Genomic DNA, 72,089 nt, shown 5'->3' with positions numbered 1-72,089 from the left:
ATAGAAATACTGTGCAGGGGTGTGGGGAAAGCAGGAGGTTGGCACTGGGTAATGGAGCCGGAATAGGACCAATGGGCCGAACGACCCCATTCACAGCAACGATTCTGTGTTTCTGTGCTCATTGATGCTGCCAATCAGAAAGCAAACCACTCGACCAAAAACATCTTGTGTTAGACTAGTTAGAAGGTGCCAGGTTTAACCAAAATATTAAACCTTGATTAAAACAAAAGGGTATGATTTCTGTCAAGCTTAAACCAAAATAGAAAGAGTTGGAGAAACTCAGCGGGTCTGGCAGCACCTGTGGAGAGAGAAACAGGTCCAGTGACCCTGGACTTCAATGCTTTGATGAAGGAACATGTCAGAAGTCGGGAAGCCAATTGGAAAGGAACATCATTTAATGTTAAACACCAATTGCAGCCACTGCTGGACAGAAGATATAAAAGCTTAAACCCACGTAGCACCAGATTCAAGAACAGCTTTTTCCCCACTGTTATTAGACTTCTGGACAGACCTCTCAAATTTAAATCTTAACATTGATCTCGGACCTTGTGCCCCTTCTCTGCAGCCGACACATTGTATTCCTCGCTCTGTTCTATTGTCATTGTGCACTTTGTATGGGATACTCTGCCTGTACTGCATGCAAAACAAAACTTTTCACTGTACCTAAATCAAATTACTAGGTAGTCCTAGTCTGGGACAGACAGATCAGCAGCCCCATCCTTGCATGTGCTTTGTGGATATTTTTAAACTTTTAATTACACAAACCCAGAGCAGGCAGGACTTGAACCTCATTATCTGGCTCAGGGACATGACCAGAATATCACAAGAGCACATTGGGTCTGCTGTATTTTCTTTTTGAATCAATCTGCTCAGAGATGCATTGACACACCTCTGCAGTAGGCAAGACTTGAACCCAAGCCTCCTGGCTCCAGAGGTAGGAACACAACAACTGCACCACAAGAGCAGATACAGCTCTCCACTGTCCACCAACAATTCACACAAATATTTCTGCCTGGTCTTGAATCAAGTTCCTGTCACACGTGAAACAAATGCGATAGCCACTACACCATAGAAAACAAGCCTTTTTTAATGTATATTGACCTGTTCAGGGATGTTATTACACACCCTGGAGCAAGTGAGACTTGAACCCAGCCTTCTGGCTCAGAGTAGGGATGCTACCATCGTGTCACAAGAACTCTCTTCAGGTCTGTTCATGTTTTTCTTCTTTCAATTCAGACCTGCTTTATTTTTAGTTTTTTTTCATGTTGGGTCTGCTTTTTTTAACATCTGGAAGAGTTATCACACACAACATTCCCACCAGCAAATCATCGTGACTTTCTTTTTTTTGTTTTTAACAATTAACTGCTACCAGTAGCCACCTGTGCAGCCAATTCAAAGTTTACAAATAATGCCCACGATAGCAATGCAAACCATCAAAATTGATGGGGTGGGGTGGGCCTAGCAAGAGTGGGATAGGATTAAATCAAAAAGGCATTGAGAGAATTGATGGACATCACCTGTCCAAAGACACCCGGGAATAAATGTAATGATGGAAGGGGGCAGAATGACAGCAGAGATGCCCCCCCTCCATGGCCTACTACCTGGGCCTGTGTATAACTAGCCTGGCCAGGCCCAGGAGCAGGCCCATGAGGAGATCCTCCAATCTACCCACACCTCTCTGCACCGGGCACCTAAAGATCAGGAGTGTGGGGCTGAAATTCAACCAAAAACACATCAAAAGAGTTTTCAAATAACTAAAAGGGGAGAGCAAATGCTCACACCAATAATATACATGGCCCACGGACTGCACACCGACACAAGAGAATCAGTGGCACTGGGGTCTGTGAATCACCGCAGGAAGAGTAGAATTACAATCCCTACAGTGTAGAAACAGGCCCTTCAGCCCAGCAAGTCTACACTGACCCTCCGAAGAGTAACCCACTGAGACTCATTCCCCAATGACTCTACATTTCCCCTGACTAATGCAGCTAACCTACATTTCCCTGAACATTATGGGCAATTTAACATGCCGTGGCCCAACATTTCAACTCCCCCTCCCACTCTGCTGAGGACATGGAGGTCCTGGGCCTCCTTCACCGCCGCTCCCTCACCACCAGACGCCTGGAGGAAGAACGCCTCATCTTCCGCCTCGGAATACTTCAACCCCAGGGCATCAATATGGACTTCAACAGTTTCCTCATTTCCCCTTCCCCCACCTCACCCTAGTTCTAAACTTCCAGCTCAGCACTGTCCCCATGACTTGTCCGGACTTGTCCGACCTGCCTATCTCCTTTTCCACCTATCCACTCCACCCTCTCCTCCCTGACCTATCACCTTCATCCCCTTCCCCACTTACCCATTGTACTCTATGCTACTTTCTCCCCACCCCCACCCTCCTCTAGCTTATCTCTCCACGCTTCAGGCTCATTGCCTTTATTCCTGATAGAACATAGAACATAGAGAAATACAGCGCAGTACAGGCCATTTGGCCCTCGATGTTGCGCCGATCCAAGCCCACCTAACCTACACTAGCCCACTATCCTCCATATGCCTATCCAATGCCCGTTTAAATGCCCATAAAGAGGGAGAGTCCACCACTGCTACTGGCAGGGCATTCCATGAACTCACAACTCGCTGAGTAAAGAATCTACCCCTAACATCTGTCCTATACCTACCACCCCTTAATTTAAAGCTATGCCCCCTCGTAATAGCTGACTCCATACTTGGAAAAAGGTTCTCATGGTCAACCCTATCTAAACCCCTAATCATCTTGTACACCTCTATCAAGTCACCCCTAAACCTTCTTTTCTCCAATGAAAACAACCCCAAGTGCCTCAGCCTTTCCTCATACGATCTTCCTACCATACCAGGCAACATCCTGGTAAACCTCCTCTGCACCCGTTCCAGTGCCTCCACATCCTTCCTATAGTATGGTGACCAAATCTGCACACAATATTCCAGATGCGGCCGCACCAGAGTCTTATACAACTGCAACATGACCTCAGGACTCCGGAACTCAATTCCTCTACCAATAAAAGCCAGTACGCCATATGCCTTCTTCACCGCACTATTTAGCTGGGTGGCAACTTTCAGAGATCTGTGTACATGGACACCAAGATCCCTCTGCTCATCCACACTACCAAGTATCCGACCATTAGCCCAGTACCCCATCTTTTTGTTACTCATACCAAAGTGAATCACCTCACACTTACCCACATTGAACTCCATTTGCCACCTTTCTGCCCAGCTCTGCAGCTTATCTATATCCCGCTGTAATCTAACACATCCTTCCTCACTGTCAATAACTCCACCGACTTTCGTATCATCCACAAACTTGCTCACCCAACCTTCTAGCCCCTCCTCCAGGTCATTTATAAAAATGACAAACAGCAATGGTCCCAAAACAGATCCTTGCGGAACACCGCTAGTAACTGCACTCCAAGATGAACCTTTACCATCAACTACCACCCTCTGTCTTCTTCCAGCCAGCCAATTCCTAATCCAAACCTCCAACTCACCTTCAATGCCATACCTCCGTATTTTTTGCAGTAGCCTACCATGTGGAACCTTATCAAACGCCTTACTAAAATCCATATACACCACATCTACTGCTTTACCCTCATCCACCTCCTTAGTCACCTTCTCAAAGAATTCAATAAGGTCTGTGAGGCACGATCTGCCCTTCACAAAACCATGCTGACTATCCTTGATCACATTACTCCTATCCAGATGCTCATAAATCCTATCCCTTACAATTCTCTCCAAAACTTTGCCCACAACAGAAGTGAGACTCACTGGCCTATAGTTACTAGGGTTATCCCTACGCCCCTTCTTGAACAAGGGAACCACATTTGCTATCCTCCACTCTTCTGGCACTATTCCTGTAGACAACGAGAACATAAAAATCAAGGCCAATGGCTCTGCAATCTCCTCCCTTGCTTCCCAGAGAATCCTAGGATAAATGCCATCAGGCCCGGGGGACTTATCTATTTTCACCCTTTCCAGAATTTCCAACACCTCTTCCCTACCTACCTCAAAGCCATCCATTCTACTTAATTGTGACTCAGTGTTCACATCGGCAACAATGTTCTATTCCTGAGTGAATACCGATGAAGGGCTTTTGCCCGAAACGTCAATTTCACTGTTCCTTGGATGCTGCCTGAACTGCTATGCTCTTCCAGCACCACTAATACAGAATTCACCTAAACTGCACATCTTTGGACTGTGGGAGGAAACTGGAGCACCAGGAGGAAACCTACACAGACATGGGGAGAATGTGCAAATTTCACACAGACAGTTGCCTAAGGCTGGAATCGAACTGGGGTCCCTGGTGCTGTAGTGCTAACCACTGAGCCACCATGCCAGCCTGATCAATGATTCCCCATGGGCCTTGTAGGGGTTAATTCAGGTCACCAGACATGAAACATTAATTCTGTTTCTCTCTCCACAGATGTTGCCAGACCTGCTGAATTTCTTCAGGACTTTCTGTTTTTGTTGTTATTAAACCTTGAGATTGATTGGGGCTGAGCCAATTAACTAATAAATGCCAATCTCATGATATTTAACAGCCCAGAAAGGTTTGCGCTGGTATTGCAGGGTCAATCAGTCTTCTGCTCCCTGTTTACTGCTGCAAGGAGAGACCGGAGAAATCCGAATAATTCAGAACAGACACTGATGCACCAACGACTCTCAGACTCTCTCTCTATGTCTCGATGGATGAGAAACAATGTCAACTACAAGCTAGCTCCTGAAGTGAGTTCCCTGCATTATACGGTGAGCACAGGAGAACCTGATGGTATACTGGAGATTCCTGTTACACCTCCTGATAAAAACAAATCCTGCTGATGCTGGAAATCTGAAACATAACAAGAGGATGCTGGAGAAACCGAAGAGGTCTGGCAGTGTCTGGGAGAGAGAAACAGAGTTAATTTTAAGTCTAATATGACTGTTCTTCAGGACTAAACAGCTTTGTTATTGCCCAGACCTGATATGAAGCAGTTTAGGCACTGTCAGTACTGCACTGATCCTGGGTTGGAATGAGAATGTAACCTTCTCAGGTTTTAGAAAAGCTGCAACAACTGGTGTGGAGTGTAATGGTGATATCTGTGGTCGGAGACACTTGGCAGTGCATGGGAATGTGCTGGAGCCCAGGAGGGTCTGCAGAATTCTCTCAGCGATGGAGGGAAGTGTCCAAACTTCATGGGACAGGGCAACAGAATGAGTGGAAAATGTTCTTTGTGTGATGCGTTGCTGAGTGCAGCCTCCCATTCTACACAGAAGCAGCACGTGTAGGTTGTGGTTAAAGAGGTAGCCCTAAAGCTGTTACAATAGGAGGGGGAGTTCCAAGATAACTGAAATGTGAACTGTTTCTAGAAAGCCCACTTCAACTGAAGCCATGAAGGATGTGGTGAATGTGAGTGTGAGTGTGTTCGACAATGTAAATGTCATTTGTGCAACTCACTTAGAAAACCATGAGTCATTTTTCGCTGCTGCACTCAATGCCATTTACAAAAAAACCTATCAGAAAAAGTGCATGAATCCATGTCAGATTCTGTAAATCCATTTTCAGTCTGACCATTGTGGCAGTCTTACACAGGGAAGTTCACACTTTCAATTACATATGAAAGAACTGAAACCAACATGGTCAGTCTAAGAGATGAGAGACTTAACAAACAATCCAGATCTTTTTCAATATATAATTTCAGTTATATCACACTGTAAACTTTTGCTATAAATTCTGTGTCTTACAATCTTATACTCCACAACCACCTGATGAGAGCAGCGCTCCGAAAGCTAGTGTGCTTCCAATTAAACCTGTTGGAATATAACCTGGTGTTGTGGGATTTTTAACTTTTTCAGAAAAAAAGGTGATAGGTAGCAGTTTAAGTGTTTGTTTTTCTGAGTGCTTGACAGTTTTTCACCTGAAGATTGGAGAGATAGCAATAATCCATGGTTTGGGAGATTTGTTGCTGTTGTTATCATGAAACTGTAAAATTATGTGAAACTGTATACATTTCTGGTGAAGTTACAAGCAAAACTGTGTCTGATTCTAGTCAGACCTGTCTCATTCCTGAAATGCCTGACTTATGCCTGAAATGTAGATCCTCCTGCTCCTCAGATGCTGCCTGACTGGCTGTGCTTTTCCAGCAACACACTCTTTGACTCCAATTCTAGTCACCACACATTAAGGAAGGTGTGAATACTACACTACTATTTTTACCAAATCAGAAAATGGTGACAATGGCTTAGTTGAAAATGTGGATGGTCAACAACTGAACAGTATAGTGGTAGATAAAGAAGAGGTACTAAAAATACAGGAAGCATTCTAGGGAGAGAAGTCACCAGGCCCAGATGGGATGACTCTTAGATTCCTGAGAGAGGTAAGGGAAGAAAGTGCAAATCTGTTGACAAAAGTTCTCCAGGCCTGTCTGAACACTGGATTAGTACCAGGGGATTGGAGAATTGTAAATGTGACACCATCGTTTAAGAATGGGACAAAGGAAAACCCAGGAAACTACAGACCTATCAGCATGACACCAGCAGTGGAAAAACTGATGGAGGATAAAGTAAATATACACTTAGAGAAAAATAAATTAATGCTAGAGTCATAGAGATGTACAGCATGGAAACAGATTCTTCGGTCCAACCCGTCCATGCCGACCAGATATCCCAACCCAATCGAGTCCCACCTGGCAGCACCCGGCCCATATCCCTCCAATCCCTTCCTATTCATATAACCATCCAAATGCCTTTTAAATGTTGCAATTGTACCAGCCTGCACCACTTCCTCTGGCAACTCATTCCATACACGTACCACCATCTGTATGAAAAAGCTGCCCCGTAGATCTGTTTTATATCTTTCCTCTCTCACCCTAAACATATGCCCTTTAGTTCTGGACTCCCTGACCCCAGGGAAAAGACTTTGTCTCTTTACCCTATCCATGCCCCTCATAATTTTGTAAACCTCTATAAGGTCACCCCTCAGCCCTCCAATGCTCCAGGGAAAACAGCCCCAGCCTGTTCAGCCTCTTCCTATAGCTCAAATCTTCCAACTCTGGCAACATTCTTGTAAATCGTTTCTGAACCCTTTCATGTTTCACAACATCTTTCCAATAGGAAGGAGACCAGAATTGCACATAGTATTCCAACAGTGGCCTAACCAATGTCCTGTACAGTCACAACATGACCTCCCAATTCCTGTACTCAATACTCTGACCAATACAAAAATGCATACCAAACTCTTTCTTCACTATCCTGTGACTCCACTTTCAAGGAGCTAAGAACCTGCACTCCAAGGTCTCTTTGTTCAGCAACACTCCCAAGGACCTTACCATTAAGTGTATAAGTCCTGCTAAGATTTGCTTTCCCAAAATGCAACACCTCATATTTAACTGAATTAAACTCCAGCTGCCACTTCTCTGCTCACTGGCCCAACTGGTCCAGATCCTGTTGTAATCTGAGGTAACCCTCTTCGCTGTCCACTACACTTTCAATTTTGGTGTCACCTGCAAACTTACTAACTGTACCTCTTACGCTTGCATCCAAATCATTTATGTAAATGACAAAATGTAGAGGACCCAGCACCGATCCTTGTGGCACTCCACTGGTCACAGGCCTCCAGTCTGAAAAACAACCCTCCACCACCACCCTCTGTCTTTAGCATGCTTTAGCAAGGTAGGTCATATCTGACATTTTTTATTGAGTTTTCTGATGAGGGTAGTGCTGCTGACATTGTGTACTTGGACTTGCAGAAAGTATTTGATACAGTGCCACATAGCAGGTTGGTTAGCAGATTAGAAATGTTTGGGATTGATTAGTTTTTGGCAGCATGAATTAGAGGTCAGCTAAAAGATAGGAAACAGAGGATAGGTATAGATGGAGAAAGTGAGGACTTCAGATGCTGGAGAGGTATAGATGGGCATTTATCGGATTGGAGACAAATTGAAAGTGGTGTTCTCCAGGGATCAGTGTTGGAACCCTTATTTTTCTGATTGAAATAAATGATTTGGAGATGTGTCTTGAGGGAAAAATCTCTAAATTTGCAGGTGATACTAAGCTCAGGAGATGAGCGAACTGTGAGGCTGACACTGAGCAACTTCAGGGGGACATTGACAAATTGGCCAAATGAGCAGACACCTGCCAGATGAATTTCAGTCTAGAGAAATGTGGGCTAATGCATTTTGGGAGAAGGAACACAGAGAGACAATACATGCCTCGATGGCACAACTCTGAGGGAGGACAGGAGCAGAGGTAGCTCAGGATTCATGGGCATAATTCTCTGAAGTGGCCAGGCAAATTGAAACAGTTGTTAAGAATCTTACAGAATCCTTGGGTTTATCAATAGAGGCATAGACTATAAAAGTGAGGAAGTGATGCTACACCTGTACGAATCATTGGTCAGAGTACATTTGGAGTTTGTGTTTGGTTCTGAGCAGCTTATTTAAGGAAGGATGTTAAAGCCCTGGGAGAGAGTGCAAAGGAGCTTTACCAGAATGACATCAGGAATAAGTGATTTTAGATACAAGGAAAAAATTAGAGAAATTGGACTTTTTCTCCATGGAGCAGAAAAGATTTAGAGACCTAATTGAGGGGTTCAAAATTATGAACTATTTTGCCCGGTAAAGAACAATGTTCTGTTTCCACTAGTTAGTGGGGGTCACAATTTCAAGATTGTCAACGCGAGAGCTAGGAGTGAGAGGAGGAGAAACTTCTTTCGTCAAAGAGTTGTTTGGATTTGGAATGTGCTGCCTGGAGGCAGATTCTTTATTGAGGCTTCATTGGAGAGTTGGGTATGTATTTGGAAATGATGAATTTTAGAGCACCATGGAGATAGAGCTGGATAATGGGATTAGCTGGGTGGTTCTTTCAGGAGCCAGTACGACACAATGGGTTAAATGGCCTCCTTCTGTACTGTAAAAGTTTATGATTCTATACACATGGGAAAGAGCAGGGAATGGGATTTATTGAAAAAAATAAATGCTGGAGATCACAGCAGTCAGGCAGCATCCATGGAGAGAGAGAAAGCTAATGTTTTGAGTCTAGATGACTCTCCATCAGAGCTGAAGTGAAGAGTTATCTAGACTCAAAGCATTAGCTTGCTGTCTCTCCGTGGATGTTGTCTGACCCACTGTGAACTCCAGCATTTTGTTGTTTTTAGTTCAGATTCCTGCATCTGCAGTCATTTGCTCCTATGTGGGATTTATTGAATTGAATAAAGTATGAAGGGTACAACATCTGGGAAGTATAATAAGAGTAGATGACTTTATGGTACAACATCCGGGAAGTATAATAAGAGTAGATAAAGAGAAAACTGTATCTGGTTCTCAAACTGCAAGTAGGGTTTGGTTTGGTACTATCTGTACGTTGCTTGTTGTGAACAGTCCAAGGGACATACTGTCTGAGATGATAAAGTGTCTTTGGGACATAGGGCCGAGGATTGTTTTAGCTTGTCCGCAGCAATGACGTCACTGATGTTGTGAATACATTGTAGCAGCATGAAATTTGCTTGTTGCTCAAAGTTTTGTGATACATTTCCCTTTCAGAGTAATCAGGGGTAAACTGGGCACGTCCCAGGAGATGGAGTGTATAAACCTTTTAACAAGATCAGGCAGGTGGACCTCCTAGAATATGAGTTCCTGATTGGACCAGATTAACAGCCCCAATCAGGGAGCACTGGCTAACAGGCATAAACAAGAGTGTCTTTCTTTTCTTCCTGGTGGTTGAAAAAGATTCGTGCACCTTGTGTCTTTCACTGTGTTTCACACCTGCACACACACACAACATGGGAAAAATAAAAAAAAGGAGAATCAGGGCTTCTGTTCGCTCTGGAAAAAAAAACAAGAGAGTCTTCCTTTTCTTCCTGGTGGTGGAAATTGAATAAAGATTTGTGCACTTTGTGTCTCTCACTGTGTCTCACACCTGCACACACACACACACACACACACACACACACACACCATGGGTGCTGGGGAAAAAATAAGCACTACCACAGTTAGGTGGTAGTGTGGGGGTTAAATTAAAAAAAAGAAAAGATAAACAAAGGATGACAAAGGACACTGCTTGTCAAAAAGAAAAAAAAATAAACAAGAGTGTCTTTCTTTTCTTCCTGGTGGTGGAAAAAGATTCGTGCACCTTGTGTCTTTCACTGCGTTTCACACCTGCACACACACAACATGGGTGCTGGGGGAAAAATAAGCACTACCGCAGTTAGGCGGCAGTGTGGGGGAAAAAAGAACAAGAATGTCAGAGGTTCTGTTCACTCTGGGAGCTGGCTCTGATGGAGCTGGATCCCCTCACAAGGATTCTCCATGTGAAAATAAAGGGTGACTTGCTGATGGGATACTGACCTCGGTGGAGATATTTCAGAGTGACTGACCGCTGAATATCACACAGTCAGGGCCAGTCGCAAGGCAATGCCCTCACCAATCAGTGTCAACCTGCCTGGTTTAAAATTTAGATAGATTCTAATCAACTTGCTCAGAGATGTTGTGACACACCTCCGGAGCAGACGGGACTTAGACATGGATCTTCTGGCCAAAGATAGGAACACTACAACGACAACACAAGGGCCAATTTCCCTCAATTTCTCAGATAGAAAGCAGATGAATTCAAGTTGCAGTTGTTCACCAAGGAGGGGCAGTGAACGAGGTGATCGAGAAACCTGATAATCAGCTTGCCAAATCTTCCCAATTGTAATATGGGGCATGTAGCAAGGTTGCATTGTCCCTACCTCGAGGCCAGAATGCCCAGAAGTAAAAGTCTGAAAAGTTTGCTGTATTTTTAAATAAGGCATGAGGGTTAAGGCCAAAGAAATGTCAGTGAAGAAGTGACAAGCCTTTTCCTGTCCAAATGGAACTCAAACAATAAAGCTTGGAAAATTATTCCCTGCAATAAATTATTGTCAATTTCTAAAAAATCATGGGAGCTGCTGTTCTCTTACAAACAATTCAGTGTTTGCTCCTCCGTCACCAAATCACTGTGGGTGTTTTGTTTTAAGCTATGACCAGTAAGTTACTCATGTTTTCATTGGTTAATTTATATGTCAAACCTGTTGAGGGTAATGGGGAGTTGGGGACGGTGCTCCTGTCCTTCTCTGCTTTTATCATCACATCCATCTGATTTCCATTCTCAACAATTGCCTTCTCTTCACTTGTCAATGTCATCGTTACTAACATGTTATTATTAATGAGCTGGTTTGAACACCATGTGATCGAATGCATTAGTTAGGCTGTTGATCAGCAGCTCGCTGTATAACTGAGGGGAGGTCTAAGGCCTGGACCATGAGGAAACGTTAGACAGTCTTGGCCTGTAGGAACTGGAGTTTAGAAGAATCAGAGGTGACTTAATTGAAGCATACAACAACCTGAGGGGACTTAGCTGGGTAGATATGGAAAGGACATTTCCTTTTATGGGCTGGCATGGTGGTTAGCACTGCTGTCTCACAGCACTGGGAACCTGAGTTCAATTCCAGCCTCAGGCGACTGTCTGTGTGGGGTTTGCACATTCTCCATGTGTCTGTGTGGGTTTCCTCCGGGTGCTCCAGTTTCCCCCCAAGGATGTGCAGGTTAGGTGGATTAACCATGAGAAATGTGGGGTTATGGTGATAGGGTAGGGTGACAGGGTCTGGGTGGGCTGCTCTTTGGAGGGTTGGTATGGACTTGATGGGCCAAATTACCTCTTTCTGCAATGTAGGGATTCTATGATTCTTGTGAGAGGGTCTAGAACTAGGGGTCACTGTTTAAAAATAAGGACACTTCAGACAGAGATGAGGAAACCTTTTCTCTTTGAAGGTTGTGAGTATTTGGAATTTCCTTCCTCAAAAGGCAGTGGATACAGATTCTTTAAATATTTTAAAGCAGAGGGAGATAGATTCCTGATCACAAAAGGGGATGAAAGATTATTGGGAATATGCAGGAATATGGAGTTAAAGTTAAAATCTTATTGAATGGTGGAAAAGGCTAGAAGGGCTGATTGGTCTCCTCTTGTTCCTTGTATGTTTCACTTCTTTCATATGTAAATCCCAAAACTTTTTTTAAAAAAAAGTTACATTCTCAGGTTAACTGTAACAATTAGTGTCAGCGCAGATAAGATAGCCCCCTGTGTTCCCTGTCAGTGCCATAATGTTTAGACTGATTCTAACCTAAAACATGAGTTAACAGAGTCTCACATGGACTCATGCAGATTTTGAGCAAAGTACAATGTAACACTGCAAGTACAAATTCACCTCACAAACGTATATGTGTGCATGTGGGATTTTGTGTGTGTGTGTGTTTGTCTGGGGTGGGGGTTAGTGAGTTTCTGTGAGAGAGAGAGGGAGAGTATATATGTGTGTGTGTGAGTGTAAAGTGGTCGAAGTCTGTGAGAGGGTGCGTGTGTGTGTATCCAGGATGGGGGGTTGTGAGTGTTTGTGAGAGAGAGTGTATATGTGTGTGTGTGAGTGTAAAGTGTCTAAGTCTGTGAAAGGATGCATGTGTGAGTGTGGGAGTGTGTGTGTCTGGAGGATTGTGTGTGAGTGTTCTGTGGGCATGTTTGTGTGTAGGAGTGTGTGTGTGCGTTTGTGTGTATAATGCAATGTTGGTCACCTGTAGTGTGACATGAGATACTGCAGGTCACACTACAGGTTACCAGCATTGCACTATACACACACAACATTCCTACGCATGCACGTGCGCGCAGACATTTATATATATACACACACACACACACACACACACACACACAGGCAATCCTATACATAGACATGCACACAGACACTCACACACACTCCCACACTCACACATGCACCCTCTCACAGACTTAGACACTTTACACTCACACAGAAACACATATACACTCTGTTACAGACACTCACAAACCCCCATCCCAGAGAGAGAGACACACACGCACAAAATCCCACATGCACACATACACATGTGGGGTGAATTTGTACTGGTCAGGACTACACGCCCCCAACAACCCACCCTCCCTTCCTGGCACCTTCCCCTGCCACTGCATGAATTGCAAAACCTGCATCCACACCTCCCCCCCCCACCTCCATCCAAGGCCCCAAAGGAGCCTTCCACATCCAAAGTTCCACCTGCACATCCACCAATATCATTTATTGTATCCGTTGCTCCCGATGCGGTCTCCTCTACATTGGGGAGACTGGACGCCTCCTAGCAGAGCACTTCAGGGAACATCTCCGGGACACCCGCACCAATCAACCCCACCATCCTGTGGCCCAACATTTCAACTCCCCCTTCCACTCTGCCGAGGACATGCAGGTCCTGAGCCTCCTCCACCCCGCTCCCTCACCACCCAACGCCTGGAGAAAGAATGCCTCATCTTTTGCCTCGGAACACTTCAACCCCAGGGCATTAATGTAGACTTCACCAGTTTCCTCATTTCCCCTTCCCCCACCTTACCTCAGTTCCAACCTTCCAGCTCAGCACTGTCCCCATGACCTGTCCTACCTGTCAATCTTCCTTCCCACCTATCTGCTCCACCCTCCCCTCTGACCTATCACCTCCTTCGCCACCCCTGTTCACCTATTGTGTTCTTTGCTACCTTCTCCCCAGCCCCACCCCTTCCCATTTATCTCTCCACCTCTATTCCTGATGAAGGACTTTTGCCCGAAACATCGATTTTCCTGCTCCTCGGATGTTGCCTGAACTGTTGTGCTTTTCCAGCACCACTTTGATCTAAACACTGAATTTGTACTTGCAGAGTTACATTGTACTTTGCTCAAAAACTGCATGAATCATGTAAGACCCTGTTAACTCACGTTTTAGGTTAGAATCAGTCAAAACATTATGGCACTGACAGGGAACACAGGGGGCTATCTTATCTGCGCTGACACCAATTGTTACAGTTAACCTGAGAATGTAACTTTTAAAAAAGTTTTGTGATTTACTTATGAAAGAAGTGAAGCTAACATGATCATTCTAACAGTTGAAAGACTTAACAAACAATCAAGCTATTTTTCAGTGTATAATTTCAGTTACGTCACATTGTAAACTTTTGCTATAAATTCTGTGTCTTACAATTCTGTACTCCACAACCAGCTGATGAAGGAGCAGACCTCCGAAAGCTAGTGCTTCCAAATAAACCTGTTGGACTATAACCTGGTGTTGTGTGATTTGTAACTTCGTACATCCCAGTCCAACACCGGCATCTCTAAATCATGACTACTTATCTTCAAGAGGCCTTTTGCACAGCTTCCCGCCATCAAACAAATTCTGCAGCTCTCAGCTGGAGGGTTTCCAGATTGCAAAATGCCTGTGTGTATGGAGCTGCATTTAAGGAGAATCACAATAGGTCCATGTGGAAGGAGAAGCTGATAGGGTGAGATGAGGAGGAGAGTGCCGTGACTAATTGGGTTGAGTTGCTTGTTTGTATCCTGTATAATATCCTTTAATAGCTGCTTGTGCGCTGCTGGTGCTAGGAATTCTAGTCCAACAAAGTTCACACTCTCCCACACAGTCTGAGTGACTCCCTGAGAGCAAAGATAAATTCGTAATAGCAGAGAGCCACAGACATTTACTGTTAAATTAGCATCTTCATTGCAACAAGATGTCATGAAATACAGGATTTCTGATTATTCCTAACAAAGTCTTCAACAGAATCAAACGTTCTGACTGAGAATTGCCATGTAAAACCATGTCCATGTGTAGAAACAGACCCGGGAACATAAATACAAACTTCATTAAAGAGTCTGACCACGGGATATAAGAGTCTAATTGGGATTTGTTTTCTCTGGCATTGAAAAGGCAGCTTTACATCAGATGGATCTCAATATTGTTCTCGAAATAAACCTTTGAAACATGCCGGTTATAATTTCAGTATTCCTAATCAAGAAGAGCAATTTCCTAACTCCCAATCTTGTTTTTAATTTATCTGACACCTTTTTCTAATATATTTTCATTCAAATTCAGTGCATTTCTGTTTTAGTACAAAGAATATATTTTTCAATTGTAAGTTGCATCAAATAACTGCCTCCAGCCTCATGGTGCCATATTTAACCTATTCTGCCATTCCTTCCATTCTATCTCCATTGTTACAAAACCTCTCCCCAGCCAGGGGCTGGTTATTGCTGCTCCCCCGCCCATTACCTTCTGCTGTATTTATTCTGCACCAACCCCTCTGCCCCAGTCACTGGCACCAATCACTGGCAGCCACAAATACAGCATGCTCTCAATTTCTTCTCATGCTGCATTTGCCTCAGTGTGTGCCAAAAAAACCCACCAACAGTCTTATACCTTGAACTTACAGATCAGAATACTGAGGTGTGGCAAAAATTGAGGAATTTTATTTTAGATGATTTTGCATTACAGGACGAGGTCAGCTCTTTGTAGAAATGAGTGTAGAGAGCTCCTGGAGCACTGATCCCAGAACTGAAGCTGATACTGAATACTTGAGATCATGTAATATAGTTATATTACAGTGTTTGTATTGATGCACATACTGCAGGCTCACCATGCAGTAGGATTACTTACCAGGCCAGTAATCTGTTGGTCACACTAAAGCCCATGTATATCAATCCGCTGTACACTTGAAAATCACACCAGCCTGTTTTTGCAGTCTCTCTCTGTTCAGACAATCCAAATCAACAACTTCCCATTCACTGGATAGACTGGAGATGTTTTAACCATAAATTTTAGAGAGAAGCCTTTGTGCTTGTGGCCCATCACAAAATTAAAGTGACATTGGCAGAGTGTAGGGACACACACCATCAGTGGTCTGTTGGCTGGACATCACAATATAAAATTTCAGTCTATGCTCAGAACTTCTCACAGAAAGGAATTTATTGTCTTTGTATTTACGTATACAGATTCCAATTAATTAATCTTGGTACTTTGGTGAATATAAGTACTGCCATCTGTCAGTGATTAATGTGAAGTTCACACCTGCCTCCCATCCTTTTTGTAATTTTATTTCTTGGACCTGCTTTTACATTAGAGCTTCACAATGTTTTCCTTTGTGCCCTACAGACTCGAGATAGTTTTATCTGAATGATTGGAGATGATTGTCTGAGCAGGTAACTATGAATATATTATCTACTGCAATCTTCAGTGATCTGTGCCAGTTCTACAACACCGATTCCTTTAACTATTAGAAACAGATTTGATTTAGAGAAAGCAGCTTCCTGTTCCTGGTCTATTTTCAAATAAACCTTGTCAATATTTAGGGTCCATCCAGTTAGGGTCATGCATGAGGATCATATTTGTGAGTCTGTTCTTTCCTGGTGTTTGTGAATCCAGATGCCAGTTTGATTCATTGTGTTTGAGAAAGAAGGGAAGGAGAGAGGAAAACACACTAAAACAAAGTTTTCCTGAATGCTTGGAATTTATATTCCAAATAAATTCTTGCAAACTAAATGAACAAAATGGAAAATACAACAGCTGTATCAAGTCATTATTCTATTCATACATTTGGTGCTTTAATTTGAGTAAACTACTGTAGTCAAAGCAGATGCAAAAGATAAATAGAAAAAGTGGTACACTTGTTTAGCCATTATCATAGAATATACTTGAATCGTTATAAAGAACAAATATTTTGAACAAGGGCAAGTGAGTTCAAAAGAACTATCTTCTCATAACAGACAATGAGTGATGTAAATGTATGCTACATCTTCTAGAGATAGAAAATCTTTACTTTGTTATATTTTTTAGACCACTGTTCGGTGATAGTTTGGTCTCAATCCTAATGTCTTGCTTGAGGTTTATTCTCAGTAGTTGTGGAATACAATGGGAGTCAGCTCTCCAACATCCCACATAAACCCTTTCTGGTTTCAGTCCAACCAACTGAACAGCCAGAACTTGACCACATAAATGAACTAGAGGACTATTTGGAAATTGTAGTGAAATAGTCAGATTTTTTCATGCCTTTAGGGGTTGGGATAACTCGCCTTCTAATAGCATTTGCTTTTACTGGGGGGTTTTAGAAATGGTTAACATCCCACAGCTAGACCTGATATTGGGGAATGAGCCCAGCCAAGTGATATAAGTTTCAGTGGGGAAGCATTTTGAAAACAGTGGCCATAATTCTGTAAGATTTAAGCTAAGTATTGATAAGGATAAGAGAAGTTCTTGGATGAAAGTACTAAATTAGGATAAGGGTAACAATGACAATATTAGGCAGGAACTGGGGAATAGACATTGGGAGCAGCTGTTTAAGGGTAAATCCAAATCTGGCATGTGGGAATTTTTAAAAGGTCAGTTGATTTAGAGTTCAGGATCACATGTTCCTGTGAAAATGAAGGATAAAGGTAGCAAGATTCAGGAACTTTGGATGACAAGAGAAATTGAGAGCTTAGTCAAAAAGGAAAAGATGATATAAAAAGGTTTAGGAAACTGAAGTCAGACAGACTCCTCGAAGAAAGCAGGAAAGAATTTAAGAAAGGAGTGAAGAGGGCTAAAAGGGGCCATAAAATCCCAAGGCGTTTATACATATATAAGGAGCAACAGGATAGCTAGGGAAAGGATAGGTCAACTCAAGTGAATTTATGCATGGAGCTGGAGGAAGTGGCTGAGGTTCTTAATGAGTACTTTGCATCAAAATTCAGAAGGCAGAAGGACATGGTGGATGGTGAGTCTATAGAGGGATATGTTGATATTCTAGGGCATGTCACTATAAAAAAGGAGCAGGTGTTGGGTGTTTTTAAAAAGCATTAAAGTAGAGAGGTCCCCAAATGCTGAGGGAGACAGGTAAGGAAATTGCTGGGGGCCCGTGTGAAAGTTTTGTATCCTCGTTAGCTGCAGGAGAGGTCCCAGAAGACTGGAGAACAGCCAAAGTTGTTCCTTTGCTTAAGAAAGACAACAGAGGTAATCCACGAAATTACAGGCTAGTGAGCCTTATGTCAATGGTAAGGAAATTATTGGAGAAGATTCTTGGGGATGGGATTTACTCCAATTGGGAAAATATGGATTTATTAGTGATAGGTGGCATGGCTTTAGATTAGATTAGATTACTTACAGTTGTGCAGGGAAGGTCATGTCTCACAAACTTGATTGAGGGTTTTGAGAAAGTGACGAAGATGATTGATGAGGACAGTGTGGTGGATACGATCTATATGAGCTTCAGCAAGGAATTTGACAAGGTCCCTCAAGGCAGGCTTATACAAAAGATGAAGTCACATTGAATCGTTTGTGTGTTGGTAAGATGGATACCAAGCTGCCTTGATCATAGAAGACTGAAAGCAGAGCTAGAGGGTGTTTTTCTGACTGAAGATCTGTGACCAGTGATGTTCCACAGAGTTTAGTGTTGGCACCCCTGTTGTTTGTAATGTATGGAAATGATTTGGAGGAGAATGTAAGAGGTCTAATTATTAAGTTTGCGGATGGTATGAAGATTGAGGTAGCTGTAGATAGTGAGGAGGATTGCCAGAGGATCCAGTAGGATGCAGATCGACTGGAGACTTGTGCAGAAAATGGCAGATGGGCTTTAATCTGAACAAATGTGAGGTGATGCATTTTGGAAGATCTAATAGAGGAGGGAAGTAGACAGAACCCTTAGTAGCATCAACTTACAGATGGCAACACAAGTGGATAAGGTGGTCAAGAAGGCTTATAACATGCTTGCCTTCATCATTTGGGACTTTGAGTATAAAAATTGGCAAGTCATGTTGTAGCTGTATAGAACTTTAGTTAGGCTACATTTGGAATACAGTGGAAACTCGATTATCCGAACGTAATGGGCAGGCACTATTTCGTTCAGATAATCGATTATGAACAGTTCTGGTTGTCACACTACCAGAAGGATTTGGAGAGGATACAACAATGGTTTACCAGGATGCTTCCCGGTTTGCAGAGTAATAGCTATAAGGACAGGTTGGACAAACTTGATTTGTTTTCACTTGAATGCTGAAGGATGATGAGCAACCTGATAGACATTTACAGATTTATGACAGGCATTGGTAGAATGCAGAGTCAGAGTCCTTTTCCCAAGATAGAAGCATCAATTCATTGGGGGACATAGGTTTAAGGTAAAATCAAGTAAGTTTAAAGGAGATATAAAAGAGGCACGTTTTTTTTACACAGAGGGTGGTAAGTGCCTGGAATGCACTGCCAGAAGAAGTGGTGGAAGTGGGTACAATAGCAATGTTTAAGAGGAATCATGACAGATATATGTCTCCACAGAGAATAGAGGGATATGGACCATGTAGAGGTAAAAGGGTTTTAGTTTAAAAAGGCATCAAGTGTCAGCGCAGTCTTGGTGGGCTGAAGGGCTTGTTCATGTGTTGTACTGTTCTTTGTTAGCTATCAGCTGAGATTAATGTGTAGTTCTAAATTAGGTACAGAGATCTATGTTTTGCAAGTTGCATTGTTAATGTCACTGGATTAAATATTATTTGGAATCATATTTATGAGGGAGAATTTCTACATGCAGGGAACACCTCACTGGAAGGAGAAGATCTGCAGCCTGCAACTGTCTGTCAATACAGTGAATGAATGGAACCTCAAGCCTGGATCCCACATTTCTCTCAAACGCATGCTGTGACTGTCACTGCCAGTTAGGGATAAAAAGCATTGAATTATTCAATGAGAGTGATAGTATCCACACTGATCTCATCTCAATAGTAATGGGGACTGGATTATGTGATATCCTGTGTTTCTGCAAGTGAAGTGGAGAGCAGGGTTGGGAGATCCTTAAAAGGCTCTCTGAATTACTGATTATCAATAATACTATTTGCCTATTTTAAACACATTAGATGTCCAATTTGGCTGTATTTAGTATATTGTGACAAGACTGTGTTTACCTTATTAATTCTAGTGTTGACTGGAGGTAGTGTTGAATCTTATTGCAGTTGGACTATAACTGCATTTGTGATCATTGTTCTGGTCTGAGGAAGATGTTGAGGGGAGACTTGTCTCCCCATGCATGAATCTCGGAATGAGGTTTGGGTGGTGGGGGTGAGGTGATCAGGAGGTTGCCAAAATGCTGAAGCTCCAGCTGTTTTCAGGGAGCCATCCACAGTTTAAACTGTAAGGGGGACTTATTAATAATGGAATCAAAAGCTTAATCAGTTCACCAGACTGATTCCTGGGATGGCAGGACTGACATATGAAGAAAGAGTGGGCTTGTACTCATTGGAATTTTGAAGATTGAGTGAGGATCTCATAGAAACATATAAAATACTGATGGGACTAGACAGGTTAGATGTGGGAAGAATGTTCTCAATGTTAGGGATATCCAGAAATAGGGGTCACAGTCTAAGATTTAGGGCTAAGCCATTGATGACTGAGATGAGGAAGAATTTCTTTGCTCAGAGTTGTGAACCTGTGGATCCTGTGAGGTGAGTTCATTAGGTGTATTCAAGAGGGAGCTGGATGTGGCTCTTTGGCTCCAGGGATCCAGAGGCATGGAGAGAAAGCAGGAATGGGATACTGAGATTGCATGGTCAGCCATGATCATATTGAATGGTGGTGCAGGCTCAAAGGGCCGAATGGCCTACTACTGCAGTTAAATTCTATGTTTGAGGATAAGAATGACCTCAAAGGTTCATCCAGGGGTCCAGCAGAACAGAGTGTGAGATCAGGAATAATGCAGCCTGGATGGTCCTGAGAGCATAAGTATTAAACCCATGAGATTAGTGCAGAGAGTCATTCTGAGGAACTGCAGGAGAAACAAAACAACCCAATGAAAGACAAAATGAAGTCAGCTGGTATAAAATGCAAGCAGAAAACAGCAAAAGAGAAAGTTCATAATGATTGGATTATGTCATAAAGACTGCCCAGCTCTTTCCCAATGAGAAAAGATTTGTCATCAATTTTTCACAAAGGAATTCTCACTTGAACCTACACAAACTAATTGAACTTGCTATAAATTCCTACTGAACGATTTCTCTGAGCGATTAACTCCTTTGAAGTCAAATCAATATTTGTTTATAATTGGAAGATCAAAATTATTGTATATTGAATTAGAGAAGAATTTGAATATGGTTGAATAATTGATAATTGGCCCAAAAAAACAGAATGCTGAAGTATTCTCTGGATTTAACATAAGCAAAAGACTAATTGGATGGCAACTATAGTACTTTTAGAAGTAAGCAGGAGCGGTAAATGGCAGATAGTTCTCAAAATCTTGCTATTTTATTTTGAATCCAATTTCTGTACTTGCCTACTCTTGTATATACACCTGGATATTTGTAATGTGCACAACTAATTCCCCAGGACACAATTCCTTCAATGACTCCATTACAAATCAGTGGTCCTCCAGAGTCACCCTGTTGGGAAAGAAATGAACAGAGAAGAGTCAATGAAGAGTTTTTAGTTTGATAATATCACTTTTTACCTGTTGTATTTCTTAACAAAGTAAATGTAGTCCTCAAGTGAAGGAGAATTAGAGCAGATAAATAAGCCACTGGGAGTCAGAGAGAATTGAATTTAAAATCACACAATTTGTCTTTTTGTTTGATACATTTCCAGCTGCTGTTGTCATGGAATCCCTACAGTGTGGAAACAGGCCCCTCAGCCCAACAAGTTCACACTGGCCCCCTGAAGAGTAACTCACCCAGGCCCATTCCCCTATATTTACCCCTGACTAATGCACTTAAATCTACATATCCCTGAACAATATGGGCAATTTCCCATGGTCAATTCATTTAACCTGAAAGGAGACAACCAACAGACATGGGGAAAATGTGCAAACTCCACACAGACATTCACGCAAGGCTGGCATCAAACCTGGGTCGCTGGCGTTGTGAGACAGCTATGCTAACCACTTAGCCACCATGCCACCCTTGTAGCTTATAGGTTTGGAATGAAATGTAAACCTGACATAATGCAATTAAACCTTCCAGGCAGTAGTGTTACTGCAGGAAATAATTCAAAATAAATAGATGTAATCTTCTCAACGTTTGGCTGCTAATATCTTATGAATTTTACATCAGTATATATTGCTTTGGCAAGGATTAAACAAAATGCACTTTATATTTAGTATTATATTTAATATATTTAAAGGTTCCCACTTTTATTTTCTTCCTATTCCCAATGTTTTCTTTCTATCAGGCAGTTTAATGAACACAGATATACTTGGATGCAGTATCCTAGTGGCTAGTCCTTCATTTATAAGGTTACAGAGTGAATGTTCTGTCATTCTACTGAATACCACAAAAAATGAGAGATTCCTCATTTAACACATATTTTTCAGAACAACCCCTTTGGATGTCCTACAATACACCCCTAGAGCAGCTTGTACTTCAGTCTAGGCCTATTAGCCCAGAGGTAGGGACATTGCTATTGCACCACAAGACCTTTGAGGATTCTTTAGTCAATGTCCACAGTGCGCTAGTTTTGGTTAACTGTGGAAAACCTGGATCATTCTCCCTTCTTAGGATAAGGATATTGAGCTGGATTGTAAAATCCTAAACACCTTAGTTCATTTGAGGCTATGATTGAAACCAGAGAACTTCAGGTATGTAAAGGTTTTGGATTAATGGGCCAAAAAGGTGCAGTATTGTTTTCTGAGGAGGGATTTGCAGTATACATCCAAAACGTACATTGCTTGAATCCCCAGATCAAGCTGATTAAGTTTATGATACCAATTCCAGCTTTAATTGAATTATTGGTCCACAAATAGTTCTAGTTGGTATATTATTGTGAACAGCGACAATACTTAGGAGGATAAATATAAAGAGTTACAACTAGCCATACCTGACAAGAATCCTTGCCTCCTGCCCTGTAGCCTGCACAGATCATGTAGGGATGCACTCTTCCACCATATGAAGAAGGTCGATTACATTTGTAACGAGGAATGATTGGAACCTTCACTGCCATAAGTACATCAGATAGACTATAACTGTAAACAGTGGTGACTCCCCAGCCAGAGACTGTACATAGGGTATTTTCACGAACCATTTTATCAGTAGATGGAATTGATATGAGGTTGATATATGCATTCCGTTTTGCTGGTCTATCCAACTGACAAAACAGAAGTGTTACATTTAAGGCGCACACAATAGATTTGCTAAACAGATTTACTCAAATATTGGTCTGTAATATCAAACATATTTTGTGTTGCAATGATAATGTGTGTGCATTTATAGAGTGGTGACCCATTTTGACACATCTTCTATTGTGACCCACTTCCATGGATAAGGAGTAGATGCTCCTCTAACATATTCCTTGGAATTTAAAAAAGACACACTGTCTCTGACAAAGGTTTTCCTTGTACTGTTTGGGAATGGTTTTCTAGCATATCAGGGCAGCAACATTTACATCCTATTCAGTCTTCATCAGCAATTTTCTTTTAATCCAAACCTTTACGCATACATTCAGTCCACACAAAAACATCTCAGTAAGTGTTTTCCTCTATGTTTACCCACTATCGCACCCTTTCTGAGCCTCATTATGATTCTTGGCAATTACATTTGCAGCATGGAAATGGGTCATTTACTTCACAAGTGTATGCCTAACAGGCTGTTGGTAGTAATTGCAATGTAACTACGAACAAACAACAGTTCATTTGTCATTTTATCAACAATAACATCCGAAAGGAAATCTTCTCATTTGGTGTGCAATGTGTAATAACATGACCAAATCATTCACACTGATGTCCAGAACAAATATCATTTTCAGCAGCATGACAATCTGAATCTGTAATTTTCCTTTCTAACTTTGGGATGCTTTAACCAATTGCAACAAAGGTGAGGCGCACAATCTTGCAGGAATAAGGCTGGCATTGGGAACACAGAGAAGAGCCCTCAGTCACTGGGGTTCTGCCTCTGTTAGAAAGTTGAAAAAAATTCCAAAGTAGGAGTCACTTCTTTTGCCTATTGCGTACAATCCCAGTGTGATCTCCGATTGTATCTGGACTACTGAGGAAATTCCAGTGGGTATGGTCCTGATTCTAGATCCAGATATGATAGGGCCTGAGAACAAATGTAAGCATTACTGTGCCTCAAACCAGGAAGGAATTAAGGAGCTGCTGCCAGTATAATAGGGAAATACTTACAACTGTATTGCACGGCCACAGGAAATGGTCTGAATCTGAAAGTGCTTTACAGCCAGCAAAGTGGAAACGTGCAACCTTCAATTTGGACCTGAGAGTGAGGTCAGGCCTTCATCTGACACCTCATCCAAAAGGCAGTATTTGAATGACCTGAACAAGGATTACATGGAGAGGACAGTTCCTCTTGTGGGGCAGTCCAGAGCTAGGGGGTCACTGATTTAAAATTAGGTGTCACCCTTTTAGGACAGAAATGAGGGGAAACGTTTTCTCTCAGATGGTTGAGAGATTTTGGAACGCTTTGTTTCAGAACAAGGTGGAGTCATTGAATATTTTGGCAGTGGAGGTTGATTGGAGAATTTAGGGTGATTTGGGTAAAAGAGAAAATGAAATTAAAAACACAGAAAAGTCAGCCATACTCTTACTGAATGACAGAGCAGGCTTGAGGCATGAAATGACATACTTCCGTAGCTCATTTGTATGTTCAGGCAGTGCAGTATTCCTTGAGTACTCTGCTAGAGTATCAGGCAGTATAGTATTCCTTTAGTACTCTGCTAGAGTATCAGGCAGTGCTGTACTCCTTGAGTACTCTGCTAGAGTATCAGGCAGTGCAATATTCCTTGAGTACTCTGCTAGAGTATCAGGCAGTGCAGTACTCCTTTAGTACCCTGCTAGAGCATCGGGCAGTGCAGTACTCCTTGAGTACTCTGCTAGAGTATCAGGCAGTGCAGTATTCCTTGAGTACTCTGCTAGAACATCAGTGTTGATGTGGGTCTTGAACCTACAGTCTTTTCTCTTTAGAGGCCTGAGTGCCACTAACAGCCACCGCTAACAGACCAATATCCTCCTCTCTGGCATAGGATTTGATCTCTGGCAAAAGGCAGACTCTATAACTGTATCAATGCAGGCAAGGGTCACTTGAATCTATTTTTAAATGATTTGTCCTTGGGACTCAGTCAGAATAAAATATCAGCTTCTGTTTTTTTCCCCTAACTGAATATCAAAGGGATGTCACAGAACTTGCAGACTTGGCGATTTAAATTGGAATGGCAGTCTGACTCAGGTGAGCACATGTCCTCAGAACTGTCTCATGTTTTGAGATATCTGATTTTCAAACACATTTTTATCTGCTCATGTAAACACACCAACACTTGCTACTTAATGTTATACTTCCACACTACTTACTTTCAACAGCATGATATCATGCCTGAATGTTGCAGGATGGTAGAAAGGAAACATTATAAGTTTGATCACTCTGTAGAATTGTTCATTGCCATCTGACCTGGAAAGGCTATGTTCACCCAACACAACTGTGATGAGATATGGACTGGAACAGAAAAACAACCACATGATTTTTAAATTTTTAAGGTCTTTTATAATGCACTTGTTACTTTAAAACAGACATTATAATTTATATTTGTAAGCAACCTACGGTTTCACACAATGAGCTGCTGACAGGATCCACCTGGGGTTAATTAAAGTTCCACTGCAGTAATGTACTGATCTTATCTGTAAGGAAGCTTGATACGGGATAGAGTGAGGGACAACTTCAGATCCTCCAATGATCCTGTCTTCAGCTAGACCTGAGAAATTAAATTAAATGTATTTTTAAAATTTTAGGCCTGAATTCTTGCTTCCAGGCTGGGGAGTTGGGTGATTCCCAGCTCCACAAACCCACCCTGGAAAATATGCCCTGAAAGTGTGGACTCTTCTTCTGAGGGATGATGAAAATGGGAGTCAGTCCAGCCAACCCTGGGGCAAGCAAAGGGGTTGTTGGGTACAGAGGCTGACTGGGCAAACTGCCAGTCTCATTTCTCCATCATTATCAAAGCAAAATAAGAATAGTCCTTGGCCTACATCCCTCCCACCTCCAAATCTCTACACACTCGCCAACACATCCATCCCATCCAACCCATTCATCCCCATCCATATCACTCCATTCATCCCATGGTCAATTACAGCTCTATGTCAACTTAGTGCCAACACGTCAACCCATGTCCCCACACCCACTGCCCTTTGTCCTTACATACTGCATGCCAACTCAGCCACCATAGACAGACTTCAGGACCAACGCTGAAATTAGATGCTGCTTTGAAGTGCCTTTTGATGAATTCATTTTTTGAACAGCAAAAAAGCTAACTGATAAAAAAAAATCATGTCACCGTATTTAAGTTCCTTTACTCCATTGTAAAATCGAGCATTTGTATTCAAAGGTCTAATTCATAGATTTTATATACACTTGGAACTGTCAACAAACTGTAAGTTGGCAGGCACCTCATGGTGATAATGATAGGCTGTGAAATCACTCATGCAGCACTAATCTTGTCACAATAGATGCGACAACCCATAGAGTGAAACAGTAAACCCTGGTATTTTAGGACAGTTATTTCAAAATATGTAAAGAACAAAAGATTCACAGCTCCCTTTGACATTTTTCTAACAGCTCAAATGAGTTGAGCACTCTATAAGTACCTTCATATCTAATTTCAGCAATCCCAAAGACCACCTGATGTCGTCCAAAGGTATCAAGGATCATATGCAAAATATTTCTTTAGATGTCCAAATGGTATCCCATTTCTCCAAAAAAAAGTAGTAACTTAAGACCTCCTCCTACCATGTCTGAAGGAGGACTGGTAGATCAGGTTTGGGACATCCCAGTAATGAACATTACTTTAATAAATGCCGTTTCCTCCATGTACTGGGGATTTGAAAATTGCAACCACCCATTGTTTTCTCCTACCCCTTCCCCTGCAAAAGGGGATGGTGGTCAGTGTTCAGGGACAGGACTCCTGGATTTAGGTCTCTGGTGCCCTCAGGGCTTAATTAAGATGAGGGCCTCAAGTTGCAACACAGTTTGTGGCTCCTAGTAGTTTACACTGTTACGGGATGTGCCAAGAGTCCACACAGTCTTAAAAACAACATTTTCCATTAAGTCTGTATCTCAAAAAATAAATAACTGGAAACTTCATCTTGTCTACTTCAACCCATATTCCAAACTTGACTTAATATTTTACTTGAACAAACTAAAACATATGTGGAAAATAAGTAAATCCCGAAATAGTACAGAAAAAACACCACTGTTGGAATCTGAACTGAAGTCAGAGAATACTTTAAAATGCCCAGGGGATAAATCTGCATTTGGAAGATATTTCAGCTCAGCCTCTTAATAGAATGGATAGAATGCCTCCCCCCTCCAAATAATTATTAACCTCTCACTCTCTGATGCTGATCCCAATAACTGTTGAGAAAAATGAAGCAATTACAACGTGATCATTTCATTTTAACTTGTCACTTTTAATTTGATTACTCAGTGTTGTGAAATTTGAAGACATCATACTCAAAATTATGGCTGGAATCAGTCATAGCTCACTCCAATCCATTAGTTGGAAAGAACTAGAAAGATATAGCTACACAATTTGAAGTGAAGATTTGATTTGATTTGATTTATCATCGTTTTGTTTTGTGAGCAGTGCAGGCAGACCATAGCAAACAAGGACATAGAGATGGATCAGGTGATTAGACAGAGTGAGGCCTAAAGGTTACACTGCACAGGAGGGGCACAAAACCAAGATTGACACTAGATTTGAAATTTGAGAGGTCCTTTCAGCAGTTTGATGACAGCAGGGAAGAAGCTGTTCTTGAATCTTTTGGTACGTGTGTTTAACCTTTAGTATCTTCTGCCTGATGGAAGAGGTTGGAAGAGATTATAACCAGGGGATGGGAGGGGTCTTTGATGATGTTGGCTGCTTTTCCAGGACAACGAGATATGTAAATGGAGTCCATGGATGGAAGGTTGGTTTGTGTGATGGTCTGGGCTGTGTTCACAATTTTCTGTAGTTTCTTATGGTCCTGGGCAGAGCAGGTGCCGTACCAAGCCATGATGCATCCAGCTAGAATGCTTTTTATGGTGCATCCATAAATGTTGGTAAGGGTCCTTATCGACATGTTGAATTTACTTAGCCTCCTGAGGAAGAAGAGGTATTGACTGTCACTCCTACATGGGAGGTCCAGGACAGATTGTTAGTTATCGTGACTCCTAGGAACTTGACAATCTTGACCCTCTCCACCTCAGCTCTGTTGATGTAGATAGGAGTGTGTCCTTCTCCTTTCTTCCTGAAGTCAGCGATCATGGATGAAGATGTTCAGTCACATCATCAATCCAATCTAGAATACTCCAAGAAAGATATCAAACTCAAAACATTAACTCACTTTCTCTCTCCATAGATGCTGCCAGACGAAATAGGAGTAAATTACCACAGATGCTGGAACCTGAACTGAAAACAAAATCGCTGGAGATCACAGCAGGTCAGACAGCATGCATGGAGAGAGAGCAAGCTAACGTTTCGAGTCAAGATGACTCTTCAGAGCTAACATGAAGGGGGCAGCATCTATGCAATCATTGGGGGGTGGGGGGGGGGGGGGGGTGGAGTGCTGGAGGAGAAAGGCTGCTGATAGTGCAGATTAAGTGATTGGAATGGGAGAATGGCTGGACCTAAGACCATAAGACATAGGTGTGGAAGTAAGGCCATTCGGCCCATCGAGTCTACTCCGCCATTTAATCATGGCTGATGGGCATTTCAATTCCACTTACCCGCACTCTCCCTGTGGCCCTTAATTCCTTGCGAGATCAAAAATTTATCACTCTCTGCCTTGAAGACATTTTACATCCCAGCCTCCACTGCACTCCGTGGCAATGAATTCCACAGGCCCACCACTCTCTGGCTGAAGAAATGTCTCCGCATTTCCGTTCTAAATTGACCCCCTCTAATTCTAAGGCTGTGCCCATGGGTCCTGGTCTCCCCGACTAGTGGAAACATCTTCCCAGCGTCCACCCTTTCTAAGCCATGGTGTGTCTAATTTCTAGACTGGAAACAAACTGTCCCACTGGAGCGGGGGAGGGGACAGAGGACATGGTGACAGAGAATGTAACAAGCTAAAGCTAAAACAAATCTGAAGGTGTTGAACTATGAAGTCCAGAAGGTTGTAAAGTGCCTAGTCTGTAGACAGTCAATGCAACATTTTACAAATTCCTACTTTGGAAATAAAACCCGTCTGAATCCAGTTTGAAATATGGCCTGACACCTAAAAGGCATTGTCTGACCTGAGGTATTACCTTTATTCTGATAAAACCTGAAATTACCTTGGGGCAGTGAATTGAAAGAATTTAATCAATCAAAGATTAATCAATCAAAACTTGTACCTCCATTCTAACTGATTAAAGACTTAATAGTCATCTAGGTTTGTTCAATACATTCACATAAGCTGTATGACCCTTTGATCTTTTACTTATAAATTCTGTGTCCAGTGTATTCTCTCTCACTAGCTGCCTGAGGAAGGAGCAGGGGCTCCAAAACCTTGCAGTTTCAAATAAACTGGTAGCACTTTAATCTGGTTTTGTGTGATTTCCGTCAAAGTAGATAGAGAGAGGGCAAGGTCAGAGGGAATGTGCAGATAGAGGAAATAAACAACTCTGGATTCCACAGGATGACTGCTGGACAGTCAGTGACAACGGAGAATATTAACAGGAAGAACACTGGAGAAGTAGGGAAAGGGCACAGAACAAGGGGAGTGGTCACTGAGCAGTGAGGAGGGGATATGAGATACACTGGGAGACAGGGCAAGGCTGCACTATGGCCCGGTCCTCAGTCAGTTTCGACTGTGTCACCTGACTTGAACATCCAGTGAGGATGACTGACTCAATACTGTTTTGAAAATTGATAGAAAAACTGAAACAAATTGGAGTGAAAGCAAAATTTAATTGCTGGTTAGATAATTAGGTTAATTACCTCATTTCCACTCAGCTGCTGTTTAGATCCTGAGCCTCCATTCTGTTATTTACTGTCAATTAAAAGACTAAAATATTATGGGTTTGAGTTTTTTGTGGGGGATTTAATTGGTTAGTTAAATTACTTTTGTTACTACATCTATTCTGCTGACTGAACTTTTCTGTCAGTTTTATTAACATTTGCTGAATTGTAACACTCAGTTCATTAATGAATGACTGATGAAGGGTGCAATTCACATAATACATTCGTGATCAAAATCTGAAAACTAACCCACTTGGGGTGGTATGATAGATCCCCTTCCCTGGACTGAGAGACCAAAGTGCAAGTCCCACCTGCTCCGAAGCTGTGTAATAACATCTCTGAAAGGGTTGATTAGGAAAAAAATATGTTAATAAAAGAAATAAAATTGGAAGGCCATTCCCTCCAACTCCATTATGATTTATCCCCCTCTCATTTCCCTGTCTCTCCTTCAATGGTTAGCACCTGCTGCCTCACAGCACCAGGGACGTGGGTTTAATTCCACTCTTGGGTGACCTGTGCAGAGTTTGCCCATTCTCCTCATGTCTGTGTGGGTTTCCTCCGGGTGCTCCAGTTTCCTCCCACAGTCCAAAGATGTGCAGGTTGGCCATGCTAAATTACCCATAGTGTCCAGGGTAGCTGGGTTAGCTATGGGAAATGCAGGGTTACAGGGATAGGGTAAAGAGATAAGTCTGGTTGGAATGTTGTTTGGAGCACTCAACGGGCTGAATAGCCTGCTTCCATACTGAAGGGATTCTATGATTCTTCTATTTTCTTCTAAAATACTACAGGTGATGGAAGAATAAAACAAAATCAGTTGTGTTCAAGAGCACTTTTGGATATATAAAAAAGGAAGCCCCATCAGTAGGTTCACCATTTAAGAAAAGGTCGTTCGTGAAGATTGACAATTTTCATCTTATTCTGATCAGTGAAACTGCATTCAAATTTAAACAACACAGAATAGGTCTCAACAAAGATGATAAAAAAAATTTAAACAAATCACCAAAAAATAGCAGAAGTGCCTTTCCTGCCTGTTGTAATTAAAAATGTGGCTTTTAACAGATACAAAGTGACGGCAAGTGTTGACTCTCACATCTCCAATTTCTGTCCGTGAATTTTTTGTGGTCAATATAAAATATTGCCTCAGTTTCTACACAGTGTTTTGAGAAATTTAATGTGACACTTGAAACTTTATAAAGTTGTGTGTGGAAAGAGTTGTAGAAGATAAGTGTTGTGGTCATGAGGCTCCTGTTGATGGTTAAGAAGCTTCATTATTCTAATAATGTTCTTTTCAGCATCACAATATAAATCAGCTCCCAGGAAACTGGCTGTCTTCAACAGCCTAGCTTGTGTAACCCTCAGCACATCTGGAAAATCTGGATATCCAACCAGTGGAAGCTCCATTGTAATCTACAGCAGCAGCAAGTGATGGAATATAGAGATTTATAGCCATTACGTTTGTACTGACTCTCTGAAAGAGAGTCCACTTCCCTTTCCAACTCTCAGGGGAAGAATTTCCTCATTTGCAGTAAGAGTCTGGTGGTCTCCCATGGCCTGGATGAATTTTCTCACACTATCTTCTGCTGTTCTCCTCATTAATTTTGTGAGCAAGACATTGAGTGTGTTTCTTATTGAATCTCGTGATGAAAGAGTTGGAGATGCTGGAAACAGGAGTGACCCTCACACTGTGGGCCTCAATCATAAACATGTCTCAGAGAAAAGATGAGCTGGTTCTTCACTTCCAGGATTGAGATTGGAGAGGCTGGTGGACAGAACGATGGAGAGGAAGACAATCCATTTCCTGGTGATTGCCAAAGGTGACCAAACCAATAGAGCCAGACAGATCATCACTGCAGCGAGATGGTCAATAACCTACTCCCTTTAAGGGTAAATGCCACCATCTTCCACCCGTTACTTCACACTCACAGGGCCAGCATTCACTCTAATTTTGTTACATTTTCTAACCATCACCTCGTAGCATTCAATGTCATCACTAAGTGAATTCGCACCTCCTCTCCTCCATCAACATCCTAGAGGTTAATCATTAATCAGAAACTGAATTACACTAGCCTGATAAATCCTTCTAATCCTCCCACTTCCTTCAGACCAAAGGGATAGCCATGGGCACAAGTATGGGTCCCAGCTATGCCTGCCTCTTTTTCAGGTACATGGAACAGTCCATCTTCCGCACTTACGCTGGCATCATTCCCTACCTTTTCCTCCGCTACATCAATGACTGACTTGGCATGACCTCATGTTCCCACGAGGAGGTTGAACAGTTCATCAACTTCGCTAGCACTTTCCACCCTGACCTCAAGTTCACCTGGACCCATCTCAGACATCACCCTCTCCTTCCCAGACCTCTCCACCTCCATTTATAGAGTCATAGAGATGTATAGCATGGAAACAGACCCTTCGGTCCCACCCATCCATGCTGACCAGATATCCCAACACAATCTAGTCCCACCTGCCAGCACCCGGCCCATATCCCTCCAAATCCTTCCTATTCATATACCCATCCAAATGTCTCTTAAATGTTGCAGTTGTACCAGCCTCCACCACTTCCTCTGGCAGTTCATTCCATACATGCACCACCCTCTGTGAAAACGTTGCCCATTAGGTCTCTTTTATATCTTTCCCCTCTCACCCTAAACCTATACCCTCTAGTTCTAGACTCCCTGACCCCAGGGAAAAGACTTTGCCTACTTACCCTATCCATGCCCCTCATAAGTTTTTAAACCTCTATAAGGTCACCCCTCAGCCTCCGATGCTCCAGGGAAAACAGCCCCAGCCTGTTCAGCCTCTCCCTATAACTCAAATCTTCCAACCCCGGCAACATCCTTGTAAATCTTTTCTGAATCGTTTCAAATTTCACAACATCTTTCCGATAGGAAGGAGACCAGAATTGCACGCAATATTCCAACAGTGGCCTAACCAATGTCCTGTACAGTCACAACATGACCTCACAACTCCTGTACTCAATACTCTGACCAATAAAAAAAAAGCAGACCAAACGCCTTCTTCACTATCCTGCGACTCCACTTTCAGGGAGCGATGAACCTGCACTCCAAGGTCTCTTTGTTCAGCAACACTCCCCAGGACCTTACCATGAAGTGTATAAGTCCTGCTAAGATTTGCTTTCCTAAAATGCAACATCTTGCATTTATCTGAATTAAACTCCATCTGCCACTTCTCTGCTCAATGGCCCATCTGGTCCAGATCCTGTTGTATTCTGAGGTAACCCTCTTCGCTGTCCACTACACCTCCAATTTTGGGGTGTGGTGCTGGAAAAACACAGCAGGCCAGGCAGCATCCGAGGAGCAGGAGAATCGACGTTTCGGGCATAAGCCCTTCTTCAGGAATCCTGAAGAATCCTGAAGAAGGGCTTATGCCCAAAACATCGATTCGTGTGCTCCTCGGATGCTGCCTGGCCTGCTGTGTTTTTCCAGCACCACACTTTTCAACTCTGGTCTCAAGCATCTGTAGTCCTCACTTTCTCCTACCTCCTATTTTGGTGTCATCTGCAAACTTACTAACTGTACCTCTTATGCTCATATCCAAATCATTTATGTAAATGACAAAAAGTAGAGGACCCAACACCGATCCTTGTGGCACTCCACAAGGTTACAGACTGGTTACAGGCCTCCAGTCTGAAAAACAACCCCCCACCACCGCCCTCTGTCTTCTATCTTTGAGCCAGTTCTGTATCCAAATGGCTAGTTCCCCCTGTATTCCATGAGATCTAACTTTGCTAATCAGTCTCCCATGGGGAACCTTGTCGAATGCCTTACTGAAGTTCATATAGATCACATCTACTGCTCTGCCCTCATCAATCTTCTTTGTTACTTCTTCAAAAAACTCAATCAAGTTTGTGAGACATGATTTCCCACGCACAAAGCCGTGTTGACTATCCCAAATCAGTCCTTGCCTTTCCAAATACACGTCCATCCTGTCCCTCAGGATTCCCTCTGGCAACTGACTCAACACAGATGTCTATTTCAAACCCACCGACTCTCACAGCTACCTGGACTACACCTCCTCCTATCCCCCTCCTGTAAAGACACTATCCTTTACACCAAATTCCTCCGACTGTGCTGCATCTGCTCCCAGGAGGAGCAATCCCACTCCAGAATATCCCAGACGGCCTCCTTTCTCAGGGACCACTAGGTCCCCTCGCACGTGGTCGATGATGCCCTCCAGTGCATCTCCGCTACGTCCCGCACCTCCGCCCTTAAACCCCACTCCTCCAACCGCAGCAAGAATTGAACCTCCTGGTGCTCATGTTCCATCCCACCAACCTCTGGATACAATACATTATCCTCTGCCATTTCTGCCATCTACAGTCAGACCTCACCAGAGTTATATATCCCACCCCACCCCATCTACATTCTGCAGAGACCATTCCCTTTGTGATTCCCTCACCAACCCACTCTCCAACCCTGATACCTTCCCCTGTCACCACAAGAGGTGTAAAACCTGCATCCACATTTCCCACCATCACCTCCATCCAAGGCCCCATAGGATCCTTCCCCCTCCAGCAGAGATTTTCCTGCACATCCAAACACCTCATCTATTATTTTCGTTGCTCTCAATGTAGTCGGCTCTACATTGGGGAGACAGGATGGCAACTCACGGAGTGATTCAGGGACACACACACCAAACAACCCCACCGCCCTGTGGTTGACCATTTCAACTCCCCCTCCTACTCTGTTAAGGACATGCAAGTCCTGGGCCTCCTCCACTGCCAAATCCTAACCATCCAATGCCTGGAGGAAGAACACCTCATCTTCCACCTTGGGACCCTCCAAACGCACAGCATCAATGTTGACTTCACCAGTTTCCTCATCTCCCCTCTTTAGTTTTTCTAGGAGCTTTTCTGTACCTTCTTTGATGAGCTTCTCCAGTCTGAGCTCTCCTGCTCCGATATGTAATGGATACACATTGTGCTTCCCGATCTTTTCCCTTTCAAATTCATATTCTCATTTCTCTTTCTTCATAAGTTTTATGGTCAGCTTTTGCTGGGTTCTAATTTGCTCCAAATCCTCCTATTTCTGTATCCTTAGAAGATAATTCCTTTGATCCAACACAATCTTTAACTTTTTTCTTAACAGCAGTTAATTCATCTTTCCCTTTGTCTGTCTGGGCTTTAGAGGAATGTACATTTGTTGTAGATCTTGTTGTTGTTCTTAAAATGCTAATTATTGCCTGACTACCATCAAATATTTCAATATATCTCCAATCCAGCACAGCCAACTCTCCCCTTATACCCTCAACATTGTTGCATCTGTAAGGAACAGGGAGCTCGGATGGAGTCATACAATCTGGAGAACTCTCAGAGACAGAACACATGGCCCAATTATGGGAGGAATAAGCCAATTGCAGTTTTTTTGGGAATATTTGAGACCTGCCTGGGATCAACACCCATTGCTTCCACTTTCTTTCTTTGTAATTCCTTGTGCAAAACCACCTGTGAGTCATTTTAGCCAGTCATGGAGGATCCTGGAAAGGATTCCTTGGAATCTACTCCACCATCTATAGCAAAGGGAATTCAGCCAGATACATCCCTGTGCCAGCAGCCAGTGTGTGCACAGAATAACTTTGGAATCAAAACAAAATTTTGGACAATCCCATGACATCTCTTTTCTTCACGAGTTTAAATATTATTTGGCCACACAATTTTAAATTAGAACTTTGCAGATTTCTCATTTTAAAAAAAATTCTCCTCACACTTATAAAACTGTAAGTATGTTAATTTCTTAGGGAGTGGCTACATGCACTTGCCTTATCCAAACTATTTGTCAATCATTTTTGCACCTTTATTTGAGGAAGTTTTTCACAAAGAAGTGACTTTTTAAAAGAATGTCCACCGATGCTGACACTGCCTGAGTCCTATATCATTGGTGATTTCACCAACCTAACAAAGGTGCCATGATCAGTGTGGGAGTGAACTAGAATGTAAACAATGCATCCCACGAACCTCAGTCAACTTACATCTATTTATTGGATTAGTGGTGCTGGAAGAGCACAGCAGTTCAGGCAGCATCCAACGAGCAGCGAAATCGACGTTTCGGGCAAAAGCCCTTCATCCTTTTATTCCTGATGAAGGGCTTTTGCCCGAAACGTCGATTTCGCTGCTTGTTGGATGCTGCCTGAACTGCTGTGCTCTTTCAGCACCACTAATCCAGTATTTGGTTTTCAGCATCTGCAGTCATTGTTTTTACCTTACATCTATTTATGTCAGCTGATGAACATTGTTTGACACAGGCTTGTTGGTTGTGCTGGGGTCTGAGATCAGACTGCACAACCTTATTACTGAGTTGTAAGTAGATGCAGTTGGGGAGGAGGGGGATCTGGCATGTTGCTCTCAGATACATGTTCTGATAGGCACCAGCACCTTTAACAGGAAGGTTTTCTCTGGTTCCAACAAATACTGGACAAATCACAGAGGAATGAAATCTGGCTTGATAGATTATATTTGCAATGCCTCTCGACTCTGTGACTGTAATTATTGCATTTGGTTACTTTCGTGGTTAGCAATAGTCCCTCAAATTCTTTTTTCCGTTCATGGACCTCCACAGTCCATGCATGACAGTGACATCTGCAGCTAGAAAGATCTTAACACAAACATCAATAGAAAATTTCAACCTATTTCCCCAAAATCTGTTGCAGAGACTCAGTCCCAGAGAAATATTACTTATAGCTCAGCTTTTACATCTTTATTTAACTTAGATTTTCCAGTCTCTTTCGCTTGGCTGTTGAAACTTTGATTTTATGATTCCTTTCCGAATCCATTGGCATGAAACTGTCACAATCCTGATGGCCTTAACTTTCTCAATCCTAGCAACTTGACAATTTCTATCAAAACTCTGTCGCTTGAAGCTCAACAAACCAGAAACACTTCTGAAGTGACATGTCCTGACTGAAAATCTTGCTGCTCCTGAAAACTAAAACTTGCTTCTGAACTCAACTCCTGATTCTTCTGAGCTAATACTTTGAATTTTCTGTTTAGAATTTCAAGCCAAACTAATTGCCTTAATGGGTTTACCCAGCTTGTCATTACTCCATTATTATAAGCATTTTATCCTTTAATATGTCAGAGGTTCTTCCAGGCACTCTCCTGCAAACACATGCATTTTTGGAACTGCTACATCAAGGTCACCTTCCCAAATTTACATTCTGAGCTTAAAGAATTCTTCACAGAATTTACTAGATCTGTCTGCCTCTATTTTAAAATTCTAATCCCTGAAATATTATTGTATATAAAATAAAATTTTCATTTCAAAGATCAAATGGGGAAAACAATCATTGAAGTAAAATACAATTTCAATGAATTCAGTAGCAAAAGGCAAAACCATTCAATTTTTATGAAACCCATTATGAGTTTTACTCTATAGTTTTTACTAAGTCCAAAGTGTTATTCATATCATAACTTCCATGAGCTGACTCTCACCTTACCTTGTGCAATGCTCAATAACACCAACAGCTTCAGATATAGAAGGGTTGTCATTCTGTAATATCTGTGACACACACAAAACAAAAACATTTAGTTGTTCACACGTTTAGCTTATTAGCTAAAACTCAACTAGATTCACCAATAGCTAACTGAGTTGAGTCATACAGATCAATCAGTTGTTGTTTAAAGTAAGTTTGGTGAGGCAGCAGAATTATTTTAATTGGAATAAGATGGGGGAAAGAGAATAGAAGTTTTCCAGTTGGCTGTTCTCTACGCAGTAGTTTTTACTGGGAATGTAGGTATCTTCAACACATGATGGAATAATTTGCCTAACTCACTGAGAGACATATGGACAACTGTACCTTGGAAAAAGTTCAGAAGGTTACAGAGTGCCCACAAACCTGTACAGCAGCGAAACATTACCACCTTCCTGAGGGGAGGGGAGAGAAAAAAATGGTGCATTAAATAACAATGGATTCATGAAACATTAAATAAAAATAAAATCCCTTTACATCCCCAAACAATTTAAAAAATCTTCACTTTCTATCCAACAAGAAACATAAGAGTCATTTAATTTCTGAATATTAAGTATCCAATAAGATCCCACCATTCCTGAGAAAACAAATTGGAAATGAATAACAAATCAGATTTGGCTTACATTAAATTTCCTTTCTGTGAGCAGACATATTAGTGTATTATTAAATTATATTAAATTAACCGTTATGCCAACAAATTTTAGATTTTAAAAAAGTTTCGATGACTTTTATGTTTGTTATGAGCTGTACATACCTTCAGGAAAGGATGAATAACATATAACCCCACAATCTTCACCCTTTGATCTGCTTTGATTGTTAGTTTAAACTAAAACTGACAAGTTCCATAATTCTTTTCATTATATATGCCCGTAATATTACACTGAAGCATTACCAAAGTCATCCTATTGTAGATATTCTCATGAGTATGCCTGAGGGCAAAAGGAGTACAATTGGTTCTTCGTACATATAGATTTTTCTGAACTAATTCTAGAGTTACGTCTTTTATCACCAAGTGTTAAGGGAGAAATCCAACTCCATTTTATTATTTCTGGAAAAATAAGCCGCAGAGCAGACTGCATCTGTAATAAAGCTGCAAAACAGTGACAAATGCATAATTTTTACTGTAACAAATTATTGTTGCTTGAGATTTTGATTTACAAGACAATTTCAACCATAACACACAGCAAAAACCTGAAGAATTAAAAATGCATGAAGGAATTTCAAACTCAATGGAGATTTGACTGGAAGTCTGACAACATGGCCAATGTTTATCGGTTCACACATAGCAATACATCAGTTTCTATATTTCTAACCCAGAAACTAAGATATATTTTAGTACAATATTTAATTATTTCACTGACAAAGCTGAATAAAATGTCATCACAGTGTATCATTATCTTGACCTCTTTCATTAATCATATTTGATTGTCATTAACCACAGCACCCCAGAAGAATACAGGTTGATTACTTTTTGAAAAAAAAGGGTCAAGTTTTGGAAAGGGAGAAATATTGATGAACACACAAAATAAGACTGGTTTCTCAGCAAGTTATGCAACTATGCAAGAGCAGGAGAGGATTAGTCAAATGAGTTGTCTTTTGACAAAGTTACTTTAACTGCCTGGTTACAGAATCTAGGCCATTGCCAGCCACTTGTCATAATTCTGACCTGACTTCACATTTTAGATTAGCCGGCAAATTGCTGCGAACATGAATCTTCCCTGGCCATTGGCAGCTGCAGTTACCAACAATCACTAGACAATAAAGCGACAAAAATATCAATGAGCTACATTTGTCTCCAGTAGCCCTGAGCTAGGGAGAGGTCGACAGTCAGCCAAGGCTTTTCCTGTTGGTTGCTGTCTGGTGAGCCCTATCTCACTGACACTCACTGCCCAGTCTCAGGCATAAGAATGTCAACAGCCAGTTGTCGTGGTGCATATAGGCACCAATGATATAGGTAAAAAACAGGATGATGCGCTACAAGCAAAATTTAGGGAGTTAGGAGCCAAGTTAAAAAATAGGATCTCAAAGGTAGTAATCTCAGGATTGCTACTAGTGCCATGTGCTAGTCACAGTAGAAATGAAAGAATAGGCAGGATGAATGCGTGGCTTGAGAGATGATGCAGGAGGAAGGGGTTCAGATCTTTGGGACATTGGGACCAGTTCTGGGGGAGGTGGGACTGTGACAAATTGGATGATCTACACCAGGGCCGGACCGGAACCAATGTCCTAAGGGTGCTTTTGTTAATGCTGTTGGGGAGGGTTTAAACTAATGTGGCAGGGGGATGTGAATCAAATGAGGAAGTTAGTGGACAGTAAGGATATAGTAACTAAAGCCTGTAAGGAACTAGATAATGAAGTCAGTGTGAGTAAGGGGAAGAGTAGGTAGGAAGTGGAGGATGAATGCAGAGGGACTAGTGGTTTGAGGTGCATTTGTTTTAATGCAAGAAGTGTAGTAGGTAAGGCAGATGAACTTAGGGCTTGGATTAGTACCTGGGAGTATGATATTATTGCTATTACTGAGACTTGGTTGAGGCAATATGAGCACAGCTCAGAAATAGGAAGGGTGCAATGACAATGTTGGGGCTTACTATGGGCTTCCCAGCAGTGAGCGTGAGATAGAGGCACAAATATATTAACAGATTATGGAAAGATGTAGGGGCAACAGGTGATGGGGGATTTTAATTTTCCCAACATTGACTGGGATTCACTTAGTGTTCGAGATATAGATGGAGCAGAATTTGGAAGGAGCATCCAGGAGGGTTTTCTGGAGCAGCATGTAAATTGTCCAACTCGGGAAGGGGCCATACTGGATCTGGTGTTGGGGAATGAGTCCGGCCAGGTGGTTGAAGTTTCAGTAGGGGATTACTTTGGAAATAGTGATCACAATTCCAAAGGTATTAGAATACTCATGGAGATAGACAAGAGTGGTTCTAAAGGAAGAGTGTGAAATTGGGGGAAGGCCAACTATACCAATATTTGACAGGAGCTGGGGAATGTAGATTGCATACAGCTGTTTGAAGGTAAATCCATATTTGATGTGTGAGAGGATTTTAAAGAGAAGATTGATGAGAGTGCAGAAGAGACAAGCTCCTGTGAAAATGATGGATAGAAATGGCAAGATTAGGGAACCATGGATGACAGGTGAAGTTGTGAGAATAGCTAAGAGGAGAAAGTAAGAGTACATAAGGTCTAGGAAACTGAAGACAGATAAAGCTTTGGAAGAATATTGGGAATAGAGGACCAATCTGAAACAAGGAATTAAGAGGGCTAAAAGGGATCATGAGATACCTTTAGCAAACAGGGTTAAGGAAAATCTCAAAACCTTTTATTCATATGTAAGGTGCAGAAGGGTAACTAGAGAAAAGGTTGGCCAACTCAAGGACAAAGAAAGGAAGTTATGTGTGAGATTCTGAACAAATACTTTGCATCGGTATTCACCGAGGAGAGGGACATGGCCAATGTTGAGGTTAGGGAGAGATGTTTGGCATAAAGAGGGAGGAAGTGTCCGGTATTCTAAAAGGCAAGTCCCCAGGCCCAGATGGAATCTATCCCAGGTTACTGAGGGAAGCAAGAGAGGAAATAACTGGGGCCTTAACAGATATCTTTGCTGCATCCTTAAACATGGGTGAGATCCCGGAGGACTGGAGCATTGCTAATGTTGTCCCCTTGTTTAAGAAGGGTAGCAGGGATAATCCAGGCAATTATAGACCAGTGAGCCTGACATCAGTGGTAGGGAAGCTGCTGGAGAAGATACCAAGGAATAAGATCCATTAGCAATTTTTGAGATAGGATCTATTCTCATTTGGAAGAAAATAGGCTTATCAACTTAGCAACTTAATAGAAGTCTTTGCAGAAGTGACAAAGTTTATTGATGAGGGAAGGGCTGTAGATGCCATATACATGGACTTCAGTAAGGCATTTGATAAGGTTGATGGAGGCTGATGGAGAAAATGAACTCGCATGGGGTCCAGGGTATACTAGCTAAGTGGATAAAGAATTGGCTGGGTATTGGGAGACAGAGAGTAATTGTGGAAGGGGATTTCTCCAAATGAGGAACTGTGACCAGTGGCATTCCACAGTGATCCGTGCTGGGACCACTGTTGTTTGTGATATACATAAATGATCTGTAGGAAGACATAGATGGTCTGAGTAGCAAGTTTGCAGATGACACTGAGATTGGTGGAGTAGCAGATAGTGAAGGGGCTGTCAGAGAATGCAGCAGAATATGGATAGATTGGAGAGTTGGGCAGAGATATGGCAGGTGGAGTTCAATTTGGGCAAATGCGAGCTGATGCATTTTGGAAGATCCAATCTAGAGTGAACTATACAGTAAATGGAAAAGCCCTGAGGAGAATTGATATACAAGAGAGATCTGGGTGTTCAGGTCCATTGTTCCCTGAAGGTGGCAATGCAGGTCAGTAGAATGGTCAAGAAGGCATACGGCATGCTTTCCTTCATCAGACGGGGTATTGAGTACAAGAGGTGGCAGGTCATGTACAGTCGAACAAGACATTGCCTCAGCCATATTTCGAATACTGCATACAGTTCTGGTCACCGCATTACCAAAAGGATGTGGATGCTTTGGAGACGGTGCAGTGGAGGCTCACCAGGATGTTGCCTGATGTGGAGGGCACTAGTTATGAAGAGAGGTTGAATAGATTAGGATTATTTACATTAGAAAGATGAAGGTTGGGGGGGGGACCTGATTGAGGCCTCCAAAATCATGAGAGTTATAGACAAGGTGGATAGCAAGAAGCTTTTTCCCCAGAGTGGGTGACTCAATTACTAGGGGTCGTAAGTTCAAGGTGAGAGGGGACAAATTTCAGGGAAATAAACATGGAAAGTTCTTTATGCAGAAGGTGGTGGGTGCCTGGAATGCTTTGCCAGTGGAGGTGGGAGAGGCAGGCACAGTAGTGTCATTTAAGATGTATCTCAACAGATGGGCAGGGAGGAGAGGGATACAGATCTTTAGAAAATAGGTGACAGGTTTAGAAAGAGAATCTGGGTAGTGCAGGCTTGGAGGGCCAAAGGGCCTGTTCCTGTGCTGTAATTTTCTTTGCTCTTTGTGACCGAGGTGACAGAGATTTACTGCACTTCAGAGAGCTGTATCTCAGTATAACTCACTGCCCTCAGGAAAGGAGAGAGAATATTAAAGAAAATAGGATAAAAATAGCCAAAGGTGCTGTAAAGGTCATTCTCTGTGAAAGGGGAATTAATGGTGATATTCTGTCACATGAAAGATTAAATTGGAAAACAGCTTAGACAAAATGTTGAAATATTATGCTCATACACATTTGTTTCTTTATAATACAAGAGACTGATGAAAAGTTTACTAATCAGTTTAAATTTGATCAATTTGTGAGATGATTTGATCATCCCTGATATTTACCTTTACCCTGTAATGATAGCAGTAAGTCAATAGCCCAAAATTATAGAGGCATCATTCTTTATAATTCACAACCAAAGCACTCTTTTCAGGAGCTTTACACTCTTTCTAAGTCAGAAGGTTACATTTTGGAAGGGCTTTGTGGCTGGTAGATCTTTACATTTCATACATAAGATGACATCTCAAAGAGTGCAGCACTCCCTCAGCACTGACCCTCCAACAGTGCTGTGGTCCTTCAGTACTGACCCTCCAACAACGTGGCACTCTTTCAGTACTGACCCTCTGACAGTGCGGCACTCCCTCAGCACTGACCCTCTGACAGTGCAGTGCTCCCTCAGCACTGACCCTCCGTCTGTTGAAACATTAACATTGGGATCAAATGTAAATCAGATGCCCTGAATGTTAAACTCTTGTTAACCAACACAGAGGGTCAAACCAGGATTATCCTCAATTGTCGAACTCAGGCACTTCCTCAAACTGGCTGTGGCATTGACTGGTCTTTACTAATGGCAATATTCACTAAACAAGACACTTCACTTACAATCTACCTTGAGATCTTGAGACCTAATTTGGCTGCTGATATCAGTACTTTTCTCTCTCTCTCTTTCCCTGATTTGCTCTCTCATACACAGATAAAGTCCAACTCATTTGTGAGACTAAATTCCCGTGGTAACTATGAGCATATTTGTTAAAATATCAGCTCATTTGTTATTCTCAAAGTTGAATTGGGCACCTTCTGCACCTTGACCTCAATTGGTCTGATCATAACTTCCTGCATCAAGTCAACATTTTGCAAAGAGTGCATTTCTCCCAAATTTCAGTTTTGCAGAGATGACCTTTTTTGTGCTGTTTTATCCTACTTTCCTGAACTTAGTAATAATTGAACAGCTTAAAATAAACTAAATTTGCATTACAACTGGGGAAGCTTGTAGCCATAATGATTTCTGGCATTAGCTCAAATGGACTATTTCCTGGGTTGTGTAATTTTCTGAGCCACATTAGTTGAGAAGTGGGATTCATTGTTGAATGTGAACAGCAGGAAATTGTGAAATCTGACATTGATTATTTTTAAATGAACTTGCTAAAAAGCATCCGTTTTCTAGCACCACAGGAAAGTTCTTAAAACTTGATTTATTCAGTAATATCAGACAAATATAGCTCAAAAGCAAAACACTTTTTAACCTTTGATTGATACCCTTTTGAGCCAATTGAAACAGTCAAATGCTGGCAAATAGAACTAGGTTGGATTGGGATGTCTGATTGGCATGGATGAGTTGGACTGAAGGTTTGTTTCGGTACTGAATGACTCTATGGAAGTTTGTATTTTTCCTGTAAGCAAAGCCATTCTTTCAACAGTAGATATCCTTATCTAGTAAAGTTTAGAAGCATGAAAGATTACTTTAAACATTTAACATGCTGAAATAGACTGGTTGTGGCCAAAATGAAGCAGCGTTTACTATGCTGAGGTGCTTCAAAACATTATTTATTTCACCTCAAGCAGAGAATTACAGTTAAATCTGATACATGTTGTTAATGCTTGATTGCAGTTTTACAGATTCCCATTTAAACCCAATTACAATATCTAGTGTTACAAAGGAACCTGCCGGGGGAAACTCAGAATAAAAGAACACTTACTAAGCTAACATTTCTTTGCTTTTCCCAGTCAGTGAGCTCAGTTTTACTCTGCTGGTGGGAGTTTGATCCTTCTATATCCATAAAAATGAATGTCTCCCATATTTATATCTTGTTGCTGTTCTTCCCAAAACTGCCTGGAGCATTTGGTAAGTACTTGCACATTAACTTTGAACTTTCCTGACTTTAAGTCATGTCTGAGACTTGATTGCTGTTTACTTTCTATCTTCAATTGGGATTGCTTTGAAAGCAGAAGCTGTTAACCTGAATTTTTTGCGTCATTTTATTTTCTGAAACTTAAGACGTGTCATATCAACTCAAGAGAGCTGTGAAGGTTGTCACCTACACTAACAGCCCAATTATTATTTATTTTTTACAGCAAAACATGTCCAATCAAATAAATTAAACTTCTGAAAGAATAATACATAACATAAATGTTCATCTTATAGCTGGCAATGTCCGATTGTAATGGGATTGGTGGATTAAACATATCTGCTTGGGCCCTGCTGGAATAAAATGATAAAACTTGATTGTTTATTTTAATTTTTCCCCAAGGCTGGTCGCGGATTGTTGGTGGTTATTCAGTGTTACCTCATTCCATCAAATACCAGGTTTCTCTGAGGAGACCAGGAGGAACCCATTACTGTGGGGGGTCCCTGATCCACCGGAGATGGGTTTTGACTGCTGCACACTGCAATTATGGGTTAGTGGAATTCTGAATATAAACTATTCCATTTAACATAATAAAGGAGAACACATTGATGCACAACCTCTGAACTGTGTATTCCTGCTTCATTACAGTGGTGCTGAACCAATACAAATCGTAGCAGGGGACCACTCATTAACTAGATATGAAGGTACTGAACAACTGTTTCGTCCATCAAAGATCATACCCCATCCTCAATATGACTCAAAGAGAAAAGATTCAGACATCATGTTGATTAAGGTAAATATTAACCCTAGATATCAGTAAGTATTGAGCCTTGGTAAATAGTAAACTCTGAAGTATCTTCACCTCTTCTTGCAATACGAAGAACTTTTCAAAGATATAACTTCTTACTTGTAATTATGTATCTGCCAGAACAATAAATACCAATGTCAAAATCAATACTAATTTCTTTTTCCTTAATAGTGCATATTAATGGACTTGACTACAAATCTAGTTTCCCATAAAGGGCTCCTCAACTCCTTTTTCAGTTGAACACAAACCTAAACAATCATTTAATTTATATCGAAACTGGGCTTGTAAATCTGCCACCATAACCAGCAAAAATGAAGGGATGGGTATCCAGTTCTATTGACCTACTTACACTGTAATCAATCCCTGAAGCTGCATAACACATTCTCCCCAATAAGATAACCTTTTCAGAAAGTTTTTCTCCTGATTTTCTGTACAACCTTGGTTTTGTTGTTTAACTTAAAAGAACATTACCATATCTGTAAATCTCTCCTTTTGGCAGTCAGAGATAACTCCCAAAACCAGGGCTGAAGGAGAAACCAGGAACATCTCTTTGTTCCAATGCAGTTTTTTTCCGTGACTTAACAATGTAGTCATTTGTTGTAGACTTTACTCTTTAACAGTAAAATGAATAATCTCATTTGAACACCATCAAATGAAAATCTGAACACTCACATGATGCATCCACAATGTGTTTATTTTCTTTTTTAATAAATCTACATTGGTTATTAATCTGGACCTGAAAGTCCTCCCTTGAATAATATATAAGACACATAGGAGTTTGCAAGGAGTTGCTACATTAGATTTTCCAATTAAAACTTTTAAAAACCCATAAAGCATACTTTTACTAACCGGTTGTTACTTCTTCTGTAGAGGTGCTCCTCACAATGTATGCAACCACCTCCCTGGATGGCACCGTTTTGAGACGATGGTAGCTATTTACCTTAAGGCAGCCAAAAAGAGGACACTGTTTGACAAATATGAATATAATAGCTCATTGGCTGGTGGTCCAAGAAATCAGACAAAAGAATGATAGTAATTAAAAAAACCTCTGGTTGAATGATTATGCAAGCTGCCACCTGGAGGGCCAATACATTAACACTTGTGTCAGACACAGCTTACCTGGCTCATTAAAGATGGTGTTTTTTTCCGCATTCTCAAATTAAAATGTCCAAATACTCTGGGAGATGCTAGGTAGCTCTCCCATGAACGAGGGCTTGGAAAATTTTCATTATTTGGAGAAGGAGCCAGGAGGTATTTTAATCTGGATAGCACCCTAATCAAGTTCTAATAATGCAAAAGCAAAATACTGCAGATGCTGGAAATTGGAAATAGAAACAGGAAATGCTGGAAATCCTCAGCAGGTCAGGCAGCAACTATGGAGGTAAAAAGCAGGTCTGTGACCTTTTGTCAATCCTGATGAAAGCTAATAATGCTGTTTGTTTTGTTGTAAATTGCGGTGTGGTGTATTGGGAAAGCACAGGGGAAAGATTTGCTCGCCACATCTTTCTTGAAGGTTCTGACTCTTCTGTGCAGCTGCCAGTTATTAAAAACTGTCTAAGGTTAATTTTAGATTGGTAGGTTGTGACGTTAACATTTATTCATTGAGCTCCCTCAATGGTTTGTTGAGTAAGTTTTCTTGATAAGTTATCAGTCCTGGATAATGTGGAGATTGGATAGAGCTTGGCAATGATGTTACCTTGACAATATCTTGATGACTCTTCCTGGCTCAGCTCCTAGATGCAGAGTGCGTCTTGGTGAAAAGTTCCGAAAGGGAGCGGGTCCATGTGGATCTCTATCCCTGCTCCCACTGGAGCACATGGAGCAAAAACAAGAACAAAAGCATCAGTTGACAATTGAGAAATCCAGAAACTGGTGATGGTTCAATTACACTGGTCCATTCTTGAGTTGTGGGTTACTTGAATGCCTTTACACTTTCTAGCAATAATCACGATATGGTATGTCCTAAAAAAACTATTGGTTTTTGAGTTAGTTCCATCATTTCTGAAATGTCATCTCCTTTATGTAGACAGATTGGATTATATTAAAATTACTTAGAATTAAAATATTCTGGGCTTTTGATGTTTCTTTCTGACCGATGTCTCTTAAATGTCTCTTAAACAGCTTTCACGACCTGCAAATCTGAACTATTTTGTTGGGATTGTACCTCTGCCTCGCCAAAAATCATCATTAACTGCAGACACATTATGCCGAGTGTCTGGGTGGGGCTTTGTCAGTGCAAGTGGAAAGTTCATTCCAAGGATTTTGAGGGCAGTTCAAGTGCCCATTGTATCTAATGCAAAGTGTAATCACACAGACTCTTACAATGGAAACATCACCACAAACATGATCTGTGCTGGATTCACAACAGGAGGAAAAGATTCGTGCCAGGTACTGACGCTTCACCCAACCTTAAGGCATGGTTAAAATGTAGAATATTCGTACCTTCTACTGTGATCAATGTAAGACCATAAGCCTGACAAAGTTGAGAGTGTTTTCTAAATTAAGATTGGTACATGGACATAGCTGAGTGATATAGTGCGTCAGAACAATAATCCACCAGCTGAGACACACGGATTTGAACCCAGCCCAGACCCAAAGTGATGAAAGTGTTCATTCACAATAAAACTATACACTGGCAGAAAGCTAGGTAAAAACAATGACTGCAGATGCTGAAAACCAAATACTGGATTAGTGGTGCTGGAATAGCACAGCAGTTCAGGCAGCATCCAACGAGCAGCGAAATCAACGTTTCGGGCAAAAGCCCTTCATCAGGAATAAAGGCAGTGAGCCTGAAGCATGGAGAGATAAGCTAGAGGAGGAAGGGGGTGGGGAGAAAGTAGCATAGAGTACAATGGGTGAGTGGGGGAGGAAATGAAGGTGATAGGTCAAGGAGGAGAGGGTGGAGTGGATAGGTGGAAAAGAAGATAGGCAGGTCGGACAAGTCAAGGAGACAGTAACTGAGCTGGAAGTTTGAAACTAGGATGAGGTGGGGGAAGCGGAAATGAGGAAGCTGTTGAAGTCCACATTGATCCCCTGGGGTTGAAGTGTTCCGAGGCGGAAGATGAGGCGTTCTTCCTCCAGGCGTCTGGTGGTGAGGGAGCAGCGGTGAAGGAGGCCCAGGACCTCCATGTCCTCAGCAGAGTGGGAGGGGGAGTTGAAATGTTGGGCCACGGGGCGGTTTGGTTGATTGGTGCGGGTGTCTCGGAGATGTTCCCTAAAGCACTCTGCTAGGAGGCGCCCCACTTCCTCCAGACCAAAGGCATAGCCATGGGCACACGTATGGGCCCCAGCTATGCCTGTCTCTTTGTTGGCTATGTAGAACAGTTGATCTTCTGTAATTACACCGGTACCACTCCCCACCTCTTCCTCCGCTACATTGATGGCTGCATTGGCGCCACCTCGTGCTCCCGCGAGGAGGTTGAGCAATTCATCAACTTCACCAACACATTCCACCCTGACCTTACATTTACCTGGACTATCTCTGACACCTCACTCCCCTTCCTGGACCCCTCCATCTCCATTAGTGACGACCGACTTGACACTGACATTTTTTACAAACCCACCGACTCCCACAGCTACCTGGATTACACCTCTTCCCACCCTATCTCTTGCAAAAATGCCATCCCGTATTCCCAAATTCTCCACCTCCGCCGTATCTGCTCCCAGGAGGACCAGTTCCACCATAGGACACACCAGATGGCCTCCTTCTTTAGAGACCGCAATTTCCCTTCCCACGTGGTTAAAGATGCCCTCCAACGCATCTCATCCACATCCCGCACCTCCGCCCTCAGACCCCACCCCTCCAACCGTAACAAGGACAGAACGCCCCTGGTGCTCACCTTCCACCCTACAAACCTTCGCATCAACCAAATCATCCACCGACATCTCCGCCACCTCCAAAAAGACCCCACCACCAGGGATATATTTCCCTCCCCACCCCTTTCCGCCTTCCACAAAGACCGTTCCCTCTGTGACTACCTGGTCAGGTCCACACCCCCCTACGACCCACCCTCCCCTTCTGGCACTTTCCCCTGCCACTGCAGGAACTGTAAAACCTGTGCCCACACCTCCTCCCTCACCTCTATCCAAGGCCCTAAAGGAGCCTTCCACATCCAAAGTTTCACCTGCACATCCACCAATATCATTTATTGTATCCGTTGCTCCCGATGTGGTCTCCTCTACATTGGGGAGACTGGGCGCCTCCTAGCAGAGCGCTTTAGGGAACATCTCCGAGACACCCGCACCAATCAACCAAACCGCCCCGTGGCCCAACATTTCAACTCCCCCTCCCACTCTGCCGAGGAAATGGAGGTCCTGAGCCTCCTTCACCGCCGCTCCCTCACCATCAGACGCCTGGAGGAAGAACGCCTCATCTTTCGCCTCGGAACACTTCAACCCCAGGGCATCAATGTGGACTTCAACAGCTTCCTCATTTCCCCTTCCCCCACCTCATCCTAGTTTCAAACTTCCAGCTCAGTTACTGTCTCCTTGACTTGTCCGACCTGCCTATCTTCTTTTCCACCTATCCACTCCACCCTCTCCTCCTTGACCTATCACCTTCATCTCCTCCCCCACTCACCCATTGTACTCTATGCTACTCTCTCCCCACCCCCACCCTCCTCTAGCTTATCTCTCCATGCTTCAGGCTCACTGCCTTTATTCCTGATGAAGGGCTTTTGCCTGAAACGTTGATTTCGCTGCTCGTTGGATGCTGCCTGAACTGCTGTGCTCTTCCAGCACCACTAATCCAGTAACTGGCAGAAAGCTGTCCATCAATGGACATCAAATTCTTAAGTTTCTGAGTTGGCATTAACAGTAGACTGACTGATGGCCTATTAATATCAAGTTGGTTCACTCATGGTTACATTTGAACATATAAATTCAGAGCAGGAGGAGGACATTCAGCCCCTTGAGCCTTCACCACATTCAATAAGATTACAACTGCTCTGACTGTAACCTCAAATCCACATTTCTGCCTATCCCTGATTTCCTTTTATCCCCTACCTCTGTTAAGAATATTCAAGGACTCTGCTTCCAACACCTTTTCAGGAAGAACCTTCCAAAGAATCATGATCCTCAAAAGGAAGAAAAAAACATCGTTCATCTTCCTTAAATGGTGATTCCTAATTCTGGTTTCTCAGAGAAGGGGAAACATCCTCTTCACATCTACCCTGTCATGATACTTTCGCAGCTCTTATGTTTCATTAAAGTCACCTCTTACACTTCTAACCTCCAATGAATACAACCCCAGCCTGACCATCTTTTCCTCATAGGACATCCTCTCTTTTTCGGTATTATCCCAGTAAACTTTCTCTGTTTTCCTACCAGTGTGTTTCTGTCCTTTCTTAAAAAAGGTGATCAATCCTGTATACAGTACTCCAGATACAGTCTCATTGTATTATTGAAACATAACTTGCCTACTATTTGATTTCCTCACATTGTGATCATATTCTTTTAGCTTTCCCAGTTACTTGCTGCACCTAGACACTAACATTTTGTGATCCATACACTAGGACACCTAGATCCCTCTGTATCTCAGAGCTCTGAAATCTCTCACCATTTAAATAATATACTGCTTTTGTATTCTTCTGGCCAAAATGGACAATTACACATTTTCTCACCGCTATGGCACACCACTTGTTACATCTTTCCAACGAGATGACTGTTAGCAAGCCAGTTTTCTATCCATGTCAATATGCTACACCCTGCATCGTGAGCTTTTATTTTCTGCAATAACCTTTACAAAAGCCTTCTGGAAAGCTAAGAAGCTATGACTCTTTGGCTGTATGATGTTCCCTGGTTCCCCTTAACCTATAGTATTTATACCTCTTCAAAAGACTCCAATAGGTTGGTCAAACATGATTTTCTTTTCACAAAATCATGTTGATTCTACCTGATCACTTTAAACTTATCCAAGTGCTCTACTGTAATTTATTTAATAATAACTTTTAATACTGAATTGGATATATGTTAACTAACTAGCTGGCAGTTTCGGTCTCCCTTCCTTTTAGGGCAAAGGAATTTGCTATCTTCTGATCTAATGGGGCCATTCCTGAATCAAGGAGGCTTTAGAAAATCAAAGCTGACTCATCCAATAATCTCATGAGCCATTTTTCTTCAGGTGCTACGATGAAGTCCATCAGAACCTGGGCTATAGTCAGCCGTTGCTCCAACAATTCACTCTGGTGATTGTGATTTTTATGAATTCCTCCCTCCCTTCTATTTTCCAGTTTGGTTGGAAAATTGTGGCAATATTGTGATTTTCTTGAACAAGGAGAGCCAACTGAATCCAGGCCATATTTTGCCTGATAACTTCCTAACTTGTTTGACCCACTCACAGACTCAGTCAGGGGAACAGAGATTAGTATTTTGTTTCAATAAAGTTGATGAAGGATTTTATAACATTTTTTGATATTTGATTAGGAACTTTCATTGTAACAATGTTGTCGATGCATCTAATTGCTGAGGCTTGACATTACTCTGGAGCCATCGCCAATTACTCACTAGCTTTCAGTATAAGACACACAATGGTGGAGAGCCAATGAACGAGACATGAGGATGAGAAACTGCAGCAAAGATTTACTCACGGCATAAACATCAAGCACTTGCATCCTTAGTTTTAGATTGGTTAATTAACAGCCTTAGGTTTCAGCCAATGAAAACACAGTTTAAAAGCTTGTTCCCCTACCCCTGCATTGTTATAGAAATAGTAATTTAATTTTCCACATTTGCATCCATAAAAGATTAACGTCCAATGTTCATTAAATTCAAAACACAAGATTGATATTTCTCAATGTTATGCTAGTTTTGATCTGCAGATGATGCTTTTAAGCACATGCAGTGAAACAAATACTTGATATCAGAAAATTGCCCTCCTCTTCCATTATTTCATTGACTGTGAGATAGAATAGCAGCCAATTAATCCCTGAAGCTAAGCTCTGTGATTTCTCTGATAGAAATATGATATGTTTAAGTTAACAATTCTGTGAAGAGTTGTTTTGTTGGGTTAGGTGCAGTTTAGACTTTAACCTTTCAAATCATAATCCATTTCTGTTTTTCATTCTATTGGATTCAAATGTCAAAATCTATGGACTCGGAATAAGTAAACAGTAAATCTGATTCATCGATGTACTGCAAAAATTATTTAGAGCAACAAAAATGCATTTGTTATTGCACTTAGTATTGATTAAGTTGTGCTTACAATGGAAATGGTTTCTGTTATTAAAAGAGGGTGTAACTATGGTTATTTTGTGAAGACTTTCCTACATTATGTGCCATTAACTGATTTGCAATATTTGATTTTTTTTCTCAGGGAGATTCAGGTGGCCCCCTGATTTGCAAGGGCAGAGTATATGGCATTGTGTCTTGGGGTAAGCTGTGCGGCGATGGAAGGTTTCCTGGGGTATACACAGCTGTGGCAAAGTTTCGTAGCTGGATTATCAGGACCATCAAACAATCATAAAGCTGTCTATTATTTCATATGTAGTTAAGATTATTCATCTGTTAACTTCCTCACAGTTTTATTCTATGTTAAAACGTGCAGAATGACTGAATATATTTTAAGCAAAAAAGAGTAAGAAAATTGGTTTGCATGGAATTTGTAGAGTCATAGTATGGAGCGGCATAGGAGAAGGCCATTTAACCCATCATTCCTATGCTGACACCTTGATAGAGGTTGCCAATTCATTCCACTCCCCTGTGGCATTTAAATGGCTTTTATAACTTGAAGTTGCATTCAAAGCACATATGGCAAACATAAGTTAACACATCATTCTGAATGTTTTCATCGTCCTATAAGGATTTTACATTTCAATAACTTAGAACACACAGAACTTATTGAAATAAGATGAAAGATTGAGTTTTTATAGAATTCTCCTTATGAAATCATGTCTGTAATTCTTTAATTCACCATTAACTCCAAAGCTAGCTAATTGATTTTCATTTTGCTGACAATAAAATAGCTCTAAACTTGTGTTTTTTATGGTTTTGACATTTACATATTTGTCACAATTTGTTTCAAAGCTGGGTTTATCAAAATCAAATATTCAATCACATTCTTTTTTGCTGATATTAGCTCATAGTTAAAATGGCAGATTAATTATGATTAGATTCCCTACAGTGTGGAAACAGGCCCTTTGGCCTAACAAGCTCACACCGACCCTCCGAAGAGCAACCCACCCAGACCCATTCCCCTACATTTACCCCTGACCAATCCACCTAACACTACGGGCAATTTAGCATGACCAATTTACTTAATCTGCACATCATTGGATGGTGGGAGGAAACCGGAGCACCCCGAAGAAACCCATGCAGACATGGGGAGAATGTGCAAACTCCACACAGGCAGTTGCCTGAGGCAGGAATTGAACCCGGGTTCCTGGCAGCAGCGCAAACCACCAAGCCACCTGTAATATTAGATAAGGTAAAGGAGCTGGATTCTGTTGGTGCATATTATATTGTTTCAATAAATTCCTGTTCTGAAGGCACAGATTCAAACTAAAACCCATGCCCACAGTCAATGAGAGCCACTTGTGGTTGAGTGCCATCTTTTGTGTGTTTGTATGAACAGGGAACATGGACTGGTGTGAGGAACTGAACTCCAGACCCACAGCAATATGGTTGACCCTTAACTTCTCTCTAAAATGGCCTACCAAACCATTCACACTTTGGCTGAGACAGGGATACCCACACCCCATGAATGAACGCTAAAACAATTCAGCAATGCAGCACTTCAAATCATAGTCTGATCTACCCTCTGGTAATGACTGTCCACATGGTTTGTGCAGAGCTCACAGGTTAGTTCTGCTCTTACTTCATCCTCAAAGAGTTGAAATTACCTTCTCACTATTGCCACACTTCGAATGATTTTTTTCAAGGACTTCAAAACTTTAAGCCTTTTGAATTATTCAATTAAATCAGCATTTTCCAAACATTTTCCATTGCGACACCATTTTGATGCTTGGCAGAAGATGCCCCCCCATAGAGGGGTAAGGGGTTGTTGGGAGTTTTAGTTCGCTGTGAAATGGATTCTGAGCCTTTCTACATTCTCAGGACAGCAGCACACTGCACACTGATGGGCAAAATCCTATAGGGCCTGAATGACCTGGGGTTTAGGAGAAATGTGGCAGAATCACAGGAGAAGTCTAGCGAGTTCTATCCCGGGGAAGAGTCAACCTGACGCATCTTTAGTTATGTTCCTGGTGTCAAGACCCTCACTGAGCAGCAGGGGCATCATTAACTGCACATGTTGCCTCGTTAATATGCAGCTTCCTATTGTACCACCTATTGTACAATATTCCTATTGTATGAACAAATTAGATGCTGAAAATTCCAGTCATGGAGCTCAGAGCGGATACTTGGTCACTTCAGCAGCTTGCTCAATCAGCCATCATGTTGGATACAGATCACCAACATCTGCAAACACACTCCATGGCCACCAACCAACCATCCACCATCAATGCCTACAAACATGTGCCAGCCTCTATGAACCCTCAGGGCCCATCTCTGATCCACTTACAGGACACTCTGCCCTTCAATACTACCCCAGTAACTCTCAGTGTAACCCTACAGTAAGGACACTCAGTGCCCAGGGACACACCCCTTCCCAGCTCAGGGCCTGCCCCAGGCTGTATCTCCAGGATCCTCACTCCCTGTCAGAGCCCTCACTCACTCAGACCCTATCCGATGCTCACTGCATCCCTGCCTTACCTTGCTGTTTAGTGTCTTGGCCCTCAGTCAGAGACACCAGGCTGACAGTATTGCTGTGTCGCTCGGCTGGTTAGTACAGGCACAAAGCCAGGAAGCTTGTCACGGTTGGCAGCAGGACTCCATCAGGGCAAGGGGCACAGACTTCACTCAGGGGCTGCCAGTGCAGGAAGGCAAGGGCAGCCTCCCAGACCAGTCCAGGGGCCTGGTCACGGTCAGTCAGCTCCTCAGGGTGGGTAGAGTCAGGATCCTCTCCACGTAAGGGGCTGAGAGGGGAGAATGTTGGGCAGCCACCAACTCCCGGACCCTTTCTGCACCCCTCCCCCCCCACCCCCAGTGTGGGAAGTTTCCCTCCTGGAGTGAGGGAGAGATGGGTATTATGGGATATGGGAGTGGGTGCACAACTGTTAACGTTGGCCTGGCAGGGTGGGGGGAATGTGCCCCGAGAGAGTGAGTGGGTAGTGCAGAGGGCAGGCAGGGTCAATGGTGTCGGGGGTTGGGGTGGGTGAGAGTGAGTGAGGGATACAGTAATAGAGACAGAGTGAGGGCGAGGTATCACAGAGGATGTGGTGGCACGTGCACTGGCAGAGCAGAGAAGGCCTTGCTGGGCATTCCTCCCGACACTGAGACTGCAGTGACCCGGGGTAGGTGGCAACCTCAGACCAGCTGGGCAGGGTCTGTTTGGTGCCTCCTCTGCTGGTCCTGGGGGAGGAGGATGTCCTGCCTCTGCCTTACCCTGTCCAGCAGGTCCATGCCCACAAAACAGGGACTGATCAACCCTCTACCCCACCGTCTGTCTGCCACCTCTGGGACAAACATCAGCAGCCATGCAGAGCAACTTCAGACTGATATTGCTTGCCCAGGTACACAATGGACTTTTAAAAATGGCGCTGGCATGAGGGATGCCATCCATTCCGGAATCTTCTGGATTGGTGAATGGTGGAATGAGGTGAGTGGGACACTGTAGAGGGGTGTTGGTAGTTAGTTAGCTCAGGAGGATGTGGTATGAGGATGAATTCTCATGGAGAGAAACACTCCGTGAAACTCAACTAAACCAACACTTAGCCAAAGAAAACTATAAGAATCAGCAGAACATCTTATTTTCTAATTGTTGTTCCTTCACTTTTTTATAATCGATAAATGTAAAATCACAAATCATAGCTGCTGCAATAATGGTTTCTAAAATGTCACAATCTGTTTTCAGGAATCTGGATTTATAAAGCAGTTTCTACATTTCCACGTGACAGTACCTACATCTGAAAGCCTAAGTTTCCCATTAACTGAACTTTGTATTTATGTCCAGCCTTTAATGAGTCATTGCACTCCCTGCATCAAGGCCTTTAGTTGAATGTGTATCCGGTTAGGTACACCCAGTGCAAATTTCAGACCAATCCTTTCTTTCAAATTGTGTTGGGATTCAATTTCTCAAGGGTTTTCTTAACTTAAGATATTTGATCCTTTTGTGGGAGCAGGGGTCTTTGTTGAACAATAAAGAAACAAGTTCTTTCAGAAATGATCTATTTTAGATTAAAGAGTAAGACTCAATGAATGAATAATGACGTGATTATTGTGCATGAGGATGGTGATTGACAAACATGTACAATCTGTCCTTTTCCCTTTCAAAAAACTATCACAATATAGGGAACATACCCAGAAAAAATAATGGCATAATTAGGCAGAATCAACATAGATTAATGAAAAAAAAATCATGTTTGATAAACATGTTAGAATATTTTCGAGGATGCTACTGATAACATTGATAAAAGGGACCAGCGAATGTTTTGTTTTGAATTTGCAAAAGGCTCTCAGTAACTTCCCACCTGGAGGAAGGTTAGTAAACAGAATAAGAGCAGATAAAATTGGGGGTGATACTGAGGCAGTCCATGTTGAAGTCTAGCAAGATCTGGACAATATCCGGGCTTGGGCTGACAATGCTCGAAATGTCGACTCACCTGCTCCTTGGATGCTGCCTGACCGGCTGTGCTTTTCTAGCACCACATTTTTTGACTCTTTCTCCCAATTGTCTAGTAACCCATTCAAAGGTCTGGCAATGACTCTCTCCAATGAAACTGAATCTAAGCATCATCCTTTGACATTTAAAAGCATTTCCATCATTGAATCCCCCACAATCAATATCCTGGAGATTACCATTGACCAGAAACTGAACTGGACACAGCTATATCGATATAATGGATACAAGTGTAGATCAGAGGCTAGGGTTCATGCAGCAATTAACTCACCTCCTGATTCCTGAAGTCTGTCCACCATCTGTAGGACACAAGTCAGGAGTGTGATAGAATACTCCCCACTTGCCTGACGGGCACAACCCAACAACACTCAAGAAACTTGACACCCTCCAGGACAAAGCAGCCACTTGATTGGCACCACATCCACAAGCATCCACTCCCTCCACCACTGATGGTCAGTAATAGCAGTGTGTACCATCTACATGATGCACTGCAGAAATTCACTAAGGTTCCTTAGACAGCACCTTCCAAACACATGATTATTTTTATCCAGATGAACAAGGGAAGCAGATACATGGGAAAAAGTGAGTACTGCAGATACTGGAGATCAGACCTGAAAATGTGTTGCTGGAAAAGCGCGGCAGGTCAGGCAGCATCCAAGGAGCAGGAAAATCGATGTTTTGGGCATGAGCCCTTCTTCAGGAATGAGGAAAGTGTGTCCAGCAGGTTAAGATAAAAGGTAGGGAGGAGGGACTTGGGGGAGGGGTGTTGGAAATGTGATAGGTGGAAGGAGGTCAAGGTGAGGGTAATAGGCCAGAGTGGGGGTGGGGCAGAGAGGTCAGGAAGAGATTGCAGGTTAGGAAGGCGGTGCTGAGTTCGAGGCCTCGAGGTGGACTGCAGCGGTTCAAGAAAGCAGCTCACCCCCAGCAGCTCACCCCCACCTTCTCAAGAGGCAACTAGGGATGGGCAAGCCAGTGATACCCACATCCCATGAGTGAATAATAATTAAAAATTGAGGTAAGTTAATATTCTACAATTCCTTCTCATGTCCTGTTCAGTAGTTTATACATACCTTACCATATCTCCTTGATGTTTCAAATTATTCTTTTCTGAACTATCCCATTGAAGGAGATTACATTTCTCCAGTTTCAACAAATAACCAGACAAAGGTCCCTGCTTAGTTGAAGTGTGGTCTCTAATGTAATGTAAAAAGATGTAGCAGTCAATTTCTGCACAGCAAGCTCCCACAAATGGTAATGTGATTATGACCAATTTCTTTTTGTGGTTTGATTGAAGGATACACATTAGTAAGGGCCCTAGGAAGACTACCCCTGCCCTTCTTCCAAATATCAGAGTATTTGTTGATGTGATTGGAGCTGAAGGTAACACTGGACAAGTAAAAATCCCAGAATGAAATCTGGCTTGACAGATGGCAAATTTTATTTTTGATATTTGTTTACTGTCAGTTACTCAATGTATTCACAAGAGGCTTTTAATGTACTTTTGACAAAACAAGCGTAAAAGTTTATTACACACAAAAGAAAGAACACAATGTCATTCTTCACCAGAGTTATTTGAAAGTCTTATTACAAATATCAGAAATAAAGATCCAATCCTTTTACCCTCAACAAACGTACAGATACTCAAGCCGCAGTGAAAGGTCACCCTGCCTCCACTTGAAGATTCTTTGATCAGTTGACGTCATTGTAACCAATTTATTTTAGCAAATTTCCAAATTCACCCAATGCTATTCTTTTCAGTAATGTCTCTTCTGGAAAAAGTTAAAGAAACTGCTTATGCCTCTCACTTATTACATAATATGAGCTCATTAAATTCAATAATTTTTATACTTGTACTATTATCTAATGCATTGAGCTGTTCACCTTATGAGTCTAACAACCATGGTATAACATATATAAACAAATCAATTTCTATTCACCCCATCACAATTCACAGAACAAAAACTACACCCTTTCCCTTCTTAACGCATAAAATATAGAACTACAAATCAAATTTAAGGCAATAAATTGATTTTCCAGTTTAAAACCCATGTTTCTAAATAATAATATCTATAATATATCATAAATCTAAATCATAATGTCCATCTGAGAGGCCAGTAGGGATCTCGGTTTAACATTTCATCCAACTTCCTTAAGTCGTCAAGCATTGTTTTTCTAAATTCAAGTTTAGTGTCATCTAATCAATAATTCTTGATTTATCTCATCTTGCACTTTATTCTTTTAGTGTTTGGTGACCTGCGCTAGTCTCTCATTGTTTATCTCGGTTTCTGAATGAAGTGATGGTACAAAGCTCCTTTCAAGGTTTCTAGACATTCACAATTCAGTATCAATAGCCAAAGTAATTTAGCACTGAGTTCACAGAAAAAAGTTTGGCAGGACACAAATCTTGTTTGGAGAGGGAGAAGGACATTTTTTGTCATAATAACGTCTGGTATAAATGATGGGGATGTTGTGTTTTGAACAGGTTATGACATTATGACATGTGTTTAACAAACATTTTGTCAGGAAGGTGACGCTTTTTTAATGAATACATTCAGACACAAGAAACATTCAGTTGTCATAGAGATGTTCTCATTAGCAAACATCTATTGTACCAATACAATGCAGAATAATAGATAGTGTTCCTTTAGTAAGTCAATACAAAAAAACCCTAGATCCAGAGATTGAAGTAATCACTCCCTGAGCAGAAATCACTTACAGGCTGTGCCGTGAGGGAGGTCTCAGATTTACTGTTTTACAATCACGATCACACCTCAATTGACTAAATTGGTTCAAGGTGGATAACATTAACAGCTCAGTTGTCAATCTGAATTATAAAACAAATCTAATTTCTCAATGCTTTTGTTCTTTATTGCTAAAAATTTGGAGTGAAAATTCATTGGTTCAGCCTTTTTTTCCAATTTTATTCCTAATTTAGCATTTGACAAACCAATTGTATAATCTAAGCCTATGTATTTTTAATTAATTTCATCACAAAACTAACAGTACATTTTCAATTTTCTTATACCACATATCTTTCCATGCTTAGAACAGTCAGTTATTAAATGTTTGTCATGGAGTCATTGAATTTTAGACCTTTACAGTACAGTACATTCGTGCCAGTCAAAACAACCACCAAATTAATCTGATCCCATTTCCAGCACTTATCGTTGTATACTTTGGCACTGAAAGTGCGTATCTAAATGAATACTATTAGATGGTTTCGAAGAGTCTTGGCTAACAGCACGTCTCAGATTGAGTTTGGTTCAGGCTGCCATTGGAGGGGGTTATAGTGATAAGAATTTGGTTTCATCTTCCATCACAATCTTTCATCACAGTCCCATTTCATATACTGAGCTCTTTCCTATTTTCCCTGGGTCATATAAACCATATTCTGGATTGGTGGTGCTGGAAGAGCACAGCAGTTCAGGCAGCATCCAAGGAGCTTTTAAGTCGACATTTCGGGCAAAAGCCCTACATCAGGAATAAAGGCAGTGAGTCTGAAGCGTGGAGTGATAAGCTAGAGGAGGGTGGGGCTGGGGAGAGAGTAGCATAGAGTACATTGGGTGAGTGGGGGAGGGGATGAAGGTGATAGGTCAGGGAGGAGAGGGTGGAGTGGATAGGTGGAAAAGGCAGGTAGGACAAATCCAGACAAGTCATGGGGACAGTGCTGAGCTGGAAGTTTGGAACTAGGGTGAGGTGGGGGAAGGGGAAATGAGGAAACTGTTGAAGTCCACATTGATGCCCTGGGGTTGAAGTGTTCCGAGGCGGAAGATGAGGCGTTCTTCCTCCAGGCGTCTGGTGGTGAGGGAGCAGCGGTGAAGGAGGCCCAGGACCTCCATGTCCTCAGCAGAGTGGGAGGGGGAGTTGAAATGTTGGGCCACGGGGCGGTGTGGTTGTCCCGGAGATGTTCCCTAAAGCGCTCTGCTAGGAGGCGCCCAGTCTCCCCAATGTAGAGGAGACCGGATTGGGAGCAACGGATACAATAAATGATACTAGTGGATGTGCAAGTAAAACTTTGATGGATGTGGAAGGCTCCTTTTGGGCCTTTGATAGAGGTGAGGGAGGAGGTGTGGGCGCAGGTTTTACAGTTCCTGTGGTGGCAGGGGAAAGTGCCAGGATGGGAGGGTGGGTCGTAGGGGAGTGTGGACCTGACCAGGTAGTCACGGAGGGAACGGTCTTTGCGGAAGCCGGAAAGGTTTGGGGAGGGAAATATATTCCTGGTGGTGGGGTCTGTTTGGAGGTGGCGGAAATGTCGGCAGATGATTTGGTTTATGCAAAGGTTGGTAGGGTGGAAGGTGAGCACCAGGGGCATTCTGTTCTTGTTACGGATGGAGGGGTGGGGTCTGAGGGCGGAGACGCGGGATGTAGACAAGATGTGTTGGAGGGCATCTTTAACCACGTGGGAAGGGAAATTGCGGTTGCTAAAGGAGGAGGACATCTGGTGTGTTCTGTGGTGGAACTGGTCCTCCTGGGAGCAGATCCGGCAGAGGCGGAGGAATTGGGAATACAGGATGGCATTTTTGCAAGAGATAGGGTGGGAAGAGGTGTAATCCAGGTAGCTGTGGGAGTCGGTGGGTTTGTAAAAATGTCAGTGTCAAGTCGGTCGTCATTAATGGAGATGGAGAGGTCCAGGAAGGGGAGGGAGGGGTCAGAGATGGTCCAGGTAAATTTAAGGTCAGGGTGGAATGTGTTGGTGAAGTTGATGAATTGCTCAACCTTTTCGCGGGAGCACGAGGTGGCGCCAATGCAGTCATCATACCTTGTTCAACAGCTGGGTGAATGTGATTACTCCTATTCTGGATACTCTGGGGATAGAACAGTGAGAATATGGAGTAGTGGTGGCATTGTGGTAATATCGCAGAGTTTAACAATCCAGAGACCAAGATAGTACTGTGGGGACACTGGTTCAAATCTCACCATGTTAGCCAGTTAAAACAATCAGGAAATAAAAGTCATCTTATTGGAGACCATATAACCATTGTTGTAAAAACCATCTAGTTCACTAACTCCCTTTTTAAGGAAAGATATCTGCCATCCTTATCTGGTCTGGTCTACATGTGACCTCAAGCCTACAGCAATATGGTTGACTTTTATGGTAATAAATGCTGGACTAGCCAGTGACACTGCTGTCCCACAACTGAATGGAAACAAGACAGTGTCATTAAAAATATCTTGTTTGATTTGTATAGTGAATAGATTTAGATCATGCGTAAAATCTGAAGTCAAATACCGGACCACCTTAACGATGGATTGATTAATGATGGTTAACTCTTTGTCCAATTACCCTTTAACAGTTAAAAAAGCAGGTGCCCTCATTCCTGAGATTTGCTCACTGGGTAAGAAATATATTCTCAGGTAACACTTCAATCTATGTTTTATGCATCATCTTAAAGCAGCAAATTCATCTGAGTGCCCTTGTTCTCAAAATATCAAATGTCATTGACCTTCCTGACTAATGGGCCTACAGCTGAATATAGAAATTCAGCTTGCACTCAGTTGATGCAAAGACAAAAATCTTGTTTTGTGTAGTGCTGCAGAATTAAATTACAGTCTACAATGTCTTGCTTTGAAAATTGTCTCAAAAGAATGGCTTTTTAAGATTCCCAAAGGATTTGACTGCCAGTTTTATTTATGTTTTATGTAGAAGGTTAATTGTATATTATAATCCCAATAGTCCAGTCATGGGAATACACTGTCCTAAACATATGTTACTAGGTTTCAAACCTTTCAAAAGTTTAGAAGGTAAAAATAGTGGAATTTGTTTCACTGAAGCAGCTTTTATTTCCAATATCAGCAAAACTTGAATTTATAAAATTCTTTATGATTAAAATAATATCTAAGATGCTCTACAAGGCAGAATGATGAGCCAAATGGGAATGGTTATTGGCTTAGGCAAAGTAGTGGATTACAAGGAAGATCCAAAATAAGAGAGTGACTTGGACAGAATCTGAAGTTCAGGAGAAGAACTTCAGAACATGTGGCCATGGTGATTGAAGCCAAAGCCACCATTTGTGGTGTAAAGTGTAAGAGGATGTAGAAGAGACCAGTGTCAAAGGAATAGAGAGTTTGTACAAGCGATAGAGGACTGGAAGAGGTTACATAAATAATCAGGGCTGAAAGATTTGAAGTTACAGATGAAGATTTAAAATTGAAGGTATGGGACACCAAGAGCCATTGTAAGTCAGTAATGAAAGGCCTGGATAAACAGGATCTGTTGCAGACTAAGATACTTGATTGGGAAGGTTTATTGAAGGTGGAAGCTGACCAAGAGAATGCTGGGATAATTGAGTGTGGGTATAACAACGGCATGGATAATAATGCATCCAACAGATGGACTGAGATTCTGGGACTGGAAGAAGTTGCAAAAAATAGTCTGAGGAAATGAAGATGAAAAAATGATGAAAATTTTAAAATTGAAGCATTACTTAATCATGAGGCAATGCAATCATTCTAGACAGTAGTAATGGCAGAATAATACTTGGTGAAGTAAAGAAATGGGAAGCAGAGTTTGTATGTGTCCAGATAGCTGTGTTGCCTGCTTTGTGCTAGGGTTCAGGATATCTGCTCAAGGCTAAAAGGGAAGGGATTCAGTTATCATCGTCCATGTAGGAACCAATGACACCAGCAGGAGCTTCTACATAATCAGCATGAAGAGCTAGATCTAAAGAGGAAAAACTTAAAATGTCATAATTTCGAGATTTTTACCTTAAACATGTGCACATTTTGTACTGGGCAAATAAATACTACGCTTGATTCCCTCATTCAAATCATTGATATATATTGTAAATAGTTGGGGTCAAGCATTGATCTCTGCAGTATGTCTTACCACTTACACTCGGAAAAATGACCCATTTATTTTGACTGTTTCCTGTCTGCTAACCAGTTCTTAATGCCAGTCAGTCTATCACACCAATCCCATGTGTTTGCACAATAACCTCAGATGTGCCAATCAAAAAAATTTCTGAAAATCCAGATGCACCCCGTTTATTGGTTCTCCCTTATTGACTCTACTACTTACATCCTCAAAAAACCTCCCGTAGATTTGTCAAAGCTGTCCAATTCTTTCTCATAAGTCAATCCTCACCTTCCAGGTACTGGCCTAGTAAACCGACTCTGAACTCCTGCAATACATTTGTAGCCTCCTTAAATCAGGAAACCAATATTCCACATAATACTCCAGATAAAGTCTCACCGGGGTCATGTATAATTGAACCATATATATATATATGGAATGGCCTAGTAGTATTTTACTCAGGTAACATTCTGGGGCCTGGGTACAAACCCTCATAGCAGATTGTGAAATTTGGTTTCCAATTTAAAATCTGGAATTAAAATCTGAATGATGACCATGAATCTATTTGTTTGGGGAAAAACCAGTTTGGTTCAAAAATGTCCTTCAGGGACAGTAACTGCTGGACTTTGTGACTCCAGACCCACAGCAATTTTGTTTGACTCTTAACTGCCCTCTGGAACAGTTTACTATCAAACAAAGCAGTTACTGTATGAACTATCAGATAGTTTTTGTTGTGCCAGGTTTTGACTACTTCATACAATCGGAGTTAAAATATCCCTCACAACCTTGAGAAAACATTTCGTAAAATACTTAACTATTGCAAGGTAGGTTTCAGCTCAATTATTTTAAAAAGGCTACAAGTTCCTTTGAAGAAGAAAAGGAGTTTAGATAAATGTGTTGAACTTGGGCGTTGCTGGCTGGCCAGCAGTGATAGCCCATCCCTCTTTGCCCTTGAGAACGTGGTGGTGAGCTGCCTTCTTGAATCGCTGCAGTCCACTACACTATTGACAATATATTAATCCATCAATAGTATTAATAAACTAATAGTATATCTATTAATAATTGATATACATAATATTTAAAGCTTACATTTTATGAACAGCTTAAGCAACGGAATCATCCAATGTTATTCCATATCATGTGAATTAGGAACAGGAATAATATCACTAGGCCATCACCTCTCTTATAATGACTTATAGATGCAAAGGTTCTGTGCTCTGACAGGGGACAGAGAACTGATTAACACATAAGCTGGTTGCAAAACATTGAGCTCACTTTGTCCATTGAGAAACTGGTTTTCTAGATTGGTGCCAATAAGCAAACTCTGTTGACCAACAAAGCAATTCAGAAAATGAAACAGCTCTTAAACTACAAAGATTTGTGTCTAAACACAGACTCAGGAAAATAATTTATCACCTTTATCTTACTGATGCTATTCCCACTGTTAATCAATCGGTCGTCAATGGCCTGACCCAAATTAAAGCAATTTTGGTAGTTCAGAATAGGCAATATTTTAAAATGTTGTTTCAAAAGTTATGCTTAACTCTTGCAAGCTATAAAGCTGCTGCCACAATTAAACTATTCTCCCAACCAGATTAGGCAGAGGAAATAACAGAATTTGTAATTGTCATTTAAGTTCAATGGACTGATGACTTACAAAACAGACACAGGCTATCGTGGGAGCCAAACACTGATTCACCAAATATTAACACATCAAACTAAAGATATGCATTTCATTTCAAGTTTTCAACTGGCAAGAAAAATAACAGCATTGAAAGGCAAAGTGACAGACTGTGATGAATGACATTCCAACATGTAACAAGACATTAACAATTTTGGTCTCCAAGTTGTCAGGAGTTTGAAAGTGAAAGCCCATTGCAGGCACAAATCCATCTAAACTACCAGTTATAACAAATTCCAAACAGTTGAGTTTTTTTAAACAATTCTTTTTTAACATTGTTCAATAGACTTATCAGTTTAGGCGAGCATAGGCCCTTTGCAAATAATTATATGCTTCACTTCAATAATCTTCACAATTACAGTAATAACTGATAAGTGAGAAAGAGCATGTGGCTCATTTCATTTTGTGAGGCGTGGATGTACAAATGAATTTATAAACAGCAAAGTGTGTTCTGACTGATCCATGTGTGACACTTGCTCATCACGGTATGCTCCACACTCCTCCTACACAATTCAACTCTTAAGGAGACAAATTAAAACCCAGAGAAAACCCAGCTCTAATTAAAAAGAAAATTGTGAAATTCTTCTCTGACCTACTTCAGGTTAAAAACATCACATGCAATCACTCTGCTCCTGATGTAAGGTGCCCATTCTGTAGATGATCTCTCCTGTAGCCAGGTATAGGTCCAGGTCTTACCTGTAGGAATTCACCAATCAGAGTCCACCACACTCTGTTCCAAAGGTGAAATGTTCTCTGGCAAAACAATTCATACCTGGATAAAGAATGAAAAGGGTGCTTCATGCAAGTCTTCTGAGACTGTGATGCAGACAGGACCAGTTCTCAATGAAATTATGATTTGTTAAGCGATAAATAAAAGGAAATTGGTCAGTTTTGGTTGGAAAAAGACAGACAGGAGAATCTTTTGGAAAGTAGTAAATAACAATGGCAGCTTCTCATTCCAGCTTTTTGTAGCAGTGAGAAAAGCTCAATGAGCAGAGGATCTTTAGAATAAGGAATGCTATTGGACAGGGAATATTTGGGCAGAGACCTCTGCATTTCAAAAGGTTTTGTTTAAAATGGAGAAGAGAATAGGGCTATAAGGAGGGAACAGGTCTGGGAGGTGAGAAATCAATCAAACTAATATGAAGCCAGCACTTCATATGGGCGAAATGTTCTCCTTGTGTCTGCAAGTGTCTGTTGCTGACTCTCTGCCATTGACAGAAATTGAGGGGAATTAAGGGGAGGCTCAACATCAAATTAGTTAAAAAGGGAATTGAGAGTGATGAAGATCAATGTCAATGATGTACAATGGGGGAGGGCTGAGTGGAGCGACTGGTGCGTCAAATTGGTCGTTCTTGTACCATATATTCCATATAATCTTCCATAACATGCAACATACACCCTAGTAATTGTCTTCACTGTTATTTCTAATTAACCCACTACCATTACATTTCGAGCCCTATGGAAATTAAAGTGTGGAAAATTATAGAACTAACACAAAACACTCATTATCATTGGAACCGAATAGCAACATTAACGCACATGTACAAATCAATCTTACAAATGTCTTCTTGCTGTCATGACCACAGTGTTTTTTAAAGACCAGCAGGGAGCGCTCTTGCAGCATTTCAATCAAAGCATCAATTACTTCAATGCATTAACCTGCGTTTCCTGTTGGATTGTTGCCATGGGATTTCATATAGTGTTGCAGTTTAATTTAAAACCATTAGAAGCTCTAATTATTCAAGGAGGTCAAGATCTGTACTCTGATTATGAATCTTAAAAGTAATCAACTTTTTAAAATTTGCATTTAGCTGGCTGGCTTTGCTGCCAATTTGGAAACCCACTTAAATTCCAACCTGCCATTAATGTCAGCAGATGGCCTCATGATTAGTTAAAATTACCCATTTACAATAGCATTTTCTTAATCTCATAAAGGGAAAGATCACAATAATGATCTCTGCTTGTATTTCATCCCTGATGCAATTTTGACTTTTCACTTCAGCAGCTCGTTTTACATCTCATTTGATTGCGCCTCCAAGGACACCGTATGCCACTCAGAGGATTGTAGGGATGGCATTTGGAATACACCAAATTTTCACATTAGAAAAGCTGCATGGCACCAGTTAACACAACAACTGCCAAAGCCACTGTTTATACACTTAATGGTAAGGTCCCAAGGGAGTGTTGCTGAACAAAGACATCTTGGAGTGCAGGTTCATAGCTCCTTGAAAGTGGAGTCGCAGGCAGGTAGGATAGTGAAGAAGGCGTTTGGTATACTTTCCTTTATTGGTCAGAGTATTGAGTACAGGAGTTGGGAGGTCATTTTGCGGCTGTACAGGACATTGGTTAGGCCACTGTTGGAATATTTCGTGCAGTTCTGGTCTCCTTCCTATCGGAAAGATATTGTGAAACTTGCAAGGGTTCAGAAAAGATTTACAAGGATGTTGCCAGGGTTGGAGGATCTGAGCTATAGGGAGAGGCTGAACAGGCTGGGGCTGTTTTCCCTGGAGCGTCGGAGGCTGAGGGGTGACCTTATAGAGATTTACAAAATTATGAGGGGCATGGATAGGAAAATAGACAAAGTCTTTTCCCTGGGATTGGGGAGTCCAGAACTAGAGGGCATAGGTTTAGGGTGAGAGGGGAAAGATATAAAACAGACCTAAGAGGCAACCTTTTCATGCAGAGGGTGGTACGTGTATGGAATGAGCTGCCAGAGGATGTGGTGGAGGCTGGTACAATTGCAACATTTAAGAGGCATTTGGATGGGTATATGAATAGGAAGGGTTTGGAGGGATATGGGCCGGGTGCTGGCAGGTGGGACTAGATTGGGTTGGATATCTGGTCAGCATGGACGGGTTGGACCGAAGGGTCTGTTTCCATGCTGTACATCTCTATGACTCTATGACTGTACGTGCAAACAAGTGCCTGAACTCCATAAGACAGGTTGTTAGCATGTCCTTGGATTGCCAGTATTAATTAGCTAATAGCTCTAAAAAAACTGAAGCAAAGACAGCCTCCATTACATCAGTAATCATTAACTTTTAGGCACAATCCCAAGCAACTACTTGTTGAAGTTTCTCTCTCAGGACTACTGCAACACCAACAGCAATTTATAATCATACAAATCAGGAGGAGGCATTCAGTCTCTCAAACCTCCTCTGCCATTCAAAAAAATCATGGCTGGTCCAATTATTCCACATTCCTGCCCACTCCTGGTTACATTTAACAAAAATCTATCCACTTCTGTCTTAAAAAAAAGACTGCTTCCATTACCTTTGAGGAAAAGTTCCAAAGACTCATGAACCTCAGGAAGCAAAAAATCTCATCTCTATTTTAAAAGTGGAACACCAAATATACAAAGAGTGACCCCTAGCTTCCAATTCTCCCATAGGTGGGAGCATCCTTTCCGTATCTCTCTGGTCAGGATCTTAGATTTTTAATCAAATCATTTCTTACTTTCCTAAACTCTAATGGCCAACTGTCTAACCTTTCCTCATGAGTTAACTCAGACATTCGAGGTCATAGTCTGGTAAAACCTCTCTGTGCTCCCTCGAGTACATTGGTATCCTTTCTTGGATAAGGAGACCAGTACTTTGTACAGAACTCCAGATGTAGTCTCACTAATACCCTCAAGCATAACCTCTCTACTTTTATATTCAACTCCCCTCACAATAAATAATAACAATCTTTTTGCTTTCTTAATTACTTCCTGTACCAGCATACTAAGGGGAGCTGATGGCCTAGTGGTATTATCACTGAATTGTTAATCCAAAGAGCCAGGTAATGTTCTAGGGACCTGAGTTCAAATCCTGCCATGTCACGTGATTGAGTTTGCATTCAATAAGAATCTGGAATTAAGAGTCTAATGATAACTGTGAATCTATTGCCAAGTGTCAGCATAAATCCATCTGGTTCACTAAAGTCCTTCATGGAAAGAAACTACTATTCTTACCTGCTCTGGCCTCTATGTGACTCCAGACATACAGCAGTGTGGTTGACTCTTACTCAAAAGAAAAGATGTTGGAAATCGCAGTGGGTCAGGCAGCATTTGTAGAGAGAGAGCAAACTAACATTTCAAGTCCAGGTGATTCTTTATCAGAGCTGACATAAAGTGTGGAGGGGACAGCATTTAGGGAATGGGGTTGGTGGAGTGTCATAGAGACATAACGTCCTGCAACACGGAGATAGGCCCTTTGGCCCTGTTATGAAGATGTAGGTGCTACCAGCACGTGGGTAAAAACAAGGACTGCAGATGCTGGAAACCAGATTCTAGATTAGAGTGGTGCTGGAAAAGCACAGCAGTTCATGCAGCATCCGAGGAGCAGGAAAATCGATGTTTCGGGCAAAAGCCCTTAACCTATTCCTGATGAAGGGCATTTGCCCAAAACGTCGATTTTCCTGCTCCTCAGATGCTGCATGAACTGCTGTGCTTTACCAGAACCATTCTAATCTCGAATCGTGCTACCAGCATGTGAAGACTGCCTGAAAAATAGCTCTCTTAAAAGGTACCTTTATCGATCAGTAACCTGGGAAGCAGAATCCGCAAGAAGAAGAAGACACAGGCATACAGAGAAAACTGAAAGCTGCCTGGTTTTGAGAAAAGTGTTGTTTTGTAAATCTTAATCAGGAGTTTTATCAGACTAGTATTATAGAAGGGAAGGTAAAAGATAAGTTGGAGCAAGGAGTTGTAAACAGTTGTTAGTTAATTATTCTCTGTTATACTTTAAGAAATAAAGTTGTTAATTTTTGCTTTAAGTTGTTTTTGGCCTCGAATTTTTATAGATTACTGCATGGGATAAATATTTTCTGTGTTGCTGGTTTTAAATTAAGCAGGAGAGTTTATCCCGTGTCATAATAGTTTGGGGTTCGGGTCGGGGATCTGAACTGGTTTAGATAGATTTAAATAGATTTGGCGGTACAAAATATCCCAGTAGATTTAAACACTTGCAGGTTAGTGTCCTGGATCTTAAAATAAAGCGTAGGTGAGACAATTTGTTTAATTTCAGTGACTTGTGGTTGATTACATTATAAAGGAAAGAAATGACTCTTAAAATTGCTAAAGAGGTTCTGGGATTTGAAGGTGATTCTCAAATTTGCCAGGAAAGTTTAAAAGGAAAGAAGAAGGCCATGCTTTTAGAATTATCACATAAGTTAGATTTGAGTTTAACTAAGGACAAAAGTAAAGCTGAAATTGTCAGGAAATTACTCAAACATTAAAGTGTGTCAGAGAAACATACAGTGCAGTAGAAGTAGAAAATCTTAAAGTACAATTGAGGAAAATAGAGTTAGAAGATAAACAAAGAGAGAGAGAGAGTGGGAGAGAGAAAGAGAAAGAGAGAGAGGAGAGAAGGGGGGAAAAGAGAGACAGAAGGTTCTTGGCTGACCAAAGAGAAAGAGAAGAAAGGGAGAGAGAAAAAGAGAGAGAAGAAAGAGAAAGAGAGACAGAGGAAAAAGAAAAAGAAAGTTCTTAGCTGAGCAAAGAGAGAGAGAATTTGGACTTGAGAAGTTTCGACTTAGCAAAGTCAAGTTAACAGGATGGAGATCAAAAGAGAAGGTAGTGATATATATATAAATTTCTCATAACTCAGCCACATTTTGATGAGAAAGATGTTGAAGCCTTCCCTATTTCATTTGAAAAATTGGCTAGGCAGATGGAGTGGGCTGAGGATTTCTGGGTAATGCTAATTCAGACTAAACTGGTCGGCAGAGCTAGTGAGGTATTTGCGGCGCTGTCAGATGAGGGGTCAAGAGGTTATGAAGAGGTTAAACAGGTAATTTTAAGAGCTTATGAATTGGTACCAGAAGCAGATGGACAGCAGTTCAGAAATAAAAAGAAGGAACTAGGTCAGACTTATGTTGAGTGTGAAAGAATTAAACATAGTTATTTTGATCGATGGGTGTGTGCTTTGATAATAAATCAGACCTTTGAGGCTCTCAGAGAGATTATTCTGCTATAGGAGTTTAAAAATTCACTTCCAGAGATGGTAAGAATTGGTGTGGAGGAACAGAAATTTCAGGAAGTAAAAAGGGCAGCAGAATTAGCAGATGAGTACATGTTGGTGCATAAGACAAGCTTCCGACCAGTGAGGGGTAGATGTTGAGAGAAGGGGAGATCCTACACTATGAAACCAAGAGTAGAAAGCACTGGTAAGAATTTGCCACAGGATAAAAAAGAAGCCCAAGAGGGTGGAAAGGAGGTGAAAGGCCTCAGGTGTTTCCACTGTGGTAAAGTGGGACATGTAAAGTCACAGTGCTGGTTGTTAAAGAGAGGTGTTGTGTGAAAAGATGTGGTAAAAGAAGCTAAGCCTGTGGTATTAGTGAAGGTAGAAAAGGAGACCCCAAGAAGAGCCGAGGAGCTGCAGGAGAGTGCACAGCCTGGGAAGGGTCTGGGTATGGAGTTAGTGCCTGATCTCTACAAAGAATTTGCCTCTGTGGGTAAAGTTTACTCAGAAAGAACAGAGGGAGAGATACAGGATCTAGTCTGTTAGAAACGAGCGATTATATACTCTTTCTGATCTGTTACCCAAGAGTGTGGTAATTTGTGGGATAGATGGACAGAAATTTAGCATTCCCCTATGGAAGCTCAGGTTGGAGTGCCAATTCAAGACTGGGGAAATTACAGTGAGAGTGATTGACAGAATGTCAGTTCCAGGAATTCAACTTGTTCTTGGGAATGATTTGGCAGGATCCAAGGTGGAAGTGACACCCCTTGTTATGGAGAAGCCTAAGGAAGACCAAGAAA

General features: G+C 41.8%; 2 protein-coding genes across 2 annotated transcripts; one reads left to right on the top strand and one right to left on the bottom strand.

The window, feature by feature from the left end:
* Nucleotides 1-14,537: 14,537 nt before the first annotated feature.
* On the bottom strand, nt 14,538-26,461 carry LOC140487241 (trypsin-3-like). The gene is made up of 6 exons (XM_072586868.1): nt 26,398-26,461; nt 25,358-25,508; nt 25,111-25,252; nt 22,632-22,898; nt 21,097-21,202; nt 14,538-14,713 (listed from the first exon to the last, which is right to left on the bottom strand). Exons 1-6 carry the CDS (start codon nt 26,459-26,461, stop codon nt 14,538-14,540), a joined length of 906 nt encoding a protein of 301 aa, XP_072442969.1.
* Nucleotides 26,462-28,189: 1,728 nt separating this feature from the next.
* On the top strand, nt 28,190-52,658 carry LOC140486889 (trypsin). Its single transcript, XM_072585928.1, has 6 exons — nt 28,190-28,230; nt 44,267-44,384; nt 44,791-44,938; nt 45,037-45,181; nt 47,318-47,584; nt 52,509-52,658. Exons 2-6 carry the CDS (start codon nt 44,324-44,326, stop codon nt 52,656-52,658), a joined length of 771 nt encoding a protein of 256 aa, XP_072442029.1. The 5' UTR covers nt 28,190-28,230; nt 44,267-44,323.
* Nucleotides 52,659-72,089: the final 19,431 nt, after the last annotated feature.

Source organism: Chiloscyllium punctatum, chromosome 16 (genome assembly GCF_047496795.1).
Source record: "Chiloscyllium punctatum isolate Juve2018m chromosome 16, sChiPun1.3, whole genome shotgun sequence".
Classification (NCBI taxonomy): Eukaryota; Metazoa; Chordata; class Chondrichthyes; order Orectolobiformes; family Hemiscylliidae; genus Chiloscyllium; species Chiloscyllium punctatum.
This window is presented reverse-complemented; position numbering and strand designations above follow the sequence as displayed.

Excerpts from the sequence above, each read along its gene's own strand:
- LOC140487241 (XM_072586868.1), bottom strand. The coding sequence starts at position 26,461 with ATGATCCTTGATACCTTTGGACGACATCAGGTGGTCTTTGGGATTGCT. Across the intron at positions 25,509-26,397 it reads TGCTGAAATTAGATATGAAG|GTCTAGCTGAAGACAGGATC; the intron begins GTACTTATAGAG and ends TTAATTTCTCAG. Across the intron at positions 14,714-21,096 it reads AGGTGTATATACAAGAGTAG|ACTCTTATATCCCGTGGTCA; the intron begins GCAAGTACAGAA and ends AATCCCAATTAG.
- LOC140486889 (XM_072585928.1), top strand. The coding sequence starts at position 44,324 with ATGAATGTCTCCCATATTTATATCTTGTTGCTGTTCTTCCCAAAACTG. Across the intron at positions 44,939-45,036 it reads GCTGCACACTGCAATTATGG|TGGTGCTGAACCAATACAAA; the intron begins GTTAGTGGAATT and ends GCTTCATTACAG. Across the intron at positions 47,585-52,508 it reads GAGGAAAAGATTCGTGCCAG|GGAGATTCAGGTGGCCCCCT; the intron begins GTACTGACGCTT and ends TTTTTTTCTCAG.